Source organism: Triturus cristatus, chromosome 1_1 (assembly GCF_964204655.1).
Source record: "Triturus cristatus chromosome 1_1, aTriCri1.1, whole genome shotgun sequence".
Classification (NCBI taxonomy): domain Eukaryota; kingdom Metazoa; phylum Chordata; class Amphibia; order Caudata; family Salamandridae; genus Triturus; species Triturus cristatus.
This window is the reverse complement of record NC_140579.1, coordinates 341,602,128-341,672,819: the sequence shown is the minus strand read 5'-3', so window position 1 is coordinate 341,672,819 and position 70,692 is coordinate 341,602,128. Positions and strand designations below refer to the sequence as shown.

The 70,692-nt window shown below is 43.8% G+C and overlaps 1 long non-coding RNA gene across 1 annotated transcript; it reads left to right on the top strand.

Annotated features, from left to right (window-relative positions):
* The first annotated feature begins 33,040 nt into the window (after positions 1 to 33,040).
* LOC146870194 (uncharacterized) lies at positions 33,041 to 39,643 on the top strand. Its single transcript, XR_014959350.1, has 3 exons — positions 33,041 to 33,073; positions 37,739 to 37,826; positions 39,601 to 39,643. It is a non-coding gene; the product is annotated as an uncharacterized LOC146870194 (long non-coding RNA).
* The last annotated feature ends 31,049 nt before the right edge of the window (positions 39,644 to 70,692 follow it).

The window sequence follows — 70,692 nt, the reverse complement described above, 5'->3', positions numbered from 1 at the left end:
GTGCTGGGAATCATGTGAGATGGTGCTCTGGCGCGAGCTGAGCCCGTCGACGGCTTGTGGAACCAAATCCTAATAGCCGTTCCATGGTGACGCGGGCCAACTCCTTTAAAATGCATTATAACCCTCGCGGTTATTTGCTAACTTTGGCATCGCATCACCTACACATGTCGAGTAAGGTGTCATACGAATTGGAACACGAACCCCTCGCCAATTCTAGCGACGGGGTTAGCATTCCCCCCTTTTAGAGGGGCACGACATGGAAGTAACCTTGAACCCCGGTTAAAGTTGACTCAAGCCTCAGCATCACAAAATGGATGCTGCCACCAGACACAAGTCTGACCTCCTGCTGCTGGGAGATCTTCCAGCGAGGGGAGCTTGGACAAAGGGTTTCCTGTCAAGGGCTGTGTTAGCACCATCCCAGACAGGGTTTGTGTATCCCAGGTAGGCAGGGCTGAAAGGAAGGTGATTGCAAGTGGCACCCCGGTGCTCACTGTGCATAGCCCAGCTCAAACCAGTTTCGGGGGCACACCAGCCCCTGAGCTGGGGCGAAGCCGGACAAAGGATAGGGGTGTAACCACCCCCCTCCTGGTCCCACCCATAGGTAGGACCTAGTCACGGGCCAGCCCCTTTTTCCTAGAATAAAGGTGGGAGCGGGTCCCCTTCCCAAATTGGATAATTCTGAATCTTGAACTACTTTCCACGAAAGGAACTCTTGACTATTTCCGAAGACTCTCCCTTGTGGCTAAGGAGTAGCCACCCTGCACCAGCAGGCACCACCTAAGCGCTTGCGGTTTGCTGTACGTCTCTCCCACGGATCAAGACTGCCCAGCTCGACGAGACCCGGGTTCCCTGCCATCTCCGACCTCTACCTACATCATCAGCCCAGCTGAGATTCGTAGGTGTGACGAGACCTGCGGGGCCGGCCATCTTCAGAACCTGCACGATGCTTATCTAGCACACCCACCGAGGGACCCTCGAGTGAGTGCACCTAGGGTTTGAGAAGCCCTAACCCTGAGCGGCTCCAGCACCGAAGTCTGCCTCCCCAGCATCCACGAGATCTGCGTGGGGGCCCTTCTGCTCCTTGCTGCTCACCGCGTTGTCCGTCCACTCGCCGACCGGCTTGTGGCCCTCTTCACGACGCACCACGACAGTTTTGCATCACTGGTCTGGTTGCTCCAGACTGGCTCTTGCTCCCCTTCAACAGAGGAGTACCTCGGACCCTCCTGGTCCACTCCCGACGCCATCTTGACTCCACCGCGTGGGTTTGCCACTGCCAAGACCTGCTGCCCCATTCCTGGGCCCAGCATCATCGACAGCAGATACCTTCGTGGGACAGCTCACCCTCCATCCTGGTCGCCACCGCGCCTCCTGGTCCAAGGAAAAGCCGAGTCCGACGTCGTCCACTCTCCTGGTCGAGGTGACTTCAGCCGGTACCTTCCTGGTACCCACACGATCGCTGGCTAGCGGTTGAGAACTGAGTCCCCTCTGCTTTCAGGTTTCCTTCATCACCGATCCAGGCTTGGACCTCGCTGAACATCGACACTGGTCGCCTGCCAGCAACTTCTTCTTTCAGGCTCCTGAGACTACAACGAGGACTCCCGACATCTTGCTGAACCCCACGCAGCCGCAGCCTCTGGGCTAGGTAACTCGAGCATCTCGGTGCTCCATCGTAGGTTCACTCTACAAGTGTCCAGTTCCTTTTTCGTTTAGTCCCCCTAGATCGGATTCCTCCGGAATCAGTAACTTTAAACTATCTAACCTTTCCCATTCCACTTGCAGTGTAAATGGTTTCGTGCCCTTCGGGCACTTGTGTAAATTGTGCAACCAGAAGTATTTTCATAAGAGTTTTGTAGTGTGCTTAGGTCTCTGACTCATAAAGAGCCAGGGTAGTCTTGTTATAAATAAATATACTTTATTTTCATAACAACTTGTGTGGTGCCCTTTCACTTGGCGTTCAAGGGGTATATGTGGTGGTAAACAGCTGGCTTAACACGCCCTCTAGAGTTTAGCCTAAAGACTGCTCGTATCCACGCTACTAGGATAGCTGGTGTATAAGGTTGACTTGCAACCAATCATCAATAAGGGTCGTTTGGAATGATACACAGTGATCACTAGAATAGTGAGCACTACATATCAGGCCAACTTCTCACAGTTGTGTTTTACATTTTATGTTTTGGAAGATATTTAACTGCCTTGAACTTGTAAGATATTATGGAGTATGTCTTCACCATAAGTTAAGGTGTACTGGTATCACTCAGGAATACTGTTTTGTGCCTAGAATCACATCATGAGTCTGTGTGCACACAGGAATTGTTGTCAGAGATTTAATTTGTGTTGCTCTTGTTCTGTAAGACTTGCACTCATAGGAAAGGGGCAGCTTGTTTTCTTGAACTGTGATGGTTAGCATTCAGCACAAATCAATATCCCACAAATGAGAGGCAAATGCTAACACATTTGCAATCAACATGGTAGATTTTCCTTCCACTCCTGCAATAGGTGAGGTAGTTCCTACATGTTCAAAACTCCAATTAACCTTTACCACACATGTACTCTTACATACATCTCTGCAGTCTTCATGCAGTTGTTCAAGCGTCCATGCAGATCTCTCTTGCACCTGACAATACACATTCTCCAGAAGCACACTCTTAGCACACAGGCAGCTATTTTCCTGCACTCCCATGCTTACTATTCAGCACTGTGTGGTATTTCAGATAGCAGTGTGTACCGCTAACACATTCAACGTCACCAAGGCTCATTTCCTTTGCTCTAGTCTAATCACTCACCCAGGTTCCACATGCTCATGGTCTCAAGTAGCTGTTAGGACATGTGCTCTTTTCTGCCTCTCTAAACTATAAGGAAAATATGTCAGGCTGTTACAGAAATTATCACTTGCTCTACCACAGTAGTAAATGTGCTTTGAAATTGCCAATCAAATATCGTTTTCTGCCTAGAATCACACCATGAGTCTGTCTGCACACAGGAATTGTTGTCAGAGATTTAATTTGTGTTGCTCTTGTTCTGTAAGACTTGCACTTGTAGGAAAGGGGCAGCTTGTTTTCTTGAACTGTGATGGTTAGCATTCAGCACAAATCACTATCTCACAGATGAGAGGCAAATGCTAACACGTTTGAAATCAACATGGTAGATTTTCCTTCCACTCCTGCAATGGGTGAGGTAGTTCCTACATGTTCAAAACTCCAATTAACCCTTACCACACATGTACTCTTACATACATCTCTGCAGTCTTCATGCAGTTGTGCAAGCGTCCATGCAGATCTCTTTCTTGCACCTGACAATACACAGTCTCCAGAAGCACACTCTTAGCACACAGGCAGCTGATTTTCCTGCACTCCCATGCTTACTATTCAGCACTGTGTGGTATTTCAGATAGCAGTGTGTAACGCTAACACATTCAACGTCACCAAGGCTCATTTCCTTTGCTCTAGTCTAATCACTCACCCAGGTTCCACATGCTCATGGTCTGAAGTAGCTGTTAGGACATGTGCTCTTTTCTGCCTCTCTAAGCTATAAGGAAAATGTGTCAGGCTGTTACAGTAATTATCACTTGCTCTACCACAGTAGTAAATGTCCTTTGAAATTTCCAATCAAATATCGTTTTCTGCCTAGAATCACACCATGAGTCTGTCTGCACACAGGAATTGTTGTCAGAGATTTAATTCGTGTTGCTCTTGTTCTGTAAGACTTGTATTTGCAGGAAAGGGGCAGCTTGTTTTCTTGAACTGTGATGGTTAGCATTCAGCACAAATCAATATCTCACAAATGAGAGGCAAATGCTAACACATTTGAAATCAACATGGTTGATTTTCCTTCCACTCCTGCAATGGGTGAGGTAGTTCCTACATGTTCAAAACTCCAATTAACCCTTACCACACATGTACTCTTACATACATCTCTGCAGGCTTCATGCAGTTGTTCAAGCGTCCATGCAGATCTCTCTTGCACCTGACAATACACAGTCTCCAGAAGCACACTCTTAGCACACAGGCAGCTGATTTTCCTGCACTCCCAAGCTTACTATTCAGCACTGTGTGGTATTTCAGATAGCAGTGTGTAACGCTAACACATTCAACGTCACCAAGGCTCATTTCCTTTGCTCTAGTCTAATCACTCACCCAGGTTCCACATGCTCATGGTCTGAAGTAGCTGTTAGGACATGTGCTCTTTTCTGCCTCTCTAAACTATAAGGAAAATGTGTCAGGCTGTTACAGTAATTATCACTTGCTCTACCACAGTAGTAAATGTGCTTTGAAATTGCCAATCAAATATCGTTTTCTGCCTAGAATCACACCATGAGTCTGTGTGCACACAGGAATTGTTGTCAGAGATTTAATTCGTGTTGCTCTTGTTCTGTAAGACTTGCACTTGTAGGAAAGGGGCAGCTTGATTTCTTGAACTGTGATGGTTAGCATTCAGCACAAATAACTATCTCACAGATGAGAGGCAAATGCTAACACATTTGAAATCAACATGGTAGATTTTCCTTCCACTCCTGCAATGGGTGAGGTAGTTCCTACATGTTCAAAACTCCAATTAACCCTTACCACACATGTACTCTTACGTACATCTCTGCAGGCTTCATGCAGTTGTGCAAGCGTCCATGCAGATCTCTCTTGCACCTGACAATACACAGTCTCCAGAAGCACACTATTAGCACACAGGCAGCTGATTTTCCTGCACTCCCAAGCTTACTATTCAGCACTGTGTGGTATTGCAGATAGCAGTGTGTAACGCTAACACATTCAACGTCATCAAGGCTCATTTCCTTTGCTCTAGTCTAATCACTCACCCAGGTTCCACATGCTCATGGTCTGAAGTAGCTGTTAGGACATGTGCTCTTTTCTGCCTCTCTAAACTATAATGAAAATGTGTCAGGCTGTTACAGTAATTATCACTTGCTCTACCACAGTAGTAAATGTGCTTTGAAATTGCCAATCAAATATCGTTTTCTGCCTAGAATCACACCATGAGTCTGTCTGCAGACAGGAATTGTTGTCAGAGATTTAATTTGTGTTGCTCTTGTTCTGTAAGACTTGCATTCGCAGGAAAGGGGCAGCTTGTTTTCTTGAACTGTGATGGTTAGCATTCAGCACAAATCAATATCTCACAAATGAGAGGCAAATGCTAACACATTTGAAATCAACATGGTAGATTTTCCTTCCACTCCTGCAATGGGTGAGGTAGTTCCTACATGTTCAAAACTCCAATTAACCCTTACCACACATGTACTCTTACATACATCTCTGCAGTCTTCATGCAGTTGTGCAAGCGTCCGTGCAGATCTCTCTTGCACCTGACAATACACAGTCTCCAGAAGCACACTCTTAGCACACAGGCAGCTGATTTTCCTGCACTCCCATGCTTACTATTCAGCACTGTGTGGTATTTCAGATAGCAATGTTTAACGCTAACACATTCAACGTCACCAAGGCTCATTTCCTTTGCTCTAGTCTAATCACTCACCCAGGTTCCACATGCTCATGGTCTGAAGTAGCTGTTAGGACATGTGCTCTTTTCTGCCTCTCTAAACTATAAGGAAAATGTGTCAGGCTGTTACAGTAATTATCACTTGCTCTACCACAGTAGTAAATGTGCTTTGAAATTGCCAATCAAATATAGTTTTCTGCCTAGAATCACACCATGAGTCTGTCTGACCACAGGAATTGTTGTCAGAGATTTAATTTGTGTTGCTCTTGTTCTGTAAGACTTGCACTCGCAGGAAAGGGGCAGCTTGTTTTCTTGAACTGTGATGGTTAGCATTCAGCACAAATCAATATCTCACATATTGGCAAATGCTAACACATTTGAAATCAACATAGTAGATTTTCCTTCCACTCCTGCAATGGGTGAGGTAGTTCCTGCATGTTCAAAACTCCAATCAACCCTTACCACACATGTACTCTTACATACATCTCTGCAGGCTTCATGCAGTTGTGCAAGCGTCCATGCAGATCTCTCTTGCACCTGACAATACACAGTCTCCAGAAGCACACTCTTAGCACACAGGCAGCTGATTTTCCTGCACTCCCAAGCTTACTATTCAGCACTGTGTGGTATTTCAGATAGCAGTGTGTAACGCTAACACTTTCAACGTCATCAAGGCTCATTTCCTTTGCTCTAGTCTAATCACTCACCCAGGTTCCACATGCTCATGGTCTCAAGTAGCTGTTAGGACATGTGCTCTTTTCTGCCTCTCTAAACTATAAGGAAAATGTGTCAGGCTGTTACAGTAATTATCACTTGCTCTACCACAGTAGTAAATGTGCTTTGAAATTGCCAATCAAATATTGTTTTCTGCCTAGAATCACACCATGACTCTGTGTGCACACAGGAATTGTTGTCAGAGATTTAATTTGTGTTGCTCTTGTTCTGTAAGACTTGCACTTGTAGGAAAGGGGCAGCTTGTTTTCTTGAACTGTGATGGTTAGCATTCAGCACAAATCACTATCTCACAGATGAGAGGAAAATGCTAACACGTTTGAAATCAACATGGTAGATTTTCCTTCCACTCCTGCAATGGGTGAGGTAGTTCCTACATGTTCAAAACTCCAATTAACCCATACCACACATGTACTCTTATATACATCTCTGCAGTCTTCATGCAGTTGTGCAAGCGTCCATGCAGATCTCTCTTGCACCTGACAATACACAGTCTCCAGAAGCACACTCTTAGCACACAGGCAGCTGATTTTCCTGCACTCCCATGCTTACTATTCAGCACTGTGTGGTATTTCAGATAGCAGTGTGTAACGCTAACACATTAAACGTCACCAAGGCTCATTTCCTTTGCTCTAGTCTAATCACTCACCCAGGTTCCACATGCTCATGGTCTGAAGTAGCTGTTAGGACATGTGCTCTTTTCTGCCTCTCTAAACTATAAGGAAAATGTGTCAGGCTGTTACAGTAATTATCACTTGCTCTACCACAGTAGTAAATGTGCTTTGAAATTGCCAATCAAATATTGTTTTCTGCCTAGAATCACACCATGAGTCTGTCTGCAGACAGGAATTGTTGTCAGAGATTTAATTTGTGTTGCTCTTGTTCTGTAAGACTTGCATTCGCAGGAAAGGGGCAGCTTGTTTTCTTGAACTGTGATGGTTAGCATTCAGCACAAATCAATATCTCACAAATGAGAGGCAAATGCTAACACATTTGAAATCAACATGGTAGATTTTCCTTCCACTCCTGCAATGGGTGAGGTAGTTCCTACATGTTCAAAACTCCAATTAACCCTTACCACACATGTACTCTTACATACATCTCTGCAGTCTTCATGCAGTTGTGCAAGCGTCCATGCAGATCTCTCTTGCACCTGACAATACACAGTCTCCAGAAGCACACTCTTAGCACACAGGCAGCTGATTTTCCTGCACTCCCATGCTTACTATTCAGCACTGTGTGGTATTTCAGATAGCAATGTTTAACGCTAACACATTCAACGTCACCAAGGCTCATTTCCTTTGCTCTAGTCTAATCACTCACCAAGGTGCCACATGCTCATGGTCTGAAGTAGCTGTTAGGACATGTGCTCTTTTCTGCCTCTCTAAACTTTAAGGAAAATGTGTCAGGCTGTTACAGTAATTATCACTTGCTCTACCACAGTAGTAAATGTGCTTTGAAATTGCCAATCAAACATCGTTTTCTGCCTAGAATCACACCATGAGTCCGTGTGCACACAGGAATTGTTGTCAGAGATTTAATTTGTGTTGCTCTTATTGTGTAAGACTTGCACTCGTAGGAAAGGGGCAGCTCATATGATAGGATTTGAAAAGCTCAAAAAAAATATAGTAATATATTTAAATTACATAAAGGTATTTTTTTTTTAGTTTTTTTAGGAATTGCTGAACAACACTGAAATAAATTAAACATGCCTATAAAATCAAGAAAGAGAAAAGAACAGCAAAAACATCTATATTTGAAGACAACTGGACAACACAAATTAGTTGAAGTACCTCATGTTGGAAAAAAGAAAAAGTCTTCTGGTAAGCAGACTAAGGATTTTTTTTAAAATATCCTCAAACATAGAAAAAATGTAAAAAATATATCCACTGCAAATAGTGTTTCAAGTAGAAAACAACAAGACAATAGAAAGAAAATACTAAATGCTAATTTACAATCAGAAGCAAGAAAGAATGACTTAAAAAGAAAACCAGAATTTCAAAACATTCGTAGAAAAATGTTTCAGAAAAGAGTGATATTCCACTTGCTCAAGGATGTGAAAAAATATAGGAAGAAAGCAAAATTTTATAAGAAAAAGAAACATATTGAATCAATTGTTGCAAAGGCTTTGGAATTAAAAAGAAAACTATTCATTTTAATTTTGAAGAGGATCCGTACACCAGTCAGAACTGGTATGGGATTTTGGAGTGACTGTACATTGTGTTCTTTCTGTTTTAAAGCGCTTAGAGACCGGCGGTGATAGGCGCTATACAAAACTTTTTTAACATAACATAACATAAAATAGTCAATGTAATGAAGTCAAAAAGCAAAAGGAAAAGAGTAGTGAAAAAAAATAACTTTTGTAAAGTGTTCTTAGCAGAATGGAAGCATAGTTCAAGTACTGAACCATTTTTTAATGAAGAGAGTTATCTTCAAAGTAATAGTTTGCTGCATGCAGTTGACACCAGTGGTCGAGCTTATGAAGTTAAAGATGGTTGTGTAATGGAAAAGGAGAAAATGGTTCCAAGAAATGAGGAAGAAGTGTTAGCTGATCAGGTTATGGGGAAACGTCCTAAAGCCCCAGTGTACACTTGGAATTGTAGTAGTATTTGTACTGTACAACAAGAATCTATTGATAAATTACGTGACTTTCTAAGAGAATATAGTAAAAAAAAGTGTTAAACAGAAGATTAAGGTGCTTCAAAGACTAGATCGATGCAGAGTGAGAAAGAATACTGGTTTGCAAGGATATTCTCTGGCTTGTCTTTCTAGGAAAGTTTGTCAAAGTGTTTTTCACCATGTTAGGATGCTGGCAGTACATCATACTGAAATGAGAAAGTTTGTGAGAAGATTGTATTTTGCTAAAAGTCCAGAACTAAAGTTGAATGAGTTGAATAGTGCTCTGTTCCGTGGATCTGTATCAGATGTAGAGAAGGTTACTGATGATATTCAGTTTTGTTACTTTGGTCCAGAGCAAGAAAGTGCAGGAATTGACACAGTTATTGAGGAAAATGTGGAAGAGAATGTAGAACTCACTGTTAGTAAAAATTTTGAAGATCAAATGACAAAATGTACTATCATCTCTAATGAAAGACCAAATATTACTTGTATTTATTGCCGGAGAAGCCATTATAAAACACAAACAAGGAATGTTGATCTCTATAAAAAAAGTGAAAAAGAAAATAATTATGAGTGGAAGGATTTTGCTACATATTTATTTCTGGAAAATTGTTTTGAATTGGGTGAAGATCAGCGTATTTGTAAATACTGTTATAACAAGTTAGAAGAAAATAAAATGCCAGCTAGAGCTGTACATAATAATTTAGAATTGGTTGATATTCCTGCAGAACTTAGTGGTTTAAATACGTATGAGTCTATACTCATTCAATGTGTCCATCCATTTCAGACTATAGCTCGCATGGAGCCCAAAACAGGTAAATTACCTCCTTCAGATTTACAAAGAGGTTTAAAAGGAAGAGTTGTCTATTTGCCATTAGATTTGAAAAAAAATATTGAAACAATTGATGCAGATAGTTTGGAAACTGAACCATTAGTAATTCTGGTTAATGGTGTACCTACAAAGAATAAGAAAATTTGGCAGGAGCTAGTAGATGTACGAAAAGTACAAAGAGCAAATTTATATTTGAAAAGAAATAATAAGTACTATGAATCAATTTATATGGATGGAGATGAAGAAGGTTTACTAGCAGACACAGGAATACCAACTGGGCAAATTGAAAAAGTGGATAAGTCAAAAGAAGAAGAAATTTATGAACATTTCAGCATACATCCTCTTCATTCTAAAGAAGTTATGGGAAACACTATTGATCTGTTTCAGATGAAAAAAGCAAAAGGAACTCCCGTGAGTGTATGGGAGGAGAGCTTGGAAGCTCGTTGTTTTCCCCAGCTGTTTCCTACAGGAAAAGGTGGACGATATGATGAACGTCCAGTACAGATTCCTGCTTCTGAGTATCGGACTACAAGTTTATATGCAGAAGATCCAAGATTTCGCCAACGTATTCCTTATTTGGTCCATCTTTTATTTGAAAGTCACTTGTCTGCACCTTCTTATGCAGTAAATCACATTTTAAAAACTGGAGTACATCTATATAATGTGTCTGCAAAGGATTTTTTTTCACATGGCATTTCTCTCTGTGAGAGCACATTCGGACTATCTAAAATCTTGGGTACTATCCCTTTTTGTTTTTTGAAATATTCTTACGGAAATAACTAAATGATGCAATTTATCTCCGCCTTTTTGGGCTGCAGGAGCTCTAATTTAGTAAGAGCACCAATAAAAAGTAAAACATTATATTTTTCTATTTTCCCCAGATCTGCACTCATATATACAATTTTGATTATATTTTTTTAGAGAGAACCCCTCCTTATCGCCGCACAGACTATAAAGAATTTTTTTTTACAAATATATTGGTCCTGAAGAAGGAGACGGGAAATTCGTATACAGTCTCCGAAACGTGCGTAGACCGACCAGCGACCACATACCTGGGAGACCCATAGTAGAAACTTTGTGTTAATGCTTTGACCAAAATCTTTTGTGTTTCTCTCAAATCTTATCAATTCCTGGACTATAACTCAAATAGGATCTTACACCAGATGTGGTTTTTTAGTTTTAAAAAAAAGGAAACCTTTTTGTGGTATGATTGATAGTATGCAAGGGTGGAGTGACAGGTGAAAATGACAGTGTGATGGTATGTTTTCGTGGGGTTTTTCTCTTAATGTTTTCTTATTTGTCTCTCTAAATTCAATCATTTGAACCAAAAAAGATTTTTGTCTCTATGTGCCTTTTCTATTCTTATAAATTGTTGTCACCCAATTTAATGGAAAAATATTTGTATGGCAATGTCTATTTTGTACATAAACTATGTGTTAAATGAAATTCTATAAATGATGTGTCATAAAAATAAAAACCAATAAATAGATTCAAGAGTAAGTTATCCTTGAAATGTTTTGTGGCTCTGGGGATTACCAAATGCATGAATAACTATCATTAACAATTAAAATAGGTCAGACAAGAGGTTGTTTTCTCTACATGTGCCCTTTCCCCTCCTCTTGAACCTAAAAGAAACTAGGGGAACCCTTTCTTCCACATACAGTTACTTAGCGGTTTTTATCGCAGGTTTATTTGTGTTTTTTCAGTTGCACAATTGTTGTGATGCAGCCCAGTATCATCTACTTTTCCTGATTAGATAAGTAGACCCTGGTCCGTTGAGAATATTTCTCTCTTTAAATACTATTTACTCACTTCCTTTTCTCGCCCCCTTTCCTTCCTTTCTACTACTCTCTCAATATGGAAGGTTTAAAGACTTTTGGTTTTTCTGACGACGACTGTGCTACCATGATTAGACAAATAGCAGGCAGCAATAACACTAACATAGGCTCCTTTGACAGCAATAACAGTGAGTGGACAAAATTGCTAAACCTAAGAAAAAAAGCAAAAAGGATGGAGTCCCATGCCTTCTTTATGTTAGAATACCTCAAAGCAGGCACGATACCATCTGGCCTAAGAGTAGGAAATGTACCGGCATTATTTGTGGAAGTACGAAAATTCCTGGAGCGTTGGTCACATATCGCTAACCGATGCTCCAGGGATTGGATGTTACTTATTGTCGAAACGGTACGAGAAATGATCCTGATCATCAACCAGGAGATTGTTGATCTAGAAGAGAAACTAAAGACAAATACAGCTTTAGATGACGCCAAGGCAAAGCTGCTCAACATAAATCAAGAGTTACAGAAAAAAACTGAAAAGCTCAGAAAAGATATAAGGTGGTTCTCACAAGAAAAGATATACCCCTATCTGGTTAGCAATTACTACCAGGAAGGACCATCAGAACAAGACCAATACACCCCACGACCGGTAAGGCGAGGGAAAATAGTTACATTCTCAGACACTAATTCATCTGACTCAGATTTTGAAGGTCAAGAGATAGGAAATGGACCCAGTTATAATGAAAGGAACCAGAGAGGACACTTTGCCAATCAATATCAAAGAGCCCTACCCAACTCCTCTTTTTTATCCAGGGGCAGAGGGAGAGCCAGAATGAGATATTCGAGGCCAGACAGAAACTTTTACCAAGCGACAGAGCCTCAACATCCACAGCCGTACATGCGTACGAGGAACCAGCAGTATTGGAAGGCCTAAGCATACCACCCAATAATGATGACCAGATACCTATTTTCAACTTATCTGAGCATAATCTCTCCTCGGATGCGATTAAACTCCTTAGCAGAGGACTCTCGTTTGTCCCTAGTGCCCAGCTCAACCGGTTTCGACTCAATCATGATATTTTCTCCTTCTTTCGAAAAATCAGTCTGGCAAAATACTTTTCCTCAACAGCAACGAATGAACAAGAGATGAACTACTCAGGCTGTAGACTTCCATCTACTTTCACGCCAACCTTGGACATGGTTGGCCCCAAAGTCAACATTTTTTAAAAGACTGTTATCAAAGAACTTCAAAAAATAACTAGGTTCATTCCCAAACCACACCCTAATCTGACTATCACTGAAAGGGAAGCCTTAAAAACCTTGCAGCACAACTCACATATCACAATTAACCCATGTGATAAAGCAGGAGGCATTGTGTTGATGGACACGGTTAAATATATTGACAAAATTAACTCTATGTTACAAACACCAGAACACTATCAACAATCTAACAAGAGAGCCCTAGACCAGTTAAAAATTCTCATTGATACTATAACGACTAAAGTTTTTGCTGATGGCTGTATATGCCAAAAAGAACTGGACTTTTTAAACAGAACCAACACAGTAACACCAGCGTTATATGGAGTTCCAAAAATCCATAAAGATACTTTGGATCCGCCACTCAGACCTATAGTATCATCCATTAATTCATGTACAGAACCATTGTCAAAATCTGTCGACGCCTTTCTGTGTCCCCTTACCACCCAATATACTTCATATATTAAAGACACGGGCCACATGATCGCTACACTGGAGCACAAACCTTTCAACTGTCACACCCAACTACTTGTTACCCTTGACATAGAGTCTCTATATACCAACATTCCCCAGGACCTGGCTATTGAGGCGGTGGCAGCCCTCTTGGCCAGGACCCCTGGGGAGAGACCTGACAGGTTCATCTTAGACTGTCTTAAGATTGTTCTGCAACATAACTACTTCGAATTCAGACAGGATATGTTCCATCAGATCAAGGGTACAAGTATGGGAGCTTCTTGTGCTCCAAGTGTAGCCAACATTTTCATGGGGGAATTTGAGCGGAAGCATATATTCAACGAGCTGGCCCCCTTCTATGAAAATGTAACCCAATGGCATCGTTTCATAGACAATATATTCTTCATTTAGACAGGCTCTGAATCTGACCTTTTGGATTTTATTTCCTGGCTCAATCTAAATGATAACAATCTTAAGTTTACTGGCAAGTACTCTGCGGACAAAGTGGAGTTCTTGGATATATGGATCTTAGGAATACAAGGACATTTGGAAGTCAGCCTGTTTAGAAAACCTACAGCCAAAAACACCATCCTAGAACTTAGTAGTTACCATCCACTATGTCAAAAAGACTCCATTCCCTTTGGAGAATTTTTAAGAATCAGGAGAAACTGCACCAACATCGCAGACTTTATGATACATGCCAAGGAACTCCAGGAACGCCTCTTACTTAGAGGCTATCCAAAGAGACTGATACGCCAGTCACTTAAACGGGCCAAATATTATAACAGAGACACCCTAATCAATAATGGACCGAAGGAAATCACAGACAAACTTGTGTGTGTAGTAGACCATTCCAGTATAAACTATAAAATCAAACAAATACTGGATAAAAATTGGAAAATTCTGAATACAAATGAAGACGCCAACCCCATACAAAAACCAATAGTTGCGTTCAGAAGGAACCCCAACCTAAAAGACAAACTAGTACACAGTAGGTTCCAACCACAGAACAAGAACAGACAAGCAACTATGGACGGGAGATCATTGCCCTTAGGCAATCACAGATGTGGGAACTGCCATGCATGTGATCAGGCCATAGTCTCACAAACATGGACATATGGGGAAAAATCAGGAAAACTACAACAAATGACAAACTGCAGGAGTACCAATGTAATTTATCTGATTCTATGCCCTTGTGGCCTTGGCTACATAGGGGAAACTTCGAGAGAATTTCGGACGAGATTCTCAGAGCACAAATCAGCCATAAGAACTGGTAAACAACAAGCACCATTGGTCAAGCATTTCCAAGACCATCAACACAAGGAAACAGAAACAAAATGGCTTATTCTAGAAAAGGTCAAAGTAATACCAGGAAAAGATCCTACTAAAACCAGAAAACAACGGGAAACATTTTGGACATTCCATCTGGACACTGTACATCAAGGCCTTAATGAAGAGATCATCTGGTTAGTTACAGGATAACCCATATAGGATAATTCAGGCACCATATGTGATTTCACTGACCCCAGTCTAACTTATAAAGTTATATTTTCCCTCTCTACCTCGATTCAATAGCAGATAGCCAATGACTTTATTTTTTCACAAAATCTGAGCAATGCTCATAGAAGATATATACCTCTAGCTAAATAGGAGCCTTACATCGATATAAAATGTCTATGGCGCCGTCTTGTTCCCTGATAGTGTTATGTTTCACTTTTTTACATATGTACCAAAACCTCCTTCATTATATCAGCATGAAGCCCTACTATATCCATATTGTTGAATAAATTGATCATATCGCACGTGCACAGCTTTGAGCATTAGTTGTGATACTCGATACACTTTGAGGATGATCGGGATTTGTTCCCATTCCAAGATGGCGACCACGGCAGCGCATTACGATACACTTCCTGTTTTTGGAAGTGATAAGTGTGTCTACAAGTATAGAAAAACCTTCTTGACCAACTACATACTTAGAGATTTTTAAACAAAACTTTTCTTTTCCTTGTCCTTAATTTGTGCCATGGAAATAAAATACACTAGCGCATGCCCTTATATTTAAAACACATGAACGTTAATAAATAGCTTATCAAAGCCTATCGGATTATAATAGCTACCCGGTATTCTCTTGGTATTTAACAGATAACATCTATCTGTAATACTCATACTAGGCACTCCTGCTAGCACCGCAGAGACATACGGATCGGTATTTCGCACCACTTACCAATGGCGACTATTGTAACAACCTTCATTTCCTTACGGCGGCTGTCTAGTGTATCCTCTGCCGTCCCGTAATTTTGACGTATAGGCACGTGATTGCATCAAACAGAATAAATGACGTGGAGACCATGACCCCTAACCTTTTCCGGTTTGAGAAGAACGACATTGGCACCAGCATTTTGAAAACTACGAGGTAAGAGAATCGGCAGCGCGAGCGACCCATGTTTAATAACTGAGGTACATCCCCACTCCTACCCCCCATATAGAATAGTACACTCTCTTTGAAATAAGCAGCAGAATCCCGTATATAATGGTTTATCTTAGCAAATTAAGATTCGTATAAGGAGAATGAGAAGTGGCCTCTATACAGTAGACTAGAGCCTCTAGCCTAGCACTAACCCCATGTGAAACACCATACCTAATACCTGTATCAACAGCATATATGTACCGCAATGCCTGACTCTGTGGGCTCTCGCGCTACACTAAACTATAACAAATATAATGCTCCATCATTACCGAGACTGTGAGGCTTTTTCAGTCTTAATATGACACACCATTGGAAGTAAATCATATCAAAGAAATGTATTAACACGCTCTCTGCACTTAGAGCCTACATGGAGAAATAACCTCTTAATCGTCTGTATATGCATACAAAAAAAAATCACTTAATGACCGGACTATCTTGACCCCGGCCCTGTATATTTTCTCTGCGTCACAACATGACAATATATACATTGTTTGTATGAGCACCATGTGCACCTTAATACGGAGCATCTGGGGATATCCAACTCATTGATATCCATATGCTATATTGACTGCATATTTATACATGGCTGCCAATTTAACACCACCATTCTTAAATGTTAAGGACTGTGACTTTCCCTTTATAGAATGTTTTTTTGAACATCGAAAGTGCCTTAATTGAGGAATCCTACGGAAGATAAGAAGTATATCTCTCACACTCTCTGGGGAACTGTGTACTCTAACTATCTAGGTAAGATCTTAACTGAAGCCTAAAATAAAACCAATTACACGTAATAATTACTGCACTACATGACCTCTGATAAATACATAATTAAAATGGTTTATTTCAGATGGAACCAAGATAGCCTCCTAGAAAACGTGGCTTTTATCTGCTGCATTGCAGATAAGAAGAATAAGAACATAAGGAGAACCAAATATCTAACAGATTGAAACATATTAACTCTTGTACAAACTAACCTATGATAGGGTAAGATGCCACTTGTCGCCCTTTTTGAAATCAGCTCTAAAAACACTAGGATCATAGACAGAATATTAAATCTCTTTTCTATCTCTAGCAACAGAGCCTAACCCAAAGAGCTTTTTCCATCATGCTGCAAGTTGAAAAACGGATCAGTCCCTTTTGAACCAGAGAGTTTTCTTCGCTGCACTATACATGTAGGCAGTTTTTATCTGAATATCCTCCCTCTCTCTCTGACTTTACACAACCTACATCTCTAGGAGTTATGGGTGTTTTCTCACTAAGCACTATATTTAAAGATTGACTTTTCACATGGCATTTCTCTCTGTGAGAGCACATTCGGACTATCTAAAATCTTGGGTACTATCCCTTTTTGTTTTTTGAAATATTCTTACGGAAATAACTAAATGATGCAATTTATCTCCGCCTTTCTGGGCTGCAGGAGCTCTAATTTAGTAAGAGCACCAATAAAAAGTAAAACATTATATTTTTCTATTTTCCCCAGATCTGCACTCATATATACAATTTTGATTATATGTTTTTAGAGAGAACCCCTCCTTATCGCCGCACAGACTATAAAGAAAATTTTTGTAAAAATATATTGGTCCTGAAGAAGGAGACGGGAAATTCGTATACAGTCTCCGAAACGTGCGTAGACCGACCAGCGACCACATACCTGGGAGACCCATAGTAGAAACTTTGTGTTAATGCTTTGACCAAAATCTTTTGTGTTTCTCTCGAATCTTATCAATTCCTGGATTATAACTCAAATAGGATCTTACACCAGATGTGGTTTTTTAGTTTTAAAAAAAAGGAAACCTTTTTGTGGTATGATTGATAGTATGCAAGGGTGGAGTGACAGGTGAGAATGACAGTGTGATGGTATGTTTTCGTGGGGTTTTTCTCTTAATGTTTTCTTATTTGTCTCTCTAAATTCAATCATTTGAACCAAAAAAGATTTTTGTCTCTATGTGCCTTTTCTATTCTTATAAATTGTTGTCACCCATTTTAATGGAAAAATATATGTATGGCAATGTCTATTTTGTACATAAACTATGTGTTAAATGAAATTCTATAAATGATGTGTCATAAAAATAAAAACCAATAAATAGATTCAAGAGTAAGTTATCCTTGAAATGTTTTGTGGCTCTGGGGATTACCAAATGCATGAATAACTATCATTAACAATTAAAATAGGTCAGACAAGAGGTTGTTTTCTCTACATGTGCCCTTTCCCCTCCTCTTGAACCTAAAAGAAACTAGGGGAACCCTTTCTTCCACATACAGTTTTACTAGCAGACACAGGAATACCAACTGGGCAAATTGAAAAAGTGGATAAGTCAAAAGAAGAAGAAATTTATGAACATTTCAGCATACATCCTCTTCATTCTAAAGAAGTTATGGGAAACACTATTGATCTGTTTCAGATGAAAAAAGCAAAAGGAACTCCCATGAGTGTATGGGAGGAGAGCTTGGAAGCTCGTTGTTTTCCCCAGCTGTTTCCTCCAGGAAAAGGTGGACGATATGATGAACGTCCAGTACAGATTCCTGCTTCTGAGTATCGGACTACAAGTTTATATGCAGAAGATCCAAGATTTCGTCAAAGTATTCCTTATTTGGTCCATCTTTTATTTGAAAATGACTTGTCTGCACCTTCTTATGCAGTAAATCACATTTTAAAAACTGGAGTACATCTACATAATATGTCTGCAAAGGATTTTATGAACAAAGTGCAACAGCGAGATGATCATTTGGAATCTCAATTGATTAATCTGATGGCTTGTCAGCGTGGAACTAATGAATATTGGTACCGACGCCATGGAGAATTGAAATGTATGTTACGGAATTTAGGAACTCCTACATGGTTCCTTACCCTAAGCTGTGCTGAGTACGCTTGGGATGATTTACTGGATTTTCTTCGAGAGGCAAATTCAAATATTGAAAACATCCAAAACAAGACAGCAGGAGAATTGTGCTCATTGGATCCGGTTAATGTTTGCAGATATTTCAATCATAGATTTGAGGCTATGATGTCCTTCATCTGCAATAAAAAAAATCCACCTCTTGGAGAAGTTGTGGATTTCTTTTGGAGAAAAGAGTACCAAGCAAGAGGTGCTCCTCATATTCATATGCTGTTGTGGATCAAGGATGCTCCAAAATTTGGAACAGATTCTGATGATGCAGTTTTATCTTTCATTGAAGAATATGCAACATGTGCTATACCTAAAAGCACAGAAGAAAAAAACTTAAAAGAGCAAGTTTTACGTTTCCAAAGTCATCGGTGTGGAAAATACTGTCGACGAAAGTACAAGAGTAAAGATAAATTCTACACAAAATGTCGATTTGGATTTCCACGACCTGTTCTTTCAAAAGGAAGAGTAAACAGTTTTATGTCAGCTGTGCGACATACTATTACAAGAAAATCTCCGAAAAATACCTACAACCTAAGAAGAAAAGAAGAGTCAAAATATATAAATGACTACAACCCAGTCATTTTATCCGTGTGGAATGCTAACATGGATATTCAGTATGTAGTTGACAATTCTATTGCTGTTGCTCGGTATGTCACATCTTACATCACTAAATCTGAGAAAACGGAATTAAAAGAAATGTGGGAAGAGATTTCTCACGAGAAGACTGTCAGTAAAAAGCTATACAGTTTCAGTTTAAAGATGTTATTGCATCGAGAAATTGGGTCATACGAATGCTCAGATAAGTTATCATCTGCAAGTCTGTACTCCAAATCCAGAAGAACAATTTGGGTAAGTTTAGGCCTTGCAGGAATGCGAAATCGGGTACTGAAATCTATTCGAGAAATTGAATGTTTAGCAGAGAACGAACCAGAAAGTACAGACATTTTGAAAACAAATATGTTGGACACATATTACCCAAACAGAAGTCATCATCTTGAGAACATGTGTCTCTATGAAGTGCTGCAGAACTACATTTATAAACGGAATGCCACAGTAGATATCAACAATGGAAAATATAAAGTCATTGGTGAGGAAGGATGTTTGGTGAAACAAACAAAAGGAAGTTTGATTAATCACAGGAAGCTGAGTTGCGACACTACTGACAAAAAGGAATTTTACTACTTAGCACTTTTACAGCTGTTTAAACCATGGCGTTCAGAGGATGAATTACTTGGAGATTTTCAGAGCTATGAAGATTCCTTTAATGCATGCAAAGATAACATAGAATGCAGTACTTTCTCAAATTATGTACAAATGTTAAATGAAGAAATTGAACAAGAAGCTACAATTGCAGCTGAAGTAGCTAGAGACAGTTCTCAAGACAGTCAAAGTTCTGGTACGCTCAGTCAAGATCCCCTAGGACAACCAATCGTAGAAAATGAAGCTGCAATAGCCATGACTGAAGTGGAAACAGCTATGAATCAAGCTCAGGAAGATTTAATAGACTTACCAAATTTGGAACAACAACTGAATGATGAACAACAACAAATTTATGAAGAAGTCACAAAACAAATTGATCATGGATTACTACATGAAAATAAAGAGTGCTCATGCACATCATATGAACCAATCTTTCTTTCTTTCTTTAATCTTTATTTCGACTACAGTGAGTCACAAAAGATAACACAATTTAGATAAAATTTCACAATTGTAACACAAGGTAACATATAATTCCAGAGTTATTACCATAAAATAAAAAAGGGAGATATCCATCATACACTTTATAGCTGGAAAAACTACTAATCAAACTAACAGACACAATTAATATCATTTGTCAGGAAATCAGCATAGCAGAAAAAATGTAAGACTTGATGATATCATGTTTACAGAAACCTTCTCCTAGTTTTCCACATTGCATCTAAAAATTTGCTAACAGCAAAAACGGTTAGTGGTGATAAATCCGTTTTTAATATTCGATAAGCCTCCATGTATTTTCTGAAACCCCATTTCTTACATAGGGGAATAATCCATTTTCTTCTAGATTCTACATATAGCGGACAGAAAAAAATTACATGGGGATCATTTTCAGGCTGAGCAGTGCAGAAGGGACAATTAAGATCAGTAGAGGGGTGCCATCTATTCGTAAGAGCGTGGATAGGGAGGGAATTGTATCTCCATTGGAGATAGAGTTTTCTTAGAGTTAAGGGATAAATATCATCCAGCACTATCTCAAACTTATAATAATCTTTCATTAAGATAAATGAACTTGTCATAGAGCCCAAGTTATCAGAAGTCAGCCAAGCCGAGCGATTTTTTTCATAAAACATTATTGCCAGAGCTTTACGTGATATAACCTTGGATGTAGATTCTGGAGAACTCCATAAAGAGGGGCAACCCAACCTATCAAACTCTGCCTTGATATACCTTATCCAGGGAAGATTTTGTATAATTTGGAACTTCAATAAATCCAAGAGTTCTAGTCTGTAGATATTAAGTTCGTCGGTTGCCCATAGACGTCGCCAAAGGGTTAGGGGCCTCAAGGCTAATTCATCCTTAATGGATCTAATTCCTAAATCCAGCCTAAGGGGGAGAAGAGGAGTACTAGCTGGTAAAGATGATAATTGTCGTAGGAAATTATTTTCCACGACCAAAAATGATTGGAGGCAGTTATTGCCCCATAATTCTGCCCCATAAATTGCTGCCGCTCTGGCCTGCACCTTATAAATTTCTAAAGGTGGACCAATAGGTTTTATGTAGGAGTTTTTACAAAGTTTGCCAATCGCCCCAATTTTCTGCGTTAGTTTTAGTTGGGATTTGGTTTGGTGTTGGGTCCATAGGAAATTTTCATTTATAGTCACTCCCAGGTACTCAAACACCCGAACTCTCTCCAAACTAACTCCATCAATAGTTGGATTTGGACGGGATTTTCTTGGGGGATTCAAAATCATAAATTTTGTTTTTGTTGTATTAATTTCCAAACCCCTATCCTGGCAGAAAGAGACAAACCCATCCAATACCCGCTGGATACCCATGGGGGATTTGGCGAGTAGCAAGGTGTCATCAGCAAACATAATTGCCGAAATCCCCACCCCAGCAAGCTTTGGCGCGTCTATATTAGGCACCATATTTAGATAGGGGATAACTCCGTTTACATATAGGCAGAAAAGGGTGGGAGCCAGGACGCAGCCCTGGCGCACACCCCTATTAACACGGAAACTAGATGACAATTTTCCCTCTCTCCCGCATCTGACCTTGGCAAAGTTATCAGTGTGTAATCGAATTATGATGTCAAGGAGGGGGGGGTGGAATTCCTAATTCACGGAGAACAGCCCATAACTTGGTACGTGGGACCAAGTCGAAGGCTGATCGAAGATCTACAAAGACTGTGTATAGGGATCCACCCTCCACCATGACAGTTTTCCAGTAAAGCATATTAAACCTAAAGATCTGGTCAACAGTAGATACAGATTTCCTGAAGCCAGCCTGATAATGGCTCAGGATCTCCTCCTCATCAATCCAATCCAATAAGCGATTGATGATCAGCCTCGCAAACAGATTTTGGGCTACATCAATAAGGCTGATAGGCCGATAGTTGACTGGGAGGAGAGGCGATCCCTTCTTATAAATTGGTACCACCTCCGCGCCCAGCCAAGTAAAAGGAATCTTCATACCCCTTGCAATTCCGTTGTATACAATTAAAAGATAAGGAGCCCAGACTTCTGGTTCATGCTTGTAAAGGTCACCAGGGACCTTATCAAGGCCTGGAGCCTTTCCCGCAGGGAGTGCAGCGATGGCAGTCAGGACTTCAGATATGGTAAAAGTGATTGGATCAAACACGGGATTATCACTCAACGGTAATTCCGATAAAAGAGGAGCTGTACTGGGGGCTTGATTGTTGTACAAGAGGGTAAAATGGTCCTCCCAAACTTGCGGAGCAATATTCGGGCTAATAGCGGACCCCATATCAGTTGAGCCGGTAGTGACAATTTTCCAAAATCTAAAAGAGTCTCGTTCCGCCAAAGCGGATGTTAGATCGGCCCAGTTCTAACTAGCCCACTCAAGTTTAGAATGGTGGGTCAGATAACGATACATACGTCGTTTACATTTAATAGAATCTCGATCAACATTTGCCTTTAATGCAGTCATTAGTTCTGCTTTTGCGAGTCTACAAGCTCGGTTATACCATGAATGTTTCCTAGGTTGGTATTTCTTTAAAGGAGCTATAGGGTTCAGAATATCTCCCAAACTTGCATAAAGTGCATCATTATGTACGGCAATCTCTCTATTAATATCCGGGGCTAATTCAGACTCAATAAGGTCATCAATTCGGTCCAAAGTTAAACTGACCTTCCAATAAACTCTGGAAATGTCCTCCCGGTTGTTGACCAATTTCGACCATTTCACCCTCCGTCTATTGTTAGAGAGAGCAAGAGTATCAGTTCTATCTGGGGTCAACAAAGATTCAGTGGGGCCCAAACCTGACAAAGCATAGTCCAGGATTAGAGGATTATGGTCACTTTCTCTCCTAGTGAGCACCTGAAAATCCTGAACTCGATTCCATTCCTTGCACTTGACAAAGATATAATCGAGATGGGCCTCTCTACCTAATGCATTAAAGGTCGTCTTTGGGGGATTATCAGATTTGGAACGTCCATTGCAAGCTCTAATAGAATGGACCAGCGATAAAGAGGTGATTTGGAGAGCCAATGGGGTCCATGATCTTACGCTAGGGCCAGCTACTTGTGGTATTTCCCAGGAGTCATCCTCCTCTTGGTTTATAGCATCTAATAGACCCTCTAAGGGTTCAAAGTGAGAGTTAAAATCCCCACCAACCACAAGAGGAATACCCTCTGGTAGATCCGCCAATACCGTTGATAAAACATCCACGGCCCTTGATTCTGTCGAAAGACTAGTCGGTCTGGAATAAATATTAATCAGGGCCATTTGTATCTTAGCCTGCCATTTCAATATTATAATTTGAACATCATCAGATCCAGTACCAAGGGCAGTAACGGTACAACCCAAGTTGGATGCCACCCAATTGAGAGACCACCAGACGGTCGGCCCCTACCTCCCCAAATTGCCGGTAGAAAAAAGGAGGCAAAACCCGCTCGATGATAATTAATCCTAGCCCATGTTTCCTGAAAACAACATATATCATGTTGATCTATGAAAAGGCCCCATTCGGGACAGTCAAGCTTATTGTGCAGGCCCGCTATATTCCAGGAAAGGATCTTTAATGATGAACGGGCACATGATGGGTCAGCAGATATACCAACATTATCTATGGTAGGTGTGGGGTCGTTTAATGGGGACGCCACAGTCTGTACTGATATTAATTCACACTCATCTGAGATGGAGATAGATCCAACATGCAGTCAATCCACCTCTTTGAGTGGACTAAACCTATTTTGGCATGGAACATTATGAACAATAGGCTGATATAACCAGGAATTATCACGATTCCGAGAGGTAGAGGAAGGAGGACCCACCCTTGTCCAGCCATCTACGTTCTCAGCATGTACACTGTTATTTAATGGCGGATAAAAGTAGGAGAGTGGTAACGGTTGAATACAGGTCTCTCGCTGTTTTCCCCTCCAATTAAGAATATATGATACAATATTAGGATCTCTGAAGTTCACCAGTACACAATCGCCCTTATAGCGTTTAAGTGAATTACCCAACCAATTAATCCTCCTGACCATCAAAACAGCCGCAGTTACAGATGGCGGGAGTGGCCTGTGGGTATTTAACCAACTTGTGACTTTGTTCTTAAGAGAGTCATAAGTTTCCGGGTCAGAGTTGGTATGCTTAGGAATTCCAACCAACACTAGTACATAGGGGGCCGCCTCGGGGGGTAAATTAATCACATCCTTCCTGTTTAGCTTCCCCTGAGTATTAGTGTTGGTTTCCACTGTAGTACTATGGACATTTAATTCACCAACATTATCCATATGCCTAGATTGAGCAGATGGACAATTCTGAATAGGGTGAGGGGGAACGACAACGGCCTGTTGGAGGCTCAAAGATTGAGGCAAAACCTGTGGGTCGGTTACCATCCCCACTCCTATATGTCTAGGGAGTGCACCTGAACTATCCACACTAAGGGGCGAGGACTCTGGAAATTGTTTTTGGGAAACATTATTCATTTTAGAAGAAAAACTACCTTTATTTAATAAACAGTTAGTAATAATTCCTGTTGCTTTTTTTATTTCTATCAGCGTGTCATTAATGGAATCAAATCTAGCCAAAAAAGGGTCAATTAAGACTTTTAGCGCATTTACTAGGGAGCTAGTTAACAAATCAATCTCTCGCCCTGCTCCAGCAATACTCCTGGGAGGGGAGGGGTATTGGGAAGCCTAATTATGACTTGAGTTGGGTGCTAAAGTATGAGTTTCAATAGTGCCTGGTAGTCCAATAGGTGAGTCCTCAGTAACTAACCTGGCCTTTTTCCCACCCTTCATCTTCCTCACACTTTTCCTTTTAAGTATCGCCCCCTCTCGTGAACCCTGAGCTATGCTTAAAGGTATATCCTTCTCCCGCTCCGTAGCAGCGTCCGGTACCACAGTTGAGCTAGTTCTTAAATCCTGAAGTACAGAGTCAATCGTTTGGTCAATACTGTTCATTAAGGCAGTATGAGAGTTGTCCAATCTCTCCGGAGTTCTTGCAGCTGCAAGTAAGCCCAGGGAAGATCTCCTGGCACTTTCAATACCTTCCGAGAGTCGATGTTCCAGCATTACCAGCTCATTATTGACCACCGAATTAGCCCTGATAAGAAAGTTATCCAGTGTGCCTGAGAGCATCGAAGTTGGTGCCTGTGATTTCGACCGTGTGGCCATTTTTCCTCTACGAAGGCAGCGCAGGAAAGAGAAGGGGCCCGGTCCGGTCTTGTCCGTGCTTGAACAGGCTTAAACGGGCCCTCCCTTTGCCCGGGCTTCGCCCCGGACTGCGCCCCGCACGCGTCCCGCTCACGCGTTGACTGGAGTCAATTAAATAGCGGTAGGAGGTGTGTCCGGGAAGAGGTTCAGGTGCGTTCAGTGATTATAGCCCAAGGCACCCTGGTCCTCGCAGTTCCTACACCGTAGCAGGCTCCCGTGATGCCCGCACCTGTTCGTCTCCACCCGCAGTTCCAAGCAGCTCCTCGGTGATGGTGGGAGTTAAAATGATAATTTAAGACAAAGTCCGCGCCTACGAGCGGAACCAATCAGAATGTATGTGAGTGGACAAGCTGGAACTGGAAAAAGTTTCTTAATTAAAGTAATTAGAAGCTATCTACAGAAAAAAACTGATTCAACTTTGTCTTGTGTTGTTACTGCTCCAACTGGGTTAGCAGCATATAACATAAAAGGAATTACCTTACATCGTTTGCTAATGTTACCAGTAGAGCATGAGAACAAAATAGAATACCACAAGCTAACAGGAGAAGCATGTTTTGAAGTTTCAAGAGTGTTGAAGAAAATGAAATTTCTCATTATTGATGAGGTAAGCATGGTATCAAACTTAATGCTTGCCTTTGTGCATTTAAGAATGCAGCAAATTCTAAAGACAAACTATGACGTGTTATTTGGAGGAAAACATGTTATAGTTTTTGGGGATCTACTGCAGCTCACTCCAGTTAAAGGACAACCAGAATTTAATACTCTTACACATGAAGACACGAAAAAGTCGTTAGGAAGTATAGGTAATGTGAATATTTGGTCATAGTTTAAGTACAAAGAACTCATTACCAATATGCGGCAAGCAAATGATGATGATTATGCAAGTATTCTCAAAGATATCAGAATTGGACTACTCACAAAAAATGGCAGAAAAGCTTTACAGAGTCGATTGCTATGTAATTTGTTTCCAACAGAACAAATAGTTCCAGAGAAAATATACAAGAAAATTGCAGAAAAAAATACTGTAATCTGCTTAATGCCAACACTACATGAATGCTCTATATTCAATGAAGAACTTTCAAAATTGGAAAATGAAGAGATTATGAAAATGGAAGCCGTGGATAAAATACAGCATGAAGGAATAACTATTACATTGACAGGCAAATTGAAAACTAAATTGGATTCTCTAGAGAAAAACATATCGAAAACAGCTGGTTTAGAAAAGAATCTTTATGTATGTATGAACTGTCGAGTAATTTTAAGACGTAATTTGAATGTAGAAAAAGGTTTAGTGAATGGAGCTATGGGTAAAGTTGTGGGTTTTGTTAACTACCAGAAAAAAGATGGAATTGAATTTTTAAAAATAAAATTTGATCATATTGAAGAGGTTAAAGACATTAGTCATTGTTCAGTTCGTTTTTTGCTTGTGAAAGACTTATATGTACGTAGGAAGCAGTTTCCGTTTTCTCTAGCATATGCTGTAACTTTTCACAAATCTCAAGGATTAACTGTATATAGTGCTTTTGTAAACATTGGATCTAGTGTGTTTAAAGAAGGTATGGCATATGTTGCTTTGTCACGAGTGAAACAAGTATCTGGTTTATTCATGATAGACTTTGATGACTCAAAAGTTAGTGCTGATGCAAATTGTGTAAAGGAGTATAATAGATTAAGAAGAAGCTATGCTCCTCATTTAGGTCAGAATCCTGTGTTTGAAAAACGTGTTATTTGTCGGAAAAGGAGAATTGAGAATATCTGTAATGAGGATGTACAGAAGAGAAAACAAAAGGAGAGTGATGTGATTGCAAGCAAAAAGTAAAAGGACAATGTTGAAGAGGTTGTTGGTTGTCATTTTGAAAATAGCTCTGGTGTCAACTGCTAAGCTAATGTAGTGCTGAATGTTGTATTTTATCTTGAAAGTTTGCAAGAGCAGATAATCCTAAATCATGAAAAAAGATTTTGTTCTCTGCTGAGTTTCCTTTATGAGAAGCTGAGTAATGATAAAACTAAAATAGAAAGTGCTTCTGATGTTTTAGATGTATGTTCTGGATGTACACAGTTTACTGAAAATGTCCAGCAAGATGCACAGGAATTCTTAATGTATATGCTTATGGTACTGGAAGATGAAGGGGTAGAAATAGAAAATATGTTTGGTCTCTCTTATAAATGGGAACATTGTTGTGAAAACTGTATGAACACATGCAGCACTAATGTTGATTCTGAAAGGTTCATACATTTAACTATACCAGAGAGTAAATCAGTGACTTTTAGTAAATTAGTTAAAGATGCAAATCACAACATGGAATGTTCTCAATGTAAATCAGAAATGTTATCAACGTTATTTTTAAAGAAATGTGGACAGTATATAATTTGAATGATGCAACGTTGTAGAGCTGATGGAACAAAATCGGACACTTTAATAAAGAAGTTTATAGGAAATCAATTATCAATATCAGGAAAGACTTTTGTTGCAGTTGCAATAATTTTCCATGATGGACCTTCTATAACGGTCATTACACAGTTTATCTAAAATGTGAAAAAGGCTGGACACTGTGTAATGATTCTCAATTGATTTTCAAGCAACGTTTGCCTGCAGAATTACCAAATTCCTACTTAATTTTTCTAAAACCAAAATTTTAGATACAAATTGCAGCATCTGAAGAAACCATTATTTCGATTTTATAGGATTAACATTGGATATTTCACCTAAAAAGGGTTTAAAAATTACCATTTGGCCTCATGGAAAGGTAAATGTTTCTATTGTGGACTTCTTTGACAGATATTTATTTATTTGTGAGTTTATACCGCGCTGGATTCGACTCCCGAAGGAGTATCTCCGTGCCTTTGGTCGACCATAATGCAAAAAAAGAGGTCTAAGCAGTGTATCATGTTAATTTTGGAATAGGAAAGTTTGTAATTGTTTCCTGAAAGGGAGGTGATCATCACAGAGTCTTAAAGATGTTGGGAGGCTATTCCATAGAGTTGGGCCAGCAACCGAGAGGGCTCTGGCTCCCTGTCTTTTTTACTCTGGGTACACATAGCAGAGCCTGTACACTGGATCTCAGAGGGCGCATGGTTACATAGGGGGAGAATTTGTTGGACAGATATACAGGGCCTCTCCCATGCAAGCATTTGTGTATAACACAACAGATTTTAAACTTCACCCTCTGTTTGATGGATAGCCAGTGAAGCTTAATGAGCAAAGGTTTGGAGGGAGTGCGAGGGGGCTGATTTAAGACAAGGCGAGCAGCAGTATTCTGGACCACCTGGAGTCTAGAAATTACTCCTTCATTTGCCGCCAACAGTAGCCCATTACAATAGTCCAATCGACTCAATACTAGAGCCTGGACCAAAGTTTTTCTAGTGTAGTCTGGCAGCAAAGGGAATACTTTCCGCAACAAACCGATAATGTGGAAACAACAGCCCACCACTTGGTTGCCATGATGTTTTAAGGAAAGCTCCTGGTCCAATCGGACCCCTAGATTTTTCACTACCTGCTTGGGCTCAGGGACTGGGCCAAGATCTTGAGGCCACCAGTCAGGAGTCCACAGGAGTTTGGCCTCCCCGAACAGCATCACTTCCGTCTTTGCAACATTACATTGCAGGAAGTTAGATGCCATCCAGTGAGCCACTGCTTTCATCCCCTGGGCAAAGGAGTTTCTAACCTCAGCAGTGAGGCTTTTAAAAGGAAAGAGGATTTGGGTATCATCCGCATATGACACTGGGATGAAGCCATGGGACCTCATGATGTCAGCTAGGGGGGCCACATAGATGTTAAAAAGAGTGGGGCTCAAACAAGAGCCCTGTGGCACCCCCTTAGAGACCCCCACCTCCTCTGACCGATATACACCCAATGTGACCCTTTGGGTGCGGTCTGTTAGGAAACTCCTCAACCAGGCTAAAGCCTTGTCTTCCAGGCCGATGTTACCTAGCCTGGTGGCCATGATGTTGTGTGACACGGTGTCAAACGCCGCAGACAGATCCAACAGAACCAGGATAACAGAGTAGCCTTTATCCTGGAACATGTGTAGATCGTCTGCGACTGACAACAAGTTGGTCTCACTACTGTGTCTTGGCCTAAAACCTGACTGGGAAGAGTCCAACCCACCTGCCATTTCGATGTAATTTGACAAGTGCCGATTTACAAATTTCTCAATTATTTTACCCAAAAAGGGGAGAAGCGAAATAGGTCTTAAGTTGGACAATTCCGTCCAGGGGATAGCAGTGTTTTTCCTCAATGGTCTTACCAGGGCCCTTTTCCAGTCTAAAGGAACCTCCCCTGTGCTAAGGGAGAGGTTAACTAAATTCTGAATTTCTGGTCCTAAGACATCTGCCAACATAGGCATAATACGTGCAGGGATGGAGTCTAAGGGGCTACCACTCTTAATTTGAGTAATCAATGAGGTTACCTCCTCTAAAGAAATGGGGGGAAAGCTCGTAAGGCACTGAGTAGATTGCACTTGCCGTGCAATGTTCTGAGAGGTGTTATTTTCTCCTGCAGCAGTTGCATTTGAAACTATAATCCTGTCATAGATCCCCTCTATCTTCTTCATGAAAAACAGAGAGATCTCATCACAGAGATCCTGGGATGCAACCTCCGCAGTCTCACAAGCTACTGGCTTGGTAAAAGTTTGTAATATGTTATTCAGTACTTTTGAGTCTTTCCTAGCCGCTGTTAGTTGTGCTGCAATATGATTTTTTCGTGCCGCCCTAATGGCCTTATGATATATCTTAAGGGAAGTTCTATACTGTTCTTTATCTTCAAATCTCTGAGACTGTCTCCATAGCTTTTCCAGTTTCCTGATTTTTTGTTTCAGAGATCTTAAATCCTCGGAGAACCAAACTTCTTGCTTATTTGCCGAGCGAGGTTTATATGTTTTCTGCGGGATAATAGTGTTGATTGCTACTCTAACCGTCTCCTCAAACCTATTAAGAGCAGTTACTACGTCATCTGTAGGATTCTCAGACAGAGAAGTTTTATACTTCTCTCTGAAGGTTTCCGTGGTAAGTTTATGCCAAGGTCTCCTTTTACTAGCCAAGGCGATCTGAATTCGTGGCTTATACATGGAAGCAGTATGAAATTTTAAAATAAAATGATCTGTCCATTCTACCTTAATAGGTGCCATGCATTTAATGAAGGGTGAGTTGGACAGAACTAAATCCAAAGTATGACCTGCCTCATGAGTGGGCCCATAATTAATCTTTTTAAGTCCCAGAGAGTCCAGATCCATTAGGAGAGTTCTTGCCTCCATGCATTTCTCTGACTCACTATCGACATTAAAATCCCCCACCAAGAGGAAGTCCTGATTTTCTTTCACATACGGTGCTAAGGCCTCTATGAGTACAACAGAGAAATTCCCACTCGGGCCTGGTGGACGATACACCAATGCTCCCTTCCTTTGTTCCTTAGGTGTTGAGTTGATTTTAAAGATTAATAATTCCATCTGGGGTGTACATATTTCCTGGAGGATGGTGATATTCAATTCCTCCTTATGGACGATTGCCACCCCACCACCTGTTTTATTGGGGCGGTCCAGCCTAGCTATTTTGTATCCCGACGGGATACCCAATGTAATATTATTTTGGTGTATGTGCTTAAGCAACAAGATTTACAGACGGGGGGCGTGGCGTAGGCGCCCAACGGCAATGGCGGCGTTTCTGTGAGGCTCCCGGCTCGAGGCGGAGGAAGCACGTCTTTCTGTCCTTCGGCGCTGCACATTATCGGAGTGCGGCCGGGCGAAATACTCCGCAAGGCAATGGAGGCATTTCTGTGACTTCGCACGGCGCCCTCGGTCTACTTCTCTCAGGTAATGCGGAGAGGCGAGGTCATACCGCCGCCATTTCACGGCTTGGACTGTCACCGCGTAGGACCCATATAAACGCACGCTAGGCGGGAAGATCCTCACGCTTGCTCCCCTGCCAACACACACCTGCTCATGCATTCATGGCTACATTTTATGATTTCCTGACATCTATTTAACGTGTTCTGAAGTGGGTTAGTGACTTAGAATCAGCGGAGCATCTTTTTACGGCCACCATTTTGAGGATCTGTTCATCTCCTCAGGAACTGCGCTAGGAAACCACCAAACATCAGCTGTTTTGCTTGTCACATAAGAGAGTTCTTGATGGTTATTCTTCGCATTTGGAAATCTCATGTCTCAGCTTTACCTCACCTTCATTTAATGACTGAGTCCTTGTGAGGGAAATTATCACTTTATGTTTCAGGAATAATTTTTTGGCATTATCAAAGGGAGCACTTTTTCCGTTTGGCCATTTTGCAAGGTTTTTCAAGACTTATCAGGCCCAAGTGGTCGTGTTTCTGAATTCACTACTCGACCCCGCGCGCAAGGAGGTTCCTATATTTCGAATTGTTGACTGACCCGGCTGTCCTCGTTTAATGCTGGCCCCTGCTCGGGTCTCACTCAACTATAACTTAATGAGGCGTATGAACAGATCTTCCCCCGTCAGCTCGAAACCCAAGCGGACTTACATCAAGAACTCTCAGATTTTCTCCGAATTCTCTAAGTTGCACAATCCGGAGACTCCTGAGGCAGAGCAGAGTGTTACAGAAATGGAGCCTACGCAGGCACCACCCGGGAAGGTGAATATGAAGCGTCTCAAAAAAGATCCGCCCACCCCTCCTAAACCACCTTCCCCAGTCTCCATGGAACTACTTTTACAGGAAATAAGAGCGCTCAGACGGTTTATTGAGGACACTAACACCAAATTACAAATCCTGTCTGATAAATGGTCGCAGCTGGATGTTAGGGTCTCAACCGTTGAACAAAGCGTTTCTTCAATTCAGGATACTACTAAACAAGTTTTTTCTTTACAATCCCAGGTATCTGCCCTGCAAAAACAGACCGAGGATTTAGAAAATCGGAATAGACGCAATAACCTTCGGATTTACAATTTGGCGGAAGGACTTGAAGGTGCCGATCCAGTTGCTTTCTTTAAGTCCTTTATTCCTAAGGTACTCCATCTTCCAGATGACACAGTCCTCAATGTACAACGGGCTCACAGACTGGGGAGGATCACGGCTACCTCGCCTTCTCCGCAGAGGCCGAGGGGAGTCATTCTGTACTTCCTGGAATATACAGATTTACTTAAGGTCTTGTCTGCAGCCAAGTCTCTTCAAAAAATTTCTTGGTCTGGTGCTACACTATTTTTCGCTCAGGACTACTCCAGAGCCACTGCGGCGCGCCGCAAAGCCTTCCTGGATATGAGGCCTGCTCTCCGCTCTATGGGTGCTCGATATGGCTTGTTCCATCCTTGTTTGTTTAAAGTAACCTACAATAATAAGACCACTTCATATGAAGATCCCATTCGCTTACAGAGCTTCATCAACGCTCATCATACGGATCCTATGGACTTTGCGGGGCCATACTCTTCGCATGGTTCTTGACTCTTCCTATCATCTCACTCAATGTGTCACTCTCCTACTTAGATTGCACTTGATGTGATTTTATATTCTTACATATTAACTTCTTACTTTTCATTTGTTGTATTAGAATTGCTACCATTGGTTTAGTAATCTGTGCTGTTCTTGTTTTGTCCTTAGTGTTTGGATTAGAGCTCATCTAACCACGGTAATGTTTCTATTTTTGCAGTTGAATTCATGGTTGACGTGCCCTCTATGCCCTCCAGCTTGGTCCTCATTGGATGTGTCGTCTATTGCCCTGTGTGGCTCCACCTTCCCCCATCCTTATCTCTCATTGTTGTAGGTATGTCACTTGTTTTGTTTTTTGTTTGCGTATTCGATGGTTTTTCCCTGTATCCCTCCCTTCTTCCTCTTCTTTTGTTCGTATTCTTGTTCACATGTTTATATTATAGTATGCTATCTTCGATTGAATTTTTTGCTTATGTAAGAGTTACATTCCTTATTCTCCCTGATGCACCTGTTCTTCAGTTTCTCACTTATCCTCTTTTTCTCTTCTTCTCTAGCATATCCACACTGGTTCTCCCTTTCTCCTTCTTTCTTCATGTCTTTCCTACGACACATGGGCTTTTTATTTTTTGGTCATGTTTTTTAACATTTTTTGTAAATAGATTATTGTTATGTCCTTGAATATCTTGTCATGGAATGTGAAGGGTATTAATTCCCCGATCAAGCGTCAAAGAATTTTGTCACACCTAGTCAAACTGAATGTTGATATTGCATTCCTCCAAGAAACGCACTTAAATGATGTAGAGTCAGCTAAGCTCAAGCGTGGATGGGTGGGTGAACTCTTTTACTCACAGGGTGATGGCAAGCGGAACGGTGTAGCAATCCTTTGTCGCAAGTCTTTGCCATTTCAGGTTCTTACCCAAGAATCGGATGTTTCGGGTCGTTGGGTCTATGCCAAGCTATCACTCAGAGGTGTTCCAATTTCCCTTCTTAATGTTTATGGCCCAACTACGGGCGAGCCCTCCTTTTGAGCTGATTTTTCTCCACTCCTAACTAAATTTATGGATCACAACTTTATTTTGGCGGGGGATTGTAATCAACCTCTGGATCCCTTTATTGATAGGAAATCCTTGGCCCCCTATATTCCCAACAAGCCCCATAAGCTATTTAGCCATGCTATCTCACAGCATAAATTGGTGGACTCCTGGCGCCTTTGCAATCCCAAACTGCGGGATTACACCTTCTACTCCCCCTGTCATCGCTCCCAGTCAAGACTTGATTATGTTTTTGTCTCCCATAACCTTGCTCAATCACTATCACATTCAGAGATAGGCCCGATATTACTTTCGGATCACGCTCCCGTCCTTACGAGTGTTGATGTGTTCCCTAAGGTTAATGGTCCCAGAAGATGGAGATTTAATAACTCGCTCCTAACTGATCCCAAGTTTACGGCTAATTTTACTTCCTTTTTTGATGAATTTTTTATGATTAACGATCACGCCGATATCCCGGAGCACACTATCTGGGATGCTTTTAAAGCGGCTGCACGTGACTTTATCATCAGTTACGTTGCGAAGAAACGTAGGGCTGCCAGATGGTCCACCAAACAGCTCCTTTTAGATATTAAGAAGTTGGAACACACATTTTTTACCTCCCACTCTGAGGATAGCTTGACAGCCCTTGTTGCTGCAAAACTGAAATTTAATGAGAAATCTACGGAGGACGCTTCCCTATACTTGTTAAAATCTACTGCCAAATTTTATGTGGGTAGGAATAAAGCAGGGAAACTCCTAGCTAACTATTTAAAGATTAAGCACAATAAGTTAAACATTGAATCTGTATACGACTCGAATGATACCCTGAAGCATAAAGATGTTGATATTCTGGCTGCGTTCTCTCATTTTTATGACACATTGTACACATCTGAAACTCAACCCTCTCCCAACTCCCTTGCTCATTTTTTCTCCACCATCCACACGCCACCCACTTTTCCTCTTGACCTCTCCTCCTTAGAATCTGACATTACACAAAAGGAACTGCTCGATGCTTTGCAACACCTTAAACTTAATAAGGCTCCTGGCCCCGACGGTTTTACCGTTGAATTTTATCTTCATTTCTCTAAGTTGTTGCTCCCACGCTTGCACTCCGTTCTTCATACTTTTATTGCTCAAGGCGCTTCCTCAGGGACGTTCTCAGATGCTCATATCTGTTTAATACCTAAACCTGGGAAAGATGTACAATATTGCAAAAACTACAGGCCCATATCCTTAGTTAATATTGACTATAAACTTTTTGCTAAAGCATTGGCGGTCCGACTGGACCACTTACTTCCTGATCTTCTCGGTGAGGAGCAATCCGGGTTTGTTAAGGGCCGACATATTGCGGATAACACCAGACTTTTATTTAATATTCTATCAAAGTCTTCCCGCTGTCCACACTCACTTGCAGCGATTGCCCTTGACGCGATATCTTTTTCACACCCTTACTTGGTTTGGTTTTGGCCCTAAATTTATTTCTTTAGTTTCCCTGCTATACTCGCACCCTAGAGCCGCAGTAGTTGCCAATGGCCAAATTTCTTCTTATTTCAGTCTGGGTAGAGGCGTTCGTCAGGGTTGCCCTCTTTCCCCCTTTCTTTTCAACCTCGCTTTAGAACCCTTTTTAGCTAGAATACGTCAAAACCCCGCTATCCATGGCGTTCAGGTTGCGGACCTTCATCTTAAACTCGCTGCTTATGCAGACGATATCTTACTTTTTCTTTCTAATCCCACGGAATCTGTCCCTGCTTTTCTGGATGAAGTTCGAAATTATTCATCCCTCTCTGGGTATAAACTTAACCATGATAAATGTGCGATCCTGCCCTTGACCAAATTCACTTTCAAGCAAGACTTTTGTGAATCTCAATTTGCTTGGTGCCCCACTCACATTAAATATCTGGGTTTATATATCACCCCCTCTATTCCTGACACTGTTTCTCTATGTTTGTCTAAATGCACACAAAAAATTGCGGACCTCACTGCAAGGTGGCACCCCCTATACCTCTCCTGGTGGGGCCGTCTTGATACCATTAAAATGATGATTTCTCCCATCATTCTTTATACGCTATCCAATATTCCGGTCTCTATTCCAATGAAGTTCTTTAAAAAGATTAACTCAACATTATCTTCATTTCTGTGGAGCTCTAAAAAATCCAGAATGTCTCTTGCTAGACTTATTCGTCCCGCTTCTGAGGGTGGTGTTAACTTCCCTGATTTTCCTGCATATCAAAGGGCCTTTCTGCTACGTCAAGCCTCCCTCTGGTTACAAGATACTACTGCTCCTTGCCCTTTGTGGATTAAGGTTGAGCGTACTCTTCTTTCTCCATTTTCTCTTACAGAATATCTTGTTTTTTCTCGTAAACCTTCTTTGACTCCCACCCCTATTCACAAATATACCCTTAAGCTCTTACTATCTGATGCTCCTGGCCCTCCTATGACTGTTGCCGATTTCCTCTCTTCCACCATTTGGCATAATAAATATCTTCTAATTGGTAATAAACCCTTCTACTGGAAATCATGGCGATCCCGAGGTTTGATATGGATTTCGCAACTCTTCTCTGATTCCATCTTTTTCTCTTTTTCTGATCTTAGTTCTTCCTTTGGCTTACCTCTCTCTTTTGTCCCTAAATACTTATTACTTAAAAATACCGTTCTAGAGGTTTATAAGAGGCTCTTGGGCTCTTCTTCTCCTTCCCTTGTTCAACAATCCCCCGCTTTCCAACTTCACTCTCTCCTACGTATGGCTCCAAAAGCATCCCTTATTTATAAATACCTTCACTCACACCAATCTCTCAGACCTAAATCCAAAGTTGAGATTCAATGGGAGACTGATTTTAAAACAGACTGGCCGATATCTCTTTGGGATAAGATTTGGGCAAAACTCCGTAAAACTTCCAGAGCAGCCTCCTTGACACAATCCTTATTTTTTATTTACAACAGACTACTTCACACCCCTTCTACACTACACAAACGCTTTCCTACTACCCCGGACACATGCTGGTCGTGTGGCTTCCCCAATGCTACCTTATTTCATATGATATTTCTCTGTAAATGTGTGCATGACTTTTGGTTACAGGTGTGGGCTCAAATTAATGTTATTTTTCATGCACGCATTCCTTTTTCTCCCACTCATCTTTTCTTGGGTAGTCTGTCTCCAGGCTGGGATAATGCAGATATGTGTGTTCGCATTGTAGATCTGTTATTAGCTGTAGCCTTTCAGCAGATTACTGTTAATTGGAAAAATGCATCTAATATTTCTCTCAAAGGGTGGTGGTACAATGTTTGCCATAATCATAGACTTGATAATGCTTTTGTTTTTCCTGTTCAATTAGCAACTAAACGAGCAGAATTATGGCTCCCCATTACATTGTATTTAGATGAATGTGCTGCCCGTCCATCCCGTCCAACGCCTGCTCAACAAGAGGTTTCTAAACCCCCATGATACCCTTTCCACATCCAAGATTTCCTAATATAATATGTTTTCTTTTCTCCTTTCTTTTTCAATGCCCATGTTCAAATTTTCAAATGTCCAAATGCTCACGATTATTGTTTTTATTGTATATTCTCTTTTACATGCTACACTCTGTTATTCCCTTTTTTCCCTTCTTCCTTACCTTCCCTCTCCCTTCCCTTTCCTAATTGATGTTATGTATTGATTTACTCTTCTTCATTGACCAATAAAATTTTATTGAACTTAAAAAAAAAAAAAAAAAAGATTTACAGACGTTATTTATTGTAAATAAATATTGTTCTTAGAAGATATTTTTAATATATATATGTTTCAGATTGTTTATTTTTTTGCCCGCTGTTAAGTGATGAATGCAATTGATATCACTATTTTCAGTGAAATTCAATATATTATGAAAACAGCAAAAGAGGGCAAAAATTACTTTGTTAAATATGAAAATATGTGTACTGTATTCTAAAATGTATTGTTAAATATTACTACTTTTTTTCTTTTTTTTCAGATCGAGAAAGAAAATTTAGGGAATTGAAACCTTTTTCTTGCAATTAAAAAAAACCATTTATTTCTAATTAAGTTATTTTGTTGGTCAGGTAAGTTTAAAATATCTGTATTTTTCACCCCTTCACTTTCATGCTCCCTTTTGTTCACTTCTCCTCACTCTGCTTTTCTCATTCCCCTTCTCTGTCTCTTCTTCCTTTACTGCTCTTTCGTAACTCCCTCACTCCTTCTCTACTACTCCCCTAGGTTTACTGCCTCCATCACTATTTTTTCAACCATGTTTCTCACCCTGCCTCCATATGTCTCAGTCATTCTAACTGCCTTACTCCTTCTCAGTTCCTGCTCTCTGTCTCTGTTTCTGTCTCTCTCCCTTTGTCTGTCTTACCCTTAATTTCCTTAACATCTCTGGGGCAGATTTACAAGCCCCCTGCGCCACCACTACGTCACTTTTCATGACGTACTGGTGGCACAGGGGGCTCCTCCATATTTACAAGGAGAGGAAAAGCCACCCTGCGTGACTGTTCCTCTCCTCGTAAATACAGCCACTTCACACGCAGCACTGTGCGTTGAAGGGGCGTTCAATGGGTGTTGTTGTGGGTGTTCCCACGGAACACCCATAGAACTAGACACATCTCCAGATTTACGAGAAATCGTAACTCTGGAGATGCGTGTGAATGCTACGCCACCCTAGAGGTGGCGTAGCGAGGCACAACGAGGAGAAATGTTTTCATTTCTCCTCGTTTTTTCCTCTTTCAGTGCGTGCTGCATGCTACAGCACGCATTGAAAGAGGAAAAAGCCTCTTGTGATTGTTTTTGTGCAGGAAGGTGACCCTTCCTGCAGAAGAACAATCTCCCCACCACGCGGGCATCCTTGCAGCATGGTGCAAGGGAGCCTGTGCCGGCGCATGGCTGCAGTTTGTGTGCCAGCGCAGGGGAAGCATAGAGATGCGATATATTCTTGTAAATATGTCGCATCTCTGTGCTTCGAAACTAACGCAGCACGGCGCAGCAAAATTACTTGCTGCACCGTGCTGCGTTAGTTTGTTATAAATCTGCCCCTCTGTTTCTACCACTCCTCCTCTCTCCATCACTCATTTTCCATCTATGTTCATTTTTTAACCTTCTCCGTCATTCTCCTTCCCTCACCTTCCCTAACTGTCACTATCCTTTACTCATAGTCACTCCTATTCTCCTACTTCACTTCCTCCTGTCTGTATCTCACACCCCTTCACCTTTTCGCATTCTTTCCTTCACTCTCCCTCACTCTGCTTTGCTCATTGAAATCCTGACTCCCTTTCTCTCACTCCAGTTTCCTAAAACCCTCCATCCCCTCACTCCCCATCTCTCACTTTCTCTTACCCCCTTTTTTAATCCTCATACCTGTTATCTCACCATCACTCCACTTCTCTTACTTTCAATCCCTTTACCCTGCTGTACTTCATCCGCTTCGTCTGTTACTCCCATTTCCTATCTCCTTCCCTTACTCCCCTTTTCTCACTCCCCCCTCCCTCTCTCTCCATTACTCACTGCCATTCCCTTACTCATTCACTCTTCTTACCTGCATCCTCTACCCTTAGTCCTTTTGTTGCAGTCAGTCTTTCACTTCCCTTTCATGACTGATTATACTTTCCTTTTCTCACTCATTCTGTCAGTCCTTTCCTCCTCTTCACTCAGTCATTTCAATCATTTCAATCATTCATGTATACACTACACATTCATTCAATAAAATTACAACACAGTATATTAGGAATATAGCTCTTCTTGGAGAAGTGAAGTGAGTTCTGAAAAGAACTGTTTTTTTTGTCTTTTTTGTTTTGCATTTTTTTTAGTTTTTTAACAATTTTGTATTTTTTTTGTTTTTTTTAGAGCAGCAAAAAAAACAGGGAATGAAAAACTGTTCAACAGGAACAAAAAAAATTGAAAAAATTATGGGGTGGAGCATGTGTGCTGCTGTATTTTGTTAAGTTGATGCTGCTCTCACCATAACAGAGAACAACATTGCACACATTGCACCGTATATGACCCTTCTGGAACAGAGGATGGATATCCGGAGGTCTTGAAGCAGGTGAATCTGCGGCCGCAGATGATGTGCTCGGCTGAGCTCCTGGAGGGTTGTCTCTTGTGGCTCTTGTAGATTCACGAGCATAAGCCACAGGATGCACTTTTTGGAAATGCCTTAACATAGAATAAATACTAAAGGAGTATTTTTGGGGGGATCTCCTCTAGATAAGACAACTCCACAAACAGTGCAGGTGACTTTTGGGGAATTCACCTTCTTCTGCTCCTCTGGAAAAGTAAAGAACTTCCATATGAATGAGTCATTTTGTTTCCTCTAGCTTGGTGGCACAAAGGTCTCCTCTGCACTCTCTGTAGAAGATTGCTGTTCTGCCATTTTCACGTAGTGGAAAAGCTGTTCAGCTCCTTCTCCCAGGAAATAAGAAGAAATAATGAGGGGAGTGGGTGTGGTGTTTGAAGATTCTGGAACTGAAACTACTATGAACCAATGAAAAGTGTTGTTTCGTAATCACATGACTTACCGTGCGCGCACCGTGCGCGCACCGAGCACATACGCATGCGCACACGGAGCATGCACGGAGCACGCACGCATGCGCGCACGGAGCACGCACGGAGCACGCACGCATGCGCATACAGAGCACGCACGGAGCACGCACGCATGCGCACACGGAGACGGTGAAAAACCCTAAAAAATCTTTTTTTTTTTTAAACTGTTTATAAGTTTATGGAAGATATTAACTATGCTGTTCAACTTTATCCAAATTCAAAAAAAAAGAGCTGAGCAATTCCATATTACAGGATACAGTCAATCTATAACTATATATATAGGTAGTTTATTGTAAAATAAATATATAAAAAATATAATAATACATACATAAATTAGCATTTAAAAAAACTTGCAAATTCAGTAAAAAAAACATAGGTTTCACACACGTTATAGTTAGGAATTAGCATTTAAAAAACCTTTGAAATTCACTGAAAAAAACATAGGTTTCACACACGTTATAGTTAGGAATTAGCATTTAAAAAACCTTGCAAATTCACTGAAAAAACCATAGGTTTCACACACGTTATAGTTAGGAATTAGCATTTAAAAAACCTTGAAAATTCACTGAAAAAAACATGTGTGAAACCTATGGTTTTTTCAGTGAATATATATATATAAATATATATATTCACTGAAAAAACCATAGGTTTCAGGGGCGTTATAGTTGGCTGGACTTTTCACTCGTACAAAACCATTGAAATTCCCCCGTTATAGTTAGTCCAGCTAACTATAACTTGCGCGCCCACAATGCACTGCTGATGACGTCACATATTACATCACTCATGACATGGTCAGTGACATCACTCATGACATCACTGATGACATCTCAAATGACATCACTGATGACATCATCCAGTGAATGTGTGTTTTTCAGAAAATTACATATGTTTTATATATGTATATCTCAAGGTCGATGTGAGAATAAATGGGTATATAAGTGTCTAAATGGATGATTTGTTTTTGAAAAATTGATTGTATAACTGACTGATTAAGTGTATCTTAGCGAATACATGGCTTAGTGGTATCTGTATCAGTCTCTCACTTTGTGTATAAGTGGCTGCATGGGTTGGTGAGTAGCTACATGAGTGTCTATATACGTTATTAGTTGGTTTTTTGAGTATCAGTCTGAGTGTCTGTATGGTTCGGTGGGGGGTATTACGTAGTGCATAGGTGCATGAATGAGTGACTCACTGTTTGTATGTGCTGAAGACAGTATGTGTGCAGGACTGTATGGGTGGATGAATGTGTGCATGGGTGTGTTAGTGAGTGAATGACTGTCTCAATAATGTCTTTATGAGTAACTACATATGTTTTAAACTAGTATATGTGACTATTGGTGTATATAAGTGAGTATATGTGAGAGTGAGAGATTGGAAGAGTTCCTGTATGAATAAGTATGTGTTTCTATAAGTGATTGTTTAAAAGACTAAGTATGTGTAAGTTTCTGTAGAAGTAAGTGGTGTGGTGTGTGTATAATTGTATATTCAAGTAAATGGATGTTTGACCAAGCAGAAAATACCGCGAACGGGCGGGAAAAAAACTTCTGCATCTTCGCGATATTTCCGCGTGTTTGCGGAGATTTTTAACATTTTCGCGATAATTTGCAAAAGTGAATTTCGCAAATTCCGCCCACCCCTATGAATGAGTGGATATGTATGAGGATCTTAGAATTACTGAATAGGTTGTTGCAACTGGTATTGGTATGTCCATTGTTTTGAAAATTTTAGTTTCTATTTTTGAATGTGTGTATCAAAGGTTATATTAGGGGGAGAGGAGGTCTGCCACTCTATCACAAGGATGATGTCATCAGTGATGTCATTTTAGATGTCATGAGTGATGTCATGAGTGATGTCACTGACCATGTCATGAGTGATGTAATATGTGACGTCATCAGCAGTGCATTGCGGGCGCGCGAGTTATAGTTAGCTGAACTAACTATAACGGGGGAATTTCACGAGTTTTGTACGAGTGCAATGTCCAACTAACTATAACGCCCCTGAAACCTGTGGTTTTTTCAGTAAATTTCTAAGGTTTTTTAAATTCTAATTCCTTACTATAACGTGCCTGAAACCTATGGTTTTTTCAGGGAATATATATATATATATATATATATATATATATATATCACACTCGATGGCTTGACTTTCCTCCCACTCGCAACACTGTGCTGGAAATGAAAACCACAAACTCCTCTGCAGTTTGGGCGAAAGTTCTTTTAATCCACAACGGTAAGAGTCATTATGCGTTTCAGCCGATACAACGGCCTTGATCCAATGTGGAAATGCGTTGCCATGTTTGTGTTTATACCACCCTAAAGTGTCACATGACCCAAAAACAACAGTGAAAAAAGACTCAAATCCTTAAGTCTTTTCTTATGCGTTTGACTAAAACCTAATTACTGAAATACATTGCTTAACTTGATTATACAAATATATGCTGGCTGGCAAAACTTGCTACTAACAACAAAAGCAGACTTTATAATGCGATGCATTATTTAAAATTTGAGTAAATAACAGATAACATGGCATAAAAATGTATAAATTGTCCAAAACTGCTTAAATATATAAATATAAAATTATGTATTTATATAAATATTAAATACTGTAAAAACCAGCTTAGCGCCAACATTGACAATGGAAATAATGTAACCCTTTGGTTTACTATCTGCATGAATGCACCATTGAATGTTTCACCTTAGTAACTGATTTGATCACCGTTACATCAGTATTCAATATAATCCACAATGCCATAATAATATGTTTCTCTAATATAAGTTGGTATATTATTTTCAACCTATAGTCTGCGCTTTTTTTAAAACAGAAAGCTGCTTGAAAATATCAATGCTAGCTGTTATAATAGTAATATGTATTAAAGTGCAAACGCAAGTCAAAATGTGCTATGTGATGTACAATACTAGTTACCTAATGTGAAAATTATTGGTAATTCTAAAATATTAAAACACATCTAAAAAAATATTTTTGTAATTTTATGGGGTTGCATTTTTATTTTAAAAACATATTAAAATGTGGTATAATCTGTGATGTTCTGTGAGGCTGCAAAAAATTCATGTTAGTTCGTATGGTACTTGTTGTCTCCTCAAGACATTTGGATAGCTTGTGGTAGAAGTGTACACTATATATGTGTAATATCATGATATACCAGTATGAGGGAGAATGGTGCACTTGATAAACTAATCATAGAAAGTTGTGGAGGTCCTCTGTAGTGTTCAGCCCATTGGCAGTATATATATATAATAACATTGGCACCATTTTACAAATCTTCACAAACTTGCCAATAAAAAAGTTTATCCACCTCAGGTGCCTCTTGGAATGTTTTGGGGTGATTTGTCAAATGGGGGTTGAAAAAAGGGAGGTTCCCAAAAGGCTTTTTCCCCCCATACAATTTAAAGAGGTAAAATTGGACCATGATACGGAAAAAATGGCTGACAAGAATTATACCAATTTTGGCAGAAATCTAGATCTTTACCCAGAAAGTGTGATTTTTGTGATTTGTTGTGAATCTGCTCAGCTGTTTTTGAGAAAATAAAGTTAAAAATGTATGGCTATTTGTTGCCACTGAACTCCTGTGGGAGTTTCATGGGAAAACATGGCAAAAAACAAAATCTGATTGGCTGGTCCCGTGGGAGTCACATAGGACCGAAGGACCTGATTGCAGCCTCAACAAAAGGAAAACATTGCGGCCCCCATTATATAACTCCGGAACTCAGTTATCTAATAAAAAAAGGACACAAGGGAAGGGTAGGGATAATCTGGCCCCCTTGCTCTTGTGGGGGGATGAATTTTAAAAAGAATGTATTTGTCATCACAGTCCCACGGGACTCATGGGACTCAAGCTAAATTTAGCTGGATTCAGGTGGCCCTCATGTGGGCCAGTGAGAGTCCGGCATAAGTTCCACAGTACTGCGAGAGACCCAAAGAAATTAAAGCAAAGCTCTTTATAGAGAGTGCACTTCCAATACACTTTGAAGTCCCATTACAAGTGAAAGCCTCTACTATGCACAGTCTGTGCTTAGTGCGCAGGCTGTGCGTAGAGCCCACTCTCTCCAGAGACCTAAGCCCAATTAAGTGGTGTAGCTACTACTATGCAGTATGTGCGCAGTGCATAGACTGTGTGTAGAGCTCAATGCCTCCATACATGCAAACCCCATTAGTTGGGCAAGCCTGACTATGCACAGTCAGCACTTAGGGCCATATGTAGGTAGCCTAATACCGGTCGGTAACGGCCGATTTTCGGTAAAAATTCCGTTACCGACCGGTATTCAGGCTTTTGGTATGTAGGGGGCACATTTCAGGATTCGGTAATTTACCGAATCGGTACCGAATCCTGAAATGAGATGTAGGGGGAGTGTGTGGGTGTTGTGTGGATTCGTTATTTACCACCAACTAAAAGTTGGTGGTAAATGACGAATGGCTTAGAAAAAGCATTTTTTGGCACTTAGAAGTGTGCAATGTGGCAGACATACATGCCCTTAGGGCATGTATGTGTGCCACATGTGCACACATGCAGGAATCAGGGGTGCAACAGGGTGTCACTGTGACACCCTGCCACCCTTGATTGTGCTCCCCCCATTACCAAATCGGTATTTACCGATTCGGTAATGGTAACAGGCTTCCCATTGATTCCTATGGGCCTCCTGGCCCATGGGAATCAATAGGAAGCCAGTTACCATTACCGAATCGGTAAATACCGATTCTAAATTACCGACCAATTCCGATTCGGTAATTTTTACCGACTGATTACGGTAAAATTCGGTATTTATGAAGTGGTAAATGTTAGGCTACCTACATAAGGCCCTTAGTGAGCAGACTGTGCTTAGAACCCATTCCCTTCAGTTACACAAGTCCCATTAGGCAGACAAGACATATATGTGCAATATGTGCTTAGGGTGCAGACTGTGTGCAGTACCAAGTCCCTGCAGAGACCCAATCACAATTAGGAGGGCAAGCGCCTACTATGAACAGACTGTGCTCAGTGCACACACTGCACATAGAGACTGCAACCTCCAGAGATGCAAGCCCCATTAGGTGAGCAAGGCCATACTATGCCCAATCAGCATTCAACACACAGACTGTGTTTAGAGCCAACTCCCTCCAGAAACCCAAGCACCATTAGGAGGGCAAGCCCCGATTACAGAAAGTGTGCGCTCAGTGCATAAACAGTGCTTAGAGCCCACTTCCTCCAGACACGCAAGCACCAATAGGTGGACAAGCACACACTAAGCACAGTCAGTGCTCTGTATGCAGACTGTTCATTGATTCTATTCACTCCAGGGACCCAAACCCCAAATTTCTATGGGAAGCTCCTATAATGCACAGTTTGCACTCATTGTGCAGATTGTGCGTACAGCCTACTCCCTCCAGCAATTTGTGACCCGTTTGGTGGGAAGCCTCAACTATGCACAATCTGCGCTCAGCATTCAGACTATACATAGAGCTCACTCTCTCCGGGTACACAATCCCCATCAGGTGGGCAAGGCCCTACTTCGCACCGTCTGTACTCCCTGCATTGCTTTTCATGGAAAGCCCTATCCCTCCAGATACCCAAGCCCAATTAGGTAGTTGAGCCATTACTACAGAGTTGCTGTGCTCTTCATGGAGAGCTCACTCTCCCCACATATTCGAGCCTCCTTACGTAGCGACGAGTCTATTACGTCCAGTGAGATATGTTAATAATATTTAGCATATTAAACACTAGATATTAACCAAAGGTTAATTTAATGTTATAGTTAGGTGAAAATGTCAGTTAAAATGTAACGTTTTAAACTAAAAAGAAAGCACTGAAATTCAACATTTATGGTTACTTAAAGTAGCTATAACATGCATCCTGCCATGCACAGTGTTGTTATCAATGATATTATTTAAGATATCATCATTGATGCTTTCAATGTTGTCATAGAACATATCATGACTGATGTAATATGTGATGTCTTAAGATAATAAATGCTTCATGTTCCCTCCCATTAAAAAAATTAATAAATATTTAGACACTCGGGATGCGGTCCCTGAGGCCATAAAATGATTTGGGGAAGGGGCCACACAATCCTCTCCCCTTTTTATAAAACAAAAGGAACTATACAGGCCCTAGAATATGAGGTCCTCGTGGCCATCAAATGGCTGCTCTCGAAGGGGGTACATGCCCACTCTCAATTATATTCATGAGCCAATCCCCCAGGCCCTGGCCTGCAGCAGGGGTCTTCGAATTGAATAGGGAGAAAGCCTGCCTTTAAAAAAATATATATATTATGGTACAGTTTTAAAAAATTATCTTTTTTGACCCCAGGGGAGGTCCTTCTGGGACCCACACACAAGGCCTAGGGATTCAGGTATCCCTACCCTGACCGACTAGGTTTGTTTTTTTAATTCGGGACATAGAGACTGAGTCTCCATGCGCATTTGAGGCACAGAAGTGCACACACTGGTGTTGGTATCCATAACTTGCTGTAAATACTAGTTTACTGCTCTTGCTTACTGCATTTGAACCACAATACCTTACAGTCCTGAATCACCGTTTGATTTGTGGCCTGCTCTGATTATACCTCTGTATGCACCACTGCCTTTCTTTATGTTTTGCATGTAACAAAACAAAATTAAAAAAACAACAACAAAGAGATTAAAAAAAATAAAGTATCTGAGTCCTAAAATGGCATGAATCAACAAAGAGAGGGACAGCTAGGGCTTAATAGAGGTCCAACGTACTTGCCCTGAGTTAAGCTAGAAGACAATGAAAGGTACGGAGTTCCTCGGTGGCAAGTTGGCCACCTGGTGTGTACTCAAGGTAGTTAGGAGGTGGGGGATACCTCCTGTCAGAACTAGGACCCTCACACACCCAGCAAGCTAGGTGTCATGCTTCATCATATGGGTCTGCTCCTCATCGAGCCGGCGCTGCAATGCTCGATGGGCACCTATAAAGGGGCTCTTTTTCGGAGATCTTGAGTTCCTTGCCGTATAGGTGCTGTGGGTGTGAGGGGCCTAGAGGCATGGAGATATGGTGTGTGGATTAAAACAGGTAAGGGAATCCTTTGTGATTATTTTTATTCTGGAAAGGTCCCAACCTGACTAAAAAGGGAAGAGAGGGGGGCGACTATTTTGTTTTAATGTGACAAAAATTTGCTCTATTCCCAGATGGTCAACATGATTCTCACCTCAGAATGTCACAAAGTGATCAGTTGGCGATTCCTCAGGACCAGGTGACTACAAAACTATCTACAGTGGTGGTGTTGTGCAAAGCTACCTACCACTCTTTCTATCCGAGGGTTAATGCCCCGGAGAAGGGCAGCAAACCTCTTTGGTTTTTATGTGCTGCCTCATCAGATCACAGCGGAGTAATTTGGACACACAGTGTAGTGTCTCTGCTTCCGCTCGGAGCTTCATGGCTCACCTACCCGCTCCGCTGCATCAGGAAGGTCTTAAATCCTAAAATGGCATCCAAGAAATCTTCTTTTCATGTGAGGCAGCCCATCAAATCTAATGTTTTGATCTCCTGGACCTGCGGTTCTACTGCATCTCTTTATATACATACATTTTGAACCATCATTTCTAAAAAAACTACTGAACGCATTTACACCGATTCACAAAATGGATGCTTTCTTGGTAAAGATCTAGCCTTCTGGCAAATTTTGTGTAATTTCGTTCAGAAGTTTTTTCTGTATTGCCATTCAATTTCCCTATGAAAAATTGTATGGGTAAAATGAATTTTGGGACCCTCCTTTTTCCCAGCCCCAGCTTGATGGATCACCCTGAAACTTTACAGAAAGGAGCTGAGTAGGCTTAAACTTTTTTGTGAAAGGTTTCATGAAGATTTGTCAAATGGTGCCAAAGTTATAAGCAAACCAAAAAATCTATTTCCTCTAGAAACTTAGTCCTAACTTTAACTACACATTGATGAACCGCATGTTTAATGAAATATTGATGACATCAGTGATGACCTCTCAAATGACATGACATGACTGATGGCATCATCCAGTGATTGTGATAGTGTGATAGGTTTTATGAAGTGGAAACAAATAAATCCAACAAGCTACACTAATACCCAATTGTTATCTACAATCATGTGATAGTGAGGATAACCTTTGTCCATATACCAGTCAAGTGATAGTGAACATAATCTTTGCCCTTATGCTGGAAACCTATCATATTTGCCAACGCACCCACATTTGGTGCATTTTGCCCTCTTTTTACGGATATTCACCAGCCTAAAAAGCAAACTGCATTCATAGACTTTAAAAGGGTTGCCCACTTTTTAAACCTTGAACCCTCTCCAAAAAGGTGTTTGTTCTCTATTCACCTTTATAAGATCACCCTCTAAAGACATCACGTGACCCACAATGCAATTTTGTGTCAAGAGGTTGACAGGTATACATAAGTCACTGATAAGACACCTTCAGCCAGACACTCTGGACAACCATCCATAGTTTGGTAAAACACACTACACACATTCCTGAAATGAGCTGATTGTCATCCAACTTTAGAGCCATGGTTACGATCACACTGTGAGTTAAACCATCTCCAAGTAGGTCATCCCTACATTCTACAGTATTCAACAACGTGCATTGCATCCAAATCTTACATGAAGTTCTGGAAAAAAAACATGCATGGTTTATTAGCATCTACTTTACATAGAATTAGGTGCCGATCACGATCCGGTAAAAACCGGGTACGAACCGTCGGACGGAGCATATTCTCCGTCCGACGCGTACCCGGTCGAAAAAATATACAAACATGGAATTATGATTCGCACGGAAACACCATTTCCGTACGAATCGTACAAAACCCCGACCGACGAAAATAAACGTACAAATGCGATCCGGGAAAGCGCCGACGTGACATCGGGACGCACGCAGCCTGCCATTCACGAACCAGGAATCACGATTCGCACCGACGTCATCCCGCACAGTGAATATTTTCCGGCTGCCAAAAACTGCCGGGAAATCAGGACGACGCGAACAAGGAGTACCTGTACGCGACGGACAGACATGGACCCGAACCTACGTGTCATCCCGGCCCTCATAGCAGTCGACCTCCTCTACAGGTTCCGACGCAGATGCTGCAGAAGGTCAGAACAACAAAGGGAGGGGGGAAAGGGGGGGGGCAGGGGCAGGGGCAGGCCACAAAACCCCTACCAAAGTCACACAGCACACATGCCCTGGACATTCCTCACCCTCAGGCCCTGGTCACTACCGAGGGGGTGGGGGCATGTCCAGCAAAGCCAGCGTCCGCCACAACAGAAGTGCTTGACGACGCGAACCGGCAACACACCAATACAGGTATGTCCCGTACCCACGCCTTAAGAGCGTGGGTACGAGTCGTACCCCGCCCACACCTACGTCATCCCAACAATGGCGGGACGGCTGTACCCACGTGGCAAAGGCCTGGGTACGGCCCGTACAAGCATTCCACAGCGTGGGTACGGATATGTATGGACCGTAACCTCACCCACGTATGCATGGAGCGTACCCCCATCCCAACAGTGTAAGTACGACCCCTACCCTCCCCCGCGTACATATGGAGCATACCCCCCACCCCAACAGTGTAAGTACGACCCGTACCCTCATCCGCGTACGTATGGAGCGTACCCCCTATCCCAACAGTGTAAGTACGACCCCTACCCTCACCCGCGTACGTATGGAGCGTACCCCCCACCCCAACAGTGTAAGTACGACCCGTACCCTCACCCGCGTACGTATGGAGCGTACACCCACCCCAACAGTGTAAGTACGACCCGTACCCTCACCCGCGTATGTATGGAGCGTACCCCCCACCCCAACAGTGTAAGTACGACCCGTACCCTCACACGCGTACGTATGGAGCGCACCCCCACCCCAACCGTGTATGTACGACCCGTACCCTCACCCGCGTACGTATGGAGCGCACCCCCACCCCAACCGTGTATGTACGGACCGTACCCCCACCCCAACAGTGTAAGTACAACCCGTACCCTCACCCGCGTATGTATGGAGCGTACCCCCCACCCCAACAGTGTAAGTACGACCCGTACCCTCACCCGCGTACGTGTGGAGCGCACCCCCAACCCAACCATGTATGTACGACCCGTACCCTCACCCGTGTACGTATGGAGCACACCCCCACCCCAACCGTGTATGTACGGACCGTACCCACACCCCAACAGTGTAAGTACAACCCGTACCCTCACCCGCGTACGTATGGAGCGCACCCCCACCCCAACCGTGTATGTACGGACCGTACCCCACCCCAACAGTGTAAGTACGACCCGTACCCTCACCCGCGTACATATGGAGCGTACCCCCCACCCCAACAGTGTAAGTACGACCCGTACCCTCACCCGCGTACGTATGGAGCGCACCCCCACCCCAACCGGGTATGTACGACCCGTACCCTCACCCACGTACGTATGGAGCGCACCCCCACCCCAACCGTGTATGTACGACCCGTACCCTCACCCGCGTACGTATGGAGCGCACCCCCACCCCAACCGTGTATGTACGACCCATACCCTCACCCGCGTACGTATGGAGCGTACCACCCACCACAACAGTGTAAGTACGACCCCTACCCTCACCCGCGTATGCATGGAGCGTACCCCCCACCCCAACAGTGTAAGTACGACCCGTACCCTCACCCGCATACGTATGGAGCGTACCCCCCACCCCAAAAGTGTAAGTACGACCCGTACCCTCACCCGCGTACGTATGGAGCGTACCCCCCACCCCAACAGTGTAAGTACGACCCGTACCCTCACCCGCGTACGTATGGAGCGTACACCCACCCCAACAGTGTAAGTACGACCCGTACCCTCACCCGCGTATGTATGGAGCGTACCCCCCACCCCAACAGTGTAAGTACGACCCGTACCCTCACACGCGTACGTATGGAGCGCACCCCCACCCCAACCGTGTATGTACGACCCGTACCCTCACCCGCGTACGTATGGAGCGCACCCCCACCCCAACCGTGTATGTACGGACCGTACCCCCACCCCAACAGTGTAAGTACAACCCGTACCCTCACCCGCGTATGTATGGAGCGTACCCCCCACCCCAACAGTGTAAGTACGACCCGTACCCTCACCCGCGTACTTGTGGAGCGCACCCCCAACCCAACCATGTATGTACGACCCGTACCCTCACCCGTGTACGTATGGAGCACACCCCCACCCCAACCGTGTATGTACGGACCGTACCCACACCCCAACAGTGTAAGTACAACCCGTACCCTCACCCGCGTACGTATGGAGCGCACCCCCACCCCAACCGTGTATGTACGGACCGTACCCCACCCCAACAGTGTAAGTACGACCCGTACCCTCACCCGCGTACATATGGAGCGTACCCCCCACCCCAACAGTGTAAGTACGACCCGTACCCTCACCCGCGTACGTATGGAGCGCACCCCCACCCCAACCGGGTATGTACGACCCGTACCCTCACCCACGTACGTATGGAGCGCACCCCCACCCCAACCGTGTATGTACGACCCGTACCCTCACCCGCGTACGTATGGAGCGCACCCCCACCCCAACCGTGTATGTACGACCCATACCCTCACCCGCGTACGTATGGAGCGTACCACCCACCACAACAGTGTAAGTACGACCCCTACCCTCACCCGCGTATGCATGGAGCGTACCCCCCACCCCAACAGTGTAAGTACGACCCGTACCCTCACCCGCATACGTATGGAGCGTACCCCCCACCCCAAAAGTGTAAGTACGACCCGTACCCTCACCCGCGTACGTATGGAGCGTACCCCCCACCCCAACAGTGTAAGTATGACCCCTACCCTCACCCGCGTATGCATGGAGCTTACCCCCCATGCCACCAGTGTACGTACGGACCGTAACCCCACCCGCGTATGCATGGAGCGTACCCCCCACCCCAACAGTGTAAGTACGACCCGTACCCTCACCCGCGTATGCATGGAGCGAACCCACACACGTGTATGTTCTAAGCGTACATATCCTGAAATAGGAGGGGTGTGTGCAGAGTCCTCCCAGCAGTGCCCAGACGCAGGAGGGGTGTGTGCAGAGTCCTCCCAGCAGTGCCCAGACACAGGAGGGGTGGGTGCCTAACACTCCCAGCAGTGCCCAGTCACAGGAGGGGTGTGTGCAGAGTCCTCCCAGCAGTGCCCAGATGCAGGAGGGGTGTGTGCAGAGTCCTCCCAGCAGTGCCCAGACACAGGAGGGGTGGGTGCCTAACACTCTCAGCAGTGCCCAGTCACAGGAGGGGTGTGTGCAGAGTCCTCCCAGCAGTGCCCAGACGCAGGACGGGTGTGTGCAGAGTCCTCCCAGCAGTGCCCAGAGACAGGAGGGGTGGGTGCCTAACACTCCCAGCAGTGCCCAGTCACAGGAGGGGTGTGTGCAGAGTCCTCCCAGCAGTGCCCAGACTCAGGACGGGTGTGTGCAGAGTCCTCCCAGCAGTGCCCAGAGACAGGAGGGGTGGGTGCCTAACACTCACAGCAGTGCCCCTGCACAGAAAAGGGTGGAGTACCCACAGTTCCTATGGCCACAAATGTCAGTCAGGTGCACAAAGATCCTGCAGTACATGTACCACATGTGTGCGAGGCTGGAAGTATACATATGCATAGCGCCTAAAAGAATACATGTACACATGAAGTCATGGCAACAGTCTACATACACAAGTACAGTGACCACCAAGGACGCCACGAATGATGCAGGTGGAGACATCGCTCAGCATGCATGGGCCAAGTCTAACGAGTCCGTCACACACCCAGCCAATGTAGACACAGCTCAGCCCCACATATTGGAAAGACCCTGCAGGGAAGAAGTCAGGTTACACAGAGGAAGGAACACACCTTGGGACGATGTCACCATGCAGTAACTGCTTACATGAACAAAGTTATGTAGCCAACAGCTTGTGATGGCACACAGATACCAGGATCCACCCTATGACCAGCACAAGATGACAATTCCCACACACCCAACACATAATCACCACCCAAAATAATGGGGCAGGTCGACCAACAGCAATACCAGACAGACAGTAGTGTACTAAGGAAAAATAAATTGCTTTAATCAGCATCCAAAACATATGTTATTCCCTTCAAAGTTCAAAAAGTACTATGCCCATAGGGCTAAACAAAGTTCGAATCCAGGTGGGGGACACAGTGGGACGCATGTCCCCTAGCTTGCCTGCACAGTCAGACTCCATCGTCTTCCAGAGCGGGGAGGGCATCATGTGGGGGGGAAGGACCAGGCACCGCAGGGACATGAGGGCGAAGGGTAGGCATCATGGGTGCAGGGATGGAGGACTCCACCACAGGTGGTGGGTCAGGGCCAAAGGCGGAGGCCAGGATGGCGCTGCACACCTTTGCAAGGTCCTCCAGCGTCTCCCCTGCACCCGAAGGAACCACAGGCCCCAAGGAGGGGGGGGCGGAGGGATGGGTTGCAGCGCCACAGGGGGAGGGTGTGGACAGGGGGGGGACTCAACCACCCTGACCGGGGACTCCCTTGACCGCTTGCGGGGTGGTGTCACAGTGGGGCTCAGGGACAGAGCGGCCATGAAGGAGTCCTTGCTGGATATGTGGCCAGGAGAGCTGAGGGGAGGGGATTTGGAGGGAGTGGATTGGGTGGAATGCGGACTCCCACTCTGGCTGCATGACTTACGTTTGCCCCCCGACCCAGTGGGTGTGCCTACTTCACCCTGAGTGTGCGTGCCAGGAGGTGTGCGTATGACCTTCCCTGCTGGTGTGGTGCCTGTGTCTGTTGTGGTGGGTGCATGCTGACGTCTGGGTGTACGCGGGACAGGCATGGGAGTGGGAAGTGTGGATGGGGCAGGGGTAGTGGGTGGGACGTAGCGCTGCAGGAGACCCACTGCTGCAGTCAGTGTCGAGTCTATGGACCTCAGCAACTGGCGTTGGTCAGCCTGCGATGAAAAAATGCCCTCCAAGTATGCCTCCATGTTGTGCAGCACTTGGCTGTGGCCATGGAGGACATTAAGGATCGCAGCCTGACCAATCTGCAACTGCCGCTGGATGTCCACAGACTCGGCATTGGCGGCAGCAGTGGAGACAGGGGCAGGGGGTGCGGTGCCTGGCAGGAAGGAGACATGTGGTGACCGGGCACTCTGGGAAGGGACACGAGCAAGTGGGAGGCGGCTGATGGCAATGGAGGGGGCGGGGTGCGATGTTGTGCCGCTGTCAGCTGGTGGTGCAGCCTCCGCCCACTCGGAGAGATCATCCTCGGACCCGTCAGCTTCATATTCAGTCGTGCCAGTGGACAGGTCCTCGGCCTCACTCTCCTCCGCCTCCGTACCACTCAATGTGCCAGCCACGATGTCAACGCTGGCACTGGTGCTCGGTCCCTCCGCTCCGTCTGTGCTAATGTCTCCCTCCGTGTCCCCCGACGATGCTGTGGGCAAGGTGAAGAGACAATTAATCACACACCTGTATACATATGTCACATGAGTCCAATCTACATAGGTTACAGTGCATAGCCTGAAAAGAAAGATCAGTAACATCTACAAAAACAAGGTACAGATGTAGGGCATGCACACACAGTTGGTAGAACTACCATGCCACTGAAAATCCATGGAGAGCATGACACAATTGCAAATGACATGAAATGGAGTCTGACATAGGAGCCAGGCCCTGGGGACAATCCAGCACTGCATCGACACCACACAGCGTTGCCGAAAATAGGGATGAGCAGAGATCATATCCATGAACTTGAGGCGCATGCTGCATAGGTAATACTGAAAACATGGCCAACATGACTGTCTCATGGCACCTTGAGTGTATGTCCAGACAAACATCACACACTGGCCAGACCTAGCAAGGATATTTCAGGTTTTGACATGTAGGCTTTGCCAGCACCAACCACCCCCTACATGAGACAATTTGTTGAGACACAGGAAGCACTTACATCTCTTAGTCTGGGTGAAATACACAGGGGCTGCATAAATGCAAGATTGGACGCCAAATTCCCAAGGTGCGCCTGTCCAAAGAATCATGTACTAATGGCCATCATCAGATGATTGTAACAAGACACACAGGCACTGGCCACTGTGACTATGAACAAGGGAAATCAGGTCAGGCTGTACAGTGGACACTTGTACTACATTTCACGTCAATATACATGGTGCCAGGGGACAATGGCACAGAGCACAACCTATGCTGTAGACACTGAGAGTGTCCACGTTTTGTGATGACACACATGACACTTAGGAAAATATGCCCCAGGGGACAGTAGTGGCCACACAACTCCATGGTCCTGAATGGGAATGACTGCAACACACGCCACCATCCCTGCACTATGCGTATCGCACACTCATGCACATCATGTCACAGGCCACAACATAGGACATGCGCGCTGTAAGGCATGACACTTGAGAGACTAACTCCCATGTCTGGACTCGGCATCAGTGCCAACTGACATGGAACCCACATGTACTGAACTGGACAGGGCACAGGCAAGGTCCCAAAACCTGTTACACACCACCCCCACACATGATGCTACAGGCATAGTTCACGTGGAGAAAGTGCCAGCCTAGATAACCTTGTGAAGGAGTGACTACACACAGACCAGGGAACACATTGCAAGGAGGGGAAGGGAGGCAGGAGAGCACAGCTATACTGTGGGTAACTGGATCTGCACAGCACCTTTAAAACCTGGCAGTGAATCCATGCAACTGTGCACTTCCAAATGCTGGTGACACACAACAAACACACATGTACCTACCCCCTTCCTGCTGCTGCTTCTCCTGTAAGCGCCTCTCCAAGTCTGGAAATACCACCGCCAGCACACGCTTGTGGATGTGGGTCAGACGGCGGCGCCCCCGGTTCTTATGGGTCTCAGGTGAGTCCCCCAGCAGGACCCGTGCGATCCTCCGCATCCAGCACCGGATATCCTGCCAGCGTTTCCTCACCTGGGACAGGCGCCGCTTCCGACCATCCGTACTCCTCACGGCACTGACGGCGGTCAGCCATATCTGCTTCTTGGCAGAGGCGCCCACCTGTGAGGATGAACAAGTGACACTACATCAATACACCAGGCACATGTCACAGAGAGACATATTAGAACAAATGTGCTGTGTACAACAAGGCATAGTATGCATCCAACACATTGCACCTTTGTCATAGGGACATCATCCTCTGGGGAAGGGCAAAAGCAGTACGTGCCATTGAAAGTACACAGGTGGAATGAGGGCAACTACACAATCAATGATCCAGGCTCACACTGTGCATCACAAGGTACACCAGGATAATGTGCAGCACCTCTAAGCAGTCACATGCCACAGGCCACTGACGCTACCGCAGCAGAGTACACAGACACACACAGGCACAGGACATTCACCTTCCATTGCCAAATGCTGCGACAAAACTCACTCTGCACATGTGCCACTAGACGGGGGGGGGCTCACAGGTGTGGGGCTGGCTCTGCACGTCAGACATACAGCACTGCTCCCTGCTCACATCACATGGGCAGGGTATATCCATCCCTCATGCAGCCCTGGTGCCACACCCCACATATGCACCCACCCACCTGACAGGGGACTTACACACACACCGATGTCCAGGGTACGCCCACATCATGTGGACACTCTCAGCACAGCTACACAGAACTAACACACATCTGTGGGTGCAGTCACCTGTCACACTGGGCTGACCACATAATCACATGAGGACTGTAGAGGCTACATTCCCAGGAGGGTAAGACAGGCATAATGTGGCATGCACCATGCAGTGATTGTCCCAGTAAACACAATGCAAGTGAGGACGGCAGACATGCACCACAGCATGCTCTGGCTGGGAGACATCAGGCATTCCCCCCCGGGACCCACCCTACAGTACATAGCATGTGTGCCACACCTGGACACAATGCCAGAAGTCACAGTCACAAAAAAGGGACACAGTATGTGCCAGTGGACTCTGCACTCACCTGATACCCTGGTCGCCCATACAGCATGGGGTACTGTGGGAGGATCACATCCAGCAAAGCCAGGTTCTCCTCCAGGGTGAAAGGCTGTGACCTCTCCACAGACCTTGACATGGTTCCAGGGAATCAGTAGCAGCAGCTGGCTCGTGGAATACAAAGATGTGCAGGCAAGTGCTCCCTCATGGGACCTGGCTGCCTTATATCTGCCTTGCTAGCCTGTTTCATGCACAGGAGTACAGAGTGATTGGTCACTCACATTTGCATCCTATGTTTCCTCCAATCCCTTCAAACCTAGCACAGTCAGTGGGTTCTTATTGTGTTTTTTTCTTCAGCATGATGTCAACTCCACAAACACTTTGCAACAAAGTAGATTCATTCCAACTGACTTCTGCTGTGCACCTTCCGGAACAAATTTAAACTTTAAACTTGGTCTCCATGACAACCAGCATGCATGTAGGCCTTTATACTTGTCCCTCATGTGTCCCCTATGTAATTTGGAGCTTCACACACAGGTACGGTGCGTTCCGGGGCCCTAGGGCACCCCAAATGCATATCAACGGCCCGTACAGGCGTGTGTACGATCCGTACCACCATGAGTACGCATACGCGAGAACACCCATAGTGGTACGGAGCGTACACACGCTTGTACGGCCCGTCTCACTATGGGTGTTCTCGCGTATGCGTACCCATAGTGATACGGACCGTACACACGCCTGTACACTCACTATCACTATGGGTGTTCTCGCGTATGCGTACTCATGGTGGTACGGAGCGTACACACGCCTGTACACGCTCACTATCACTATGGGTGTTCTCGCGTATGTGTACTCATAGTGATAGTGAGCGTACAGGCGTGTGTAGGTCCGTATCACTATGGGTACGCATACGCGAGAACACCCATAGTGATAGTGAGCGTACAGGCGTGTGTACGCTCCGTACCACCATGAGTACGCATACGCGAGAACACCCATAGTGATAGTGAGCGTACAGGCGTGTGTACGGTCCGTACCACCATGAGTACGCATACGCTAGAACACCCATAGTGATAGTGAGCGTACAGGCGTGTGTACGCTCCGTACCACTATGGGTGTTCTCGCATATGCATACCCATAGTGATACGGACCGTACACATGCCTGTACGCTCACTATCACTATGGGTGTTCTCGCGTATGCGTACCCATAGTGATACGGACCGTACACACGCCTGTACGCTCACTATCGCTATGGGTACACATACGGCAGCACTCCCATAGTGATACGGGAACGTACACAGGCCCTCTTTGCGAAAGTACGGTGCTTTTCACACATCACAGTGGTGACAGGCAGCACACAGGAAGGAATAGGGCTGACATACTTGTCCATGGATGGACATCAAGGCATTGTCTGGGCAGTACTACATGTGTGGGGCACAGGTGTGAAAAGCTGTGATGTGGCACATTACTCCTGAGTCGAGAAGGCACCAGATGTATGATGAGATGTGTACACATGTAATGTGTGATGGTGCAATGTGTGCCAGGCATGCCCTTGACTCCTTTGACATGTGTGCATGTCGTACTGCACACTTGGGAAGGGCGTCACTGGCATGGCACGGACAAAAACACACGCAAGTGTCCCCTGAGGCCCGGTACAGGGGTCACCACACCTGACATGTCACTACCCACGGTGCACGATGTGACTATGTCATGTATGTGTGGGGGGTTCCCATTAGGTTGATGTTGGAGCGCCCTCAAAAGCAGCAGCTGTTGCAGCAACCAACATGTGTCTGTGTGTAGATTGACATGGCACACTGTTCTGCACACCATGCCACATGTGGTATCGGATGTGAGGTGCGTATGTATGCATGGGACACGGAGAAGCGTAACAAGGACATGTCTGCATCCTCTCTATGAATGTGTGGTGAGTCATCACATGTACACCTTCATGGCAAGGTGTGTGGGCTGTCCTAGTGTAATGTCATGTGACCTGTGGCTCTAGTGTTCCGCTACCAGTCTCTGCAATCGACATCCTACTTCTGCTGATGTGTGGATGTATGTCACTCCTGTGTTGCGTCTGGCTGTTCACTTACACTGGGACACAGCTAATCCCATGCCATGGCATGTGGAGGTTCACAATCTCCGTGTGTAGCTGGGTCTTGGTAGGAGTGTCACCTGGCAGCCATACGTGTCCAGGGCATGTGGCACATACCTGACTCCGTATGTAGCATATGTGTATTGACAGATTAATATGTGCTCAGTACAAATAAATTGTTGTTGTGGTGCACTCACTCTTCCTTGTCACTTCCAAATTACTGCAGAGCGCCGCCTTTTCCCCGACCAATTCCGGACTTGGCTGCCATGCGGGAGAATGACTGTATCCGGTGCTACCGCTTGCCCCAACCGTTGATTCTGGAGTTGACGGCGAGACTGGCACCACACCTGCAACCGCTGCACAGGTATCCTACGGCACTGACACCCAAGCTGAAGGTAATGGCAGCCCTACATTTTCTTGCCACGGGTACCTTTCAAAATACCATAGCTCATGTTGGTGGCATGTCCCAGAGCATGTTCTGCCGTGTGCTGCATGATTTCTTAGAGGCCATGTTGATTCACCTGGATGACTTCATCCATTTCCCAACCCCTGAAATGTTGACTGGGGTCAAGCGTGGATTCTATGCCCTGGGAGGGATGCCCCATGTCATTGGGTCCATAGATGGAACACATGTGGCTTTGGTACCACCACAGGCACAGGAGGTAGCGTACAGGAATCGCAAGCACTACCACTCCGTCAATGCCCTTGTGGTGTCTGTCCAACATGGTGATTTCACATGTCTGTGCTCGTTTTCCAGGATCAGCACACGATGCCTACATCATGAGGCGTAGCAGGATGCCTGAAATGATGACGCAGCTGCGCAACGAACGAGCATGTGTTGTTGGTGGGTACAGTCTGTCTGTCCTGTATTTTGCGTAGACTTCCAGCACAACCGCTTCTCCTGTCCTACTTATGTCCATGTGCTTTCCATGTAGGGGACGCTGGCTATCCCAACATGCCATGGCTGATCAAACCTCTCCGCAACCCCATCACGCCGGCCCAGCTCCGCTACAACACCGCCCATGGCCGGACAAGGCGAGTGATAGAGAGGACGTTTGGCCTCCTGAAGAGCCGATTCCGATGCCTCCACAAGACCGGCGGCGCGCTCCCATATGCCCCGGCGAAGGTCTGCAAAATCTTCATGGTCTGCTGCATGCTGCACAACATGGCAGTTGAGAAAGCTGTGCCACTCATCCTGGATCAAGATGATCAGGACCATCCACCCGTGGAGGACGAAGGTCTTGGCAATGGGGCTAGTGATGTGGAGGACGTGGTTCCACAAGAGGACATCCGGACTCGGTTCATACGCGACTTCTTTGCTTAGTGGTGAGTACCAGTGTCTGTGTGTGCACGCATTGGTCCCCGTGTGGCATGTGTTGCGATGTGTGTGTCCATCTGCATGTATGCCACGTGAGTCAGAGGTGTGTGTGGATGTGTCACTGGAGTGATGGTGGCAATGATGTGTATTTCCCCAGTCATAATTGTGACCTGGCATGTTGTCATCCTTACATGTGTCGAGTACATGCACATGCAAGTGGCTGTGCTTTTTGTGGCTGACTTCTTGTGTGTCTCTCATCCCCACGTACTTTGGCATGCCGTCTGCTGGTTGCATTGTTGTGGCACTGCTATTCCTCATGGACACGTCATCGTGTGCTGACTCAGCGTTACACGCACGGACAAGTTTGGAAGTCTCCTTAGGGTAAGGGATGCATCAGGGGTGTATTGGGTGTGGCAGTTGTTCACGATGTATGCACACTGCCCCTGTCGATGTTTGGTTCCTCTGCAGACATGTCGCATCACCATGGTACACATTACATGCAGCTGGGTACACCTGAATAGATGGTCAGACTTGTTGACAGTCATCAGTGATGGGATTGTGGAATGTGATGATGGCATCAATGTGTGTTACACTGCCCTCGGACACATACGGTTTGCCTTGGCTTGACATGCTGTGGGACTTCCACATCAGCGGATCAATGGTGTATGGCAGTCTCTCCGTGAGCAGCAGGGGGTGTTTAGCTGTTAGCCGACACTTGTGTGCCAGTTCCATGGCTATCACGCATTTGGGCTGCAGAAGGGGGGTTCCAGTGTTGGACCCACATGTTACTCCACATGACCCGTTCATGTGTACTCCGAGTTGCCTCTGCAATCCCGAATACATGACTAATAAAGGTGTCCCTATGCCTCCAAGGTGCCTCTTCTCAGTCATTGCTGGTGTGTTGCCACGGTGCATCCGGCATGTCTGGCATGGTTTTCCGTGATAGTGGCTATGTGTCTATGTGTAGAGTAGCAAGATGCAAGCTGTTTGTGTGGGATTAGACTCTGTATTGTGCATGTAGTCAATGACTGTGTGGGTATTGTGACATGTGCCATCCCCATGCATCCAACGTTGGCCAGGCCACCATTCACTGCATCCACCTGACTCCAGCTTGCAGGACATGGTTCTGCCACCTGTCCACACATACCTGGGTGCCCCCCAGGACACTCCACATGATCCCTGACCTCTGCGCATGGCTGTCGCTGTACTCAATATGTCTGTCGGCACGGTTGTGCGGCCACCCCCTCAGATGGTTGGGCCCATCACGGGTGTGTATGGTGCTCCATGTCTGTCTTGCCTAATACAATGTGACCCATGTGTGTCCTGTGCCAGACTCAGGCCCCAGGGTGTCGATGGTTGCAGTCAAATGAGAACTCAGGCATAGTTATGTGGAAATATGGATTTTTATGGTCGGTTATGTCCCCTATCTTGGACCCCAACGGTTTCATGTATAAATCACAAGTACATGTATGTTCCCTCCAGTTCCAGTTATGAAGACGCAAACACATGTGCGTCCACCGTCAACATGTCCTCTTTCAGATCCGCCATGAATGGGCTGGATATTCTATTCCTAAGTATGAAAGGCCACCGGCTTTATATGGTTCATTTATCCCATTTTTCAATCCAGGCGAGTAGGCCCTGATTCTGCCACCAAGCCTTTTCCTGCCTTCTGCTTCTGAAAGCTCCAGTCTGAGCCTGCATCTGTGACCATGAACTTTGTCCTACTCCCTGTGCGGCTAACGGTGCCTGATCCAGCCCGTAGCCTGCCAGAAAACTGTACTTCACCTTCAAGATTATCTCCTCCGCCCCTCATCCGATGCATTCCTGTCTCGTAGTTTAGGTAAACATTCCTCCAGCTACCGTGCAAAGGGGCCAGGCCTCGCTGTCCTCATACAAGTAATTCATAAACCCTGTTACCATGGAATATTCCTACCCCCTCGCATCTAGTGTAGACACTTAGACGCTTGTACACGCACTAACAGTCAGTATAGTCAGTATAGAATAAGATTCTATCCTAAGAGACCTTTCTTTTTGGATAACACAGTTCTTTAAACATAGGATATTAGATATGATTTGGGATTAGGTTGACATAACCCCAGACTTTTGTCTCCACATGTAGAGCTAAATGTCAAGTCCCATTCTCCCCCTAGTTGCACGTCAAATCACACGTCATGCTGCCGCGCGCGCATCTCTGCCAAGTATTTTTGCTGACATTGCGAAATTCTTTCATGGAACCACCCATTTGTGACATCATACCTAATGACGTTCTTTGGTTACGCCTAGTTACACCCATTTCAGTTACGCATGTATATCTTTATCTCTGTTATCAACTGTTACGCCTCCTGCATCTGTTTCACTGTAATGCCTCTTCTATAAAAATGATTACCTGTCAATAATGTATTGTCCTTCACTTCCTGAACCTCTGTGGTGATGGAATAAGAAGCCAACAATTCGAATTGTTATTGGAATAAAGCCCGTTCCGAATCTCTAATACCACGGATTCTGCCTCTTATTTTACTGAGCTATTCTTATTAATTTTCCGCATCAAATTAAGTACCGGTAATTAAATTATTTACCACATATATGGCGCCCGAACAGGGACACTTTCTCATCTCACGCGCCGGAGGTGCGTTGCAGGCCCGGTCTCCTGCCACAGCTGGACGGACAACAACGCGTACCCACAGGATTTCCTGTATCTCCCTCCTGCCGAGCGGGGGTAACTGAGGCTGCGATCAACACCCAGACGAGGCGGTGAGAAGTGCGAAGTATCCCGACCAGAGCCTAGCTGAGAGAGCAAGATCCGAGGTATACAGAGGCCCACCAGGTTCCGAAGTCCCGAAGTTTCGAGTCGAGTCCAGTCCGGTCCAAGTCCAGTTCAGTTCAGTTCCGAGGCCTTCCGTTCCGAGCTACCCGGTGAGTACCATTGCCGGGGAGGCGTTCTGACGTGCACATAGGTTGTGCCGGTCAAGACGGGTTTGGGTACACAAATCCGGTCTGCACTGTTTCAGCAGTGTATCTGTACTGTTTAGCAGTATATCTAGTATGTCTAGTATATAATTCAGAATACCTAGTTAGTGCCGAGTATTATGCTTAGTGACTAGTTCCCTAAATGGCCATCATTGTTGTTCATTAAATATTAAATGTTAAATGTTTTAAATACGTTCTGCATATTGTGGTGTGAATGACTGTTCATTGTTGTGTTTTGTTGTATTAAACGTGTTCAAAATTAGGTCTCAGATCAGTTCTCAATATGCCGCTCTTTTCGAAATTAAGACAGATCAAAACTAGAAAAGGGGTACTCGAAGAAGCTGTTCCCATTCCTCCTAGGGACACTCCAGGGTACTTCATGTATCATAAACATGGCCTAGACGCCATATTATTTCTTGATTTATGGGTAGACTACACTAAGGAATTACCAGAAAGTCAGAGGTGGCCCGCAGCTGGGACCTGGGACGCAGATTGCATCATGAAAGTAGAGGAAGAATTATGGAAAAAGAAAGCTAGACAATCACAGAAAGATGCCATTGAATTATGGCGTAAAGAATCGTATAGACGTACAGAAAAAGCACTCAGACAGGAAGAGAAAAGTAAGGAGAATTCAAATAAAGTCCGAGAAAATCTATTAATTGAAGAAGGTACCCGAGCAAAAGCAGAACAAGTAGACAGACAAAGAAATGCCCTTATGAATGGTATGTATCCTCTTCTGGCTGAAGGGTTACCTAAGGCTACTCCGGAGATACCAAAAGACTTGCCACCTCCATTGTTTCCGATAAAAGCACATCCCAAAGGGCATCCCAGAACCGCAGAAGATGTTTTCCTTCCCTCTTATTTAGACGACGCAGCTCCCGAGTATGCTAATACTGCACCACATAGACCGTCTGCCGAGGGGGTTCAACGCCAAGACCCTCCGTCTGTACCTCCGCAACAACAAACTCCGACACAAGTTCCGGCAAGCACATCTGTTTCTACAGCTGTACCCACACCTATGGTTGCTATATCACGTTCAACGAATCCTTTCACATCCAGCACCCCAGGCGGTGCTACAGGAGGTACGACAAAAAAATTTTCCACGCCACCCAGAGTAAATAAACTTTCCTTTCAAGAATTAGCCCACCAACGTACGCCCAAACTAGTAACTCCCGACATGCTTAAGGAACTTCTAGTAGATTGTAGATATGACCCTGTGCCCGGCAAAGAGGACGAAATGCTGCTGGCATCATTACGTATCCGACGAGCTGCAATATATTTAGGGAGGCTACCAGGAATGACTACACATTTAGAAAATATATATCACTTTGTCCTGTCAGGGCGAGATTCTGAAAGTATTAATAGAGCCATGGAGTACCAGAAAGTGGAGATACAGGGGGAACTGTTACGTTTCCTCATAAATTGTGTGATCAGAAATCAAGACCGACCAGGGGTAAATCCGGAGGAAATGCGAATTCTTACCACATGGAGTCGGAATATATCAGAGGGGAGACATGATAGATTATTAAGTATAGTAGCTATGTGCCGCAAGATCCGCAAAGAAGTAGAACGAATACACGAAGAAAGATTGGCGGTAGACCAGCCTGAACAAAATGAGGAAGAGGAAGAATTAGAACTGCCCACAGGACAGTTAGAAACCATGGCCTATGTAGGTAGAGGAAGATCTTGTAATAATACTAGAGGCTTTACTGATCCGATACGTCCGATACGTCCAGAAAATAACAGAAATTTCCAAACCCCTATAATAAATATAAGGTCCCCCGAACATTCGTTCCAAGCCGCTGACAAATTACTCCGAGAACGAAGGGGTTATCATATACTCGATTCTATGGACGAACAAGAATTAGCCAGGTCAGCCGTTCACTGGGTTGACAGTCCCGGAAAATATAGTGATGATACACTAGCGCACACGTTTTTGAACCTCACCCCAGATGAACAGCGTTTAGCTGGTATCTACATGATTCAACAACTCCTTATATTATATAAAAGCCAACACTCCGATCCTAGTCCCTTACCTGATATATTGACTGAATTACTCACGAATAAATGGAGAGGTTCAGGTACTGAGTTAATTAGAGAAATACTAAAATCCAGAAAGCAGTACATTCTTTTGTATGCCCCGAACATGTCTCACTGCCCATCAAGGAAAGAACGACGTATTATATGGATAGACAGAATCCCTTACGCGAAGTGCACCCGATAAAAGGTGATGACAATCAGTTTAAACGTGTGTTTGTATACACACCCATATCTAAAATGGAACTATTAGAAATGAAGAAAGTGGTACCCAGTCATGACAAAGACCCAGCGGGTTTCCACCGTGAAATTAAAGACATGCTGCTCATGGGAGAGTATACCTATCCCGACATTATGAAAATATTAAAGGTATTAATGCCTGCGGGCATTTATGAAAAACTCAAAGAAAAGGATTGGGAGGTGGGAGACCAAAAGATAGATTGGACAGCATTAGAAAACGAAGAAACAGCTCGAGGTCCAGGTTTAGGGCTTGGGGAAAAGACCAAAATACTACCAGGTTTATTAGTACAGGTACTGCCACGTTTATTAACTACGAAAAAGGAAGACTGGGGTGCAATATCAGCCTGTAAACAAAAGCAAGATGAAGACACTAGTGATTTTTATGCCCGATTCGAAAAATGTTTTGGTATAAATAGTGGAATAAAAGCAAGTAGCGAATCGTATCCACATCTGTTTGTGACAAAATTAGTTGAAAATGCCTTGCCCCAAGTTAAGAATAGAGTATTGAAATTCGAGAGTACCTGGCAAGGTAACACTCCGTCACAAATGTTACAAATGCTACAGTACCATCACAATAGAATTAGAGAGGAACAAGAACATGAACAAAGACGCATGAAAGACACGAAAATGAAAATGCTAGTTTCCCAGACAGTTCCAGCTGACGGTCATAAAAAGGGTATGACACAGTCCAGTGTTTCAGCAGGTTCTGTAAAAGGGACATGCAACTATTGTAAACAGCCAGGTCATTATGTACACGATTGTCCAGTTTTAAAACATAATATCGCCATAGGTAATACAAAAGAAAGACCACGGCCACTTAGACAGGATCAGAACCAACAAGGAGCCCCGCAGCATGCACAGGCCATGCCAGCTCCGCAACAGTCTATGCCAGCTCCATCACCGCAGCCTATTGCTGCCACACCAACAACGACACGACAGATGTACCAGACCGCACAGTATGACTATCCTGATTATCAACGATACTCATGAAACAGCCTAGAGAGGGAAGTTGGCTTACCCCTTATCGAGGTCCCTGTAGATCAAGAAGGACCTTATGTACACAGTGAACTATTAGGCCAAGATAGAAAATTTTTACTTGATACAGGGGCAAGCCGAACAACCATAAAACGTAGTGAAGTTCCAGGGGCACCCCTCTCAGGCTCACAGAATATTTCCCTTGGTTTTTCAGGAAAACCTATCATTAACGAAGTATCACAGCCTCTTCCACTTACGATTGGTCCCTTGACACGAACTACAGATTTATTGCTTACAAAATCATGTCCAGAAAACCTGTTAGGTATAAAAACATTGAAAGCTCTAGGAGCTATAATATGTTGTTCTCCGGAAGGAGTAAGATTGTTTTTACGTGATTTCAAAGGGCACTATGTGTCCCGAGACATGGATCACCGACTACAGACTTTACCCACACATTTATGGGCACAAGGCCCTACAGATGTTGGTTGCATGAACATTACACCATATCGAGTCACACTAAAGACAGGAGTGGTACTACCACGAATGCGACAATACAAGTTACCCCCAGATGCTGTAGTGGCTTTACTGCAAATCATTGACGAGCTTATTACCCAAGGAGTGCTTGTGGAAACCGACTCCAATGTATGTAATTCCCCGATAATTCCGATTCTTAAACGAACTGATCCAAAAGCCCCGCCAATATATCGATTGGTTATTGATCTGCGCGAATTAAATAAATGTATCGTACCACAATACCCCGTAGTTCCAGACATTTCTTCATTACTGACAGCCATTGATTCCGAAGCAACATTCTTTACTGTAATTGATCTCAAGAATGCCTTTTTCAGCGTCCCAATAGATCCGGAAAGCCAATACTTGTTCGGATTTAGTTTAAATGGACGAAGCTTTAAATTCACACGCGCACCTCAAGGATTCACAGAAAGCCCCAGCATCTATAGCCAAGCACTGAAACGAGAACTTGACAGTATCCACATGCCAGTCAACACTGCCCTGCTTCAATATGTCGATGATCTGCTGATCACCGCTAGAAGCGAAACTGAATGTGAAAAAGCCTCACTGACGGTTTTACAATTTTTGGCCGAAAAGGGGCACAAGGTGTCCCCTTCTAAGCTGCAATTCTGTGTCCAGCGAGTTGTTTACCTTGGGCACTCGCTGTCCAAGGAGGGAAGGCAGCTTACGTCAGATCGCATCCAGTTAATTGCTAACATGCCAATACCCAAGACACAAAAGGAGGTACGGGCTTTTATAGGCCTCACTTCATATTGTAGGCAGTGGATTCCCCAGTATGCATTTCTAGCAAAACCACTCATTCAGTTGACAACACAGGAGGCGGCCACATCGACTGTCCTCCCTTGGACTCAGGAACATACACAAGCTTTTGAAAACCTAAAGAAAGCTTTATGTCAAGCACCTGTCCTAGCAACACCATGTTACAGTAAACAGTTTACACTCTTTGTTACAGAACGCGAAGGTACTGCTTTGTCAGTACTCACACAGGAACAAGCAGGATCACACAAACCATGTGCTTATTTTTCTAGTACATTAGATCCCGTAGCTCAGGCTCTGCCTGCGTGCCTGAAATCAGTGGCAGCGACAGCTTTAGCAATCAGACAAAGCGATGCCATAGTGTTAGGACATCCATTGACAGTACAAGTACCACACGCAGTAGAGGTTCTTGTGAACCGAACGCAAACACAACACTTGACTATAGCAAGACTTACCGGTTACGAATTGACATTGTTTCAGCCACACATAGAAATCCGACGTTGTAGTACATTGAATCCTGCCACACTTTTGCCAGTAAACGGAACAGACCCACTAGCACATGATTGTATCGAAGTTATTACTATCACGACGAAACCCAGACAAGACTTGACAGATATCCCATTGTCAGATCCAGACCTGACGTTGTATGTAGATGGTTCATGTATGAGAACAAGTACAGGAGAGCTAGTGGCCGCGTATGCAGTCACAACAGACACTGAAGTCATTGAAACAAATTGCATAAACACCTTGTCAGTTCAAGCAGCAGAGCTCATCGCTCTGACACAAGCCTGTATTCAAGCCACAAATAAGAAAGTCAACATATACACTGATTCACGTTATGCATTCGGAGTTGTACATGACTTCGGCGTACTGTGGCGAGAGAGAGGTTATTTAACTTCTCACGGTGCCCACATTCAGCACGGACCCCTCATTCATGCCTTATTAGATGCAATACATCTACCCACTGCAATATCAATTATGAAATGTAAAGCTCATACGAAAGTTACTGATATCATTTCCCAAGGCAATAACCTAGCTGACAGAACAGCTAAACAGACTGCTCAGAATCAAACTCACACATCTGACATGACAAAGACAATAGTTCTGACACCAACACATTGCATGACGGTTAAGGATCCCGCTCTTGACGTAATTGACATACAGACACATGCTACACCAGATGAAATAAAGAAATGGACTGAATTAGGAGGGATCCAAACGAATCAAGGATGGATGACGAAGGAAAAATCTATATGGTTTCTTCCCGACTCTATGGTTCAAGTTATCATTAATACAATAAATAGTCCAGCGCACCTAGGAGAAAAAGCTATGCTAGACAGCATTCAACACATTTGGTTCAACAAACATTTACGAGCAGCAGCTAAACAAAAAGTTCGTACCTGTATGATCTGTTGTCAGTTTAACCCAGGTAAAAGCATTCCCGTAGAACAGGGTGGATTTCAGCCTCCTGATCACCCTTTTGAAGTCCTCCAGATGGATTATATCCAGATGGAACGATGTTGAGGATTCAAATATGTTCTTGTAGTTGTTTGTGCTCTTTCCCGTTGGACAGAAGCCTACCCGGTCTCAGATTACACTGCCCCGACTACTGCCAAACAGTTGGTTCGAGAATTCTTCCCACGGTACGGTTTACCACGTGTTGTCTACTCAGATAACGGCCAGCCGTTCTCATCCGAACTAATGAAACACGTTTCACTTTTGTTAGGCTATCAATGGAGATTTCACTGTGTCCGACACCCCGAGGCAGCAGGTCTCGTGGAACGACATAATCAAACTCTGTAGAGAGAAAGGTGTCGATTGGGTAGTAGCCTTACCAGTTGCACTCTTTTACATGAGAATGGTGGCGCACTCTCGAACAGGGCTATCCCCTTATGAGGTGATCTTTGGCAGACCACCAAATATGTGGGGGACGCCTATACCACGCAAAATAACTGATGTTGACTGTAATATGCTGACAGATTACCTGGCTTCCTTGATGTCTGCACTACAATCTTGTCGTTCACAGGTAGCTGCAGCCTTTCCCGACAACACCGAGGTGAAACCCCATGACGTAGTTCCCGGGGACCTGGTGTTAGTGCGTAATTTTGATCGGAAGACTCAGCTGGATCCTAGGTGGAAATCGCCTCAACTTGTACTACTCACCACGAGGACAGCCGTGAAGATCGAGGGTCGCAAAGGATGGTTACATTCAAGTCATATCAAGAAATTTCATGGACTACCGTCTGATGTAAACGTTACACCTCGCGTGTCTTCACCGATTGACTCAAAGCTCCCTTTGGTTGAACAAAGCGATAAGGAACTATACAATCTAAAATTACGGTCTAATAAGCCAGACAATTTGATTGTTTAAGTCCTCTCCAAGGTGAATCGGTCGAATTTGTCTCTGACATGTATCCCCTAGACCTGAATAGAGAAAGAAACCGAAAGATGCAGTTGAAGAAGCATGCGTACTGTAAATCACTGTGTAGTCATTGCACAGTGACGTTATTAATCTTGTTTTTCTTAAGTCTTTTAATAATCGCTGCAAGTATATTGTTGCACATATATTATCCTATTTCTAAACATGTTTACAATATTACTGCTGAACATTCTT